Consider the following 72,089-nt stretch of genomic DNA (forward strand, 5'->3'; position numbering starts at 1 on the left):
CCAGATAATTATTTGAAAGCAAATGAGGGCTGTTTGGTAATACATTAGAATGTTTTCTTGTCTCTGGCACTGCTCTGTGTCACATGGCATGGGTAAGGGGGAGCTTCCTGCCCTTGAATTTCATGCCTTAGACTTGACCCATCACAGCACTGAAACAAAATTTGGAAGCAAAGAAGAAGAAAAGCCAGTGAGTAAGCTACGCAGAGAACAGTTGAAGACTTTTAATCCTTTATTTTTGTGTACCATGCAGCTGTGAATGTAGACGGTCTTTTCCTGTGGTTATTTGAACTTACTGGTTCTAGGAAGTTTAGTGGCGAGCCAAAGACTCGCAGTATCTTTCTCTGGCCTTTATTTCCTGCATTTTTTAACATCCTAAGTTTTATGTGCCCTTTCCCCACATGAAGGACTTGCTTGCAAAGCTCTGATTGAATCTATTGTAGTCAGGAGCTATTGGTGAGATCAGAAGCAGGATCACATAGCCACTGGTTTCTAGGACAACCACCATCACCAGTATTTACAGAATGCCTACAATGTGCCAGATATTAATGTATTTCTCATCAAGCTTCTCATTAAAATGAGAACATCAGAGAAAATAAACACTAAGAAGGGTTAAGTAAGGTTTGAAAAGATCCCTGTAATTCCAAACAGAAGTCAGAATTCAGGTGGGACAAGAAGGGAGGTTGTTCGGCTTTTGGTGTTTTGGTGTGTGTGCATGTTCCTGCTGTTGCACAAGTGTGCAAGTGTCTGTGAAAATCAGAGGTTGGAGTTGGCTGTCCTCCTCTATGGCTCTCCACTTTATTTTTTTTTTTTTTTTTTTTTTTTTGGTTTTTCGAGACAGGGTTTCTCTGCAGCTTTTTTAGAGCCTGTCCTGGAACTAGCTCTTGTAGACCAGGCTGGCCTCGAACTCACAGAGATCCGCCTGCCTCTGCCTCCCGAGTGCTGGGATTAAAGGCGTGCGCCACCACCGCCCGGCTCCACTTTATTTTTTGAGGCAAGGTCTCTTCCTTGAACCCAGAACTTGCTGATTGGGACAACTAGCAGGCAGGAAGTTCCAGGCATCTGCATGTTTCTCCAGATTTATGCTCTCTGAGGCCTCAGTTGAATGCTTCAGGTGTTATTTTTCTGTTTTCATAGGACTTGCCACATTATTAAGAAATATTTATTAAACAATTATTTCTAAAAGGCAAGTTGCATATCCTCTGATTTTTAAGAATTATTCTTGGGGGCCTAGGGTATCTGAAATTTGTTCCAGGGGAAAAATGCTTTTCTCCTTTCCCAAGTCAGAGGCCATAAAAGTGAGGTTCTAGGCATGGGAAATCCTTTTTTCATATAATCTGGGCTTCCTGGATGGGTTATGAAACTTGTTCCTTGGCTGAAGACAGCAGGACAAGGAATCCCAACTTTTTGCATTTCTCAGGACATTCTGGTATTGCTTTTAATGTTTTGATAGGTTACCTTAAAAAAAAATCAGATCTAACAACTATGCAGTTAAGAGATCTGAAGTTTCAGTGAACACCCAGGATCGCTCTGGTAAGGATGGGCCACAAAGGACAGTTAAGTCATAAGGCACGTGGCCACACTCAATGATAGAGCAGGAAGCAAAGATGGCTGCAAACCTGTCACTACTTCTTCCGAGCCAGTCCTTAGAACTGTCACTTAGTGACAATGTATATACTGCCTCATGATGTATATGAACATCATGAGTGTCTAGACGTTCAACAAATGGAAAACTATGGGGAAAAGTATTCAACTAAAATGTTAATTTCTATTTAGATATTAAAATCCATAGAACTATGTCTTCTGCGTATCTGTCAGTTTAATGAAGCTGAGCATATATCTTCATGACCAATTCTTTATCTGCATTTCAGTCCAATTGATAGACTTTATTGTAAGAATGAAATAAATGTATGTTAAGTGCTCAGTGCAGAGCTTGACCTTCGTTGGCTCTTGATGAATTTTATTCATTGCTATTGTTACTTGATCTAAAGAATTCCCATCTTCCCCATTGGGGAGGCACCAGGTTTTATTAGGATAGAAATAGAGACTGAAAGTTCTTTGTCTGTGATGGGTTTTTAAGTTATTGATCAGCCTTATGTATGGAGAAGTTTTGTTTTGTTTTTAATTTTTTTATGGTTTATTTTTTTATATTTAAAAATTTCCATCTCCTCCCCTCCTCCTCCCCCTTCCCTCCCCTCCACCCATACCCCCCCTCCCTCCCTCTCAAGGCCAAGGAGCCATCAGGGTTCCCTACTCTATGTTAAGACCAAGGTCCTCCCAACTCCCCCCAGGTCCAGGAAGGTGATCAACCAAGCTGAGAAGGCTCCCACAGAGCCCGTCCATGCAGAAGAATCAAAGCCCAGCGCCATTGTCCTTGGCTTCTCAGTCAGCCTCCACCGTCAGCCACATTCAGAGAGTCTGGTTTGGTCGCATGTTCCATCAGTCCCATTCCAACTAGAGTTGATCTCCCGTTAGCATGAAGCTACAGTTACCCTGATACCTAAACCACACAAAGACTCAACCAAGAAAGAGAATTACAGGCCAATCTCACTCATGAACATTGACGCAAAAATTCTCAATAAAATACTGGCAAACCGAATCCAAGAACACATTAGAGAAGTTTTGTTTTATGGTGAACCAACATATGCTTCCTTGGGATTTTCTTCCATTGTCATAGTTAATTTTGATTGGCAGCTTGGCTGAATTAGGACACTCCTAGGGTATAGTGAAGCACATCTCTGAGGATATCTGAAAGTGCTTTTCCAGACATAATTAGAACATGCAGACTCTGATCTCATGAACAGTTTAGTCCTTTGAAGGTTTCATGATGTAATAGAATAATTGGGTGAGTTAAAGCCAGCAGCCACAGCCTTGTTGACAGAATTGGTCACTATAAACATATCCTAGCTCTCTATCATGCTTGGCCCCTTCTTAAGTGTTTCTTTCTCCTGTTTCCTGTCTTCCATGATGTGAACAGATGCCCTGTGTTGCACAATCTGGCCACCATGATACTCTGGTCAAATACATGGGGTCAAGTGACAATGTTTGATCCCTTTGAAGCCAAGAGCCTTTCTTGCTGTCAGCTATTTGGTTGTAGAAACACAGTAACTAATAGAGTTCATCTTACACTGGTGTCTGCTAGCGGGTCCTCCTATTCTTGGGAACAAATTTTTCAATGACATAGGAATATGAACATTAACATTTGTCTTGTACACTCAAGGCTCAGTCATAGCTATTATGCCATTTGAGACTTTGAATATATCAGAAAAATATTGCCACCATGACTGTTTCATTGGTCAGTAATTCTATCTTAGAGAAGCTATTGACACAAGATCATAGCTAGTATGCTGGAGGGTTGAGAATTAGCACTTCAAGAAGAGTAAATCTGTTTGCTCACCAAAGAAATAACCCATGTCTTTAGTTGCATTTTTTATTATTATGACGAGTTTATTTTTCAGAATTTAACCAGGACAATTAAAACCACTGTGGCAGGCAAAAGCTTGAGCAGCTAGTCCCATCACATCTACAGACAGGAGCAAAAAGAAACGGAGTGTGTCCTCATTTGCTTGTTTGTTGTACTCAGGCTGGCTGTCCTACTGCAATGGATTGTAACCTGGACTGTTGTTTGTTTTTTTGTTTTGATTTTTTGAGAAAGGATTTCTCTGTGTAACAGTCCTAGCTGTCCTGGAACTAGCTCTTGTAGACCAGGCTAGCCTCGAACTCAGAGATCTGCCTGCCTCTGCCTCCCAAGTATTGGGATTAAAGGCATGTACCACCAACGCCCATGGATTGTAACCTGTAAATGTAAGCTAAATAAACCCTTCCTACTCCACCCCTTCTTGCCCCCACCCCCCATACACAAATCCTCCTATACATCTTCCAAACATGACTATATCATAAAGGATGTCAGTGTGGCGATTTCTCATAAAATTAAGAAATAACCTTCCTCAAGACCCAATAATACCACTTTGGTTGTATATACCCAAAGGATGTTCAATCGTGCCACAAGGACATGTGCTCAACTATGTTCATAGCAGCTTTGTTTGTCATAGCCAGAACCTGGAAACAACCTAAATATGCCCCTCGACCAAAAAAGATGGGTAAGGAAAATGTGGTACATTTACACAACGGAGTACTACACAGCAGAAAAAAACATCTTGAATTTTGCAGGCAATTGGATGGAGCTAGAAAACATCATTTTGAGTGAGGTGACCCAGAAAGACAATTATCACATGTACACACCCATAAGTGGTTTTTAAACATAAAGCAAAGAAAACAGAAAACCAGCCCACAAATCACAATCCCAGAGAATCTAGACAACAATGAGGACCCTAAGAGAAATACATAGATCTAATCTACATGGAAAGTAGAAAAAGACAAGATCTCCTGAGTAAATTGGGAGCATGGGGACCTTGGAAGAGAGTTGAAGGGGAGGGGAGAGACAGGGAGAGGAGCAGAGAAAAATATAGAACTCAATGAAAATCAGTTTAAAGAATTTCACGGAGAACCCCAAACAAAGAATGCAGAGGCAACCAAGTGATTAAGGAAAGTTGGGAAACCCTAGTCCAGAAGTGGAGACATCAGACTAAGCAATAAAAGTTGGGAATTGAGACCTAGTGTGGACTGCCCTGTCCGGAGGAGTGACAGTCTAAGATTCAGAGGACAGAGGACAGCAACGCTCCTGCTGCCCCCCCTCTTCTCACCCTCTAAGCCCTGACCTGCACATGCCACAGGTGACAGAGGCAGTGATCTGAGGACCTCAGGAAAGAGATTGGTTCCTAAATGGCAAAGAGAGGCAGGGAAGAGGAGTGGATCCGAGAGCAGCCTGGCTACAAATGCCTGAGCATCTGAGTCATACTGAGTTCATTCTTCAGCTCACGGGGTCACTTCACATGAACTAACCTCCTGGATTCTCCGTGTAACCGCCAGTGCAGGTTCATTGCATTTGGCTTTCAGTTGGCTTTCTAGGTGCTATAAAGCATTCTCCTCCTACCTTGCTCTGTATAACCTGGAAGTTGCTGAGTATCATTTACAAGTCTACATCCAGAACCCACTAAACGTTTTGAAGGATGGGCATCATGTCAGTAACTGTAGAGTAGCCAGGATCAATTCGATAGTGACATTTAAGGGAAAGGCAATGACACTGAGATATGGATTTCACCGCAATGTTATCAAATCAAAATCAATGTGCATTTCATGATATGCAAAATATCAAAATAATGCCCAGAAATAATTAGCATTCATTCATGTTTAAGCAAACTGCAATGGTTTTATGCTAATGTTTTCAACAATTGCTGAAGGATGAGATAACTTTGTCAAATATCTTTCAAATATTTTGATATATTTAAGAAAGAGGATATATAAGGGTCATATTAAAGCACACACATTGAGAGGATGTGTTAAAAAATTCAAAATTGTTTCCATATTCATATGAGCGTGTAGAAAACTCTTCACAACGATGCATCCTCCAGCTTCCAATGCCTAATGAACCAAATACGACCGATTCCAGCACTACCTTGTGAGAAGGGGTGCCTAGCACAGGGGAAGCAGAGGTAGAAAGAGTTATCTGAAATAAAATACTTTGTAAATTTTATAAAATGTGGGTATCATAAATGTATCCCACTGCTGGCCACTACAAGTTGTCCCCTGGCGCGCGTGCGCTCTCTCTCTCTCTCTCTCTCTCTCTCTCTCTCTCTCTCTCTCTCTCCCCTCTCTCTCTCTCTCTCTCTCTCTCTCTCTCTCTCTCTCTCTCTCTCTCTCTCTCTCTCTCTCCTCTCTCTCTCTCCCACACACACACACACACACACAATCTATCAAAATTAATGAATGACTGAATAAATAAATGCAATTTTAGACAATAGTACTTGGTAAAACAAAAGCTGGTAATTTGGGAAACAGTCCAGGAAAAAAAGCATCTACAAATGTCATAAACAGGAAGCCAAGTATGAATTAAATTGCCTAGTTTGCAAAAACCAGCTTTAAGAAGAACCCAATTCACATTTAGTTTTTACTAAGGAAAATAACCATTCTGACGTAGTTTTATCCAGAAACCAACAAGAAAATGCAGAAGTGACCTGGCACTGAGTTTTCAGGAATGTCCTACTTATGTTGTGCAAAGTAAAGATGTCTAAAAAGTGGAGGATTGAGTTTTCAAGCATCCTATCAGGACTCTCAATGGATTGTGACTGAAAGTGTCTATCTCTGCATAAGGTTAGGGGTTATCTTCTAAAAGTCATACAAAATTGCTAATATGAGTATCCTTAAATCTATAAATACTTTTATAGTAGTATTCATAAATTAATAGATTAAATTTGTCTTCTGAGATAACATGATTGCTCTTAAAACAAGTCATAGACACACAGGCACACACACACACACACACACACACACACAGGTAGTATCCTCTAAAGGGAACACCATAATTAATGCATTGAAAAGGATGATAAGGGATAAGCGAAGATGAACAGTGGTTTGTGTAAGAAAAAGGTATCTGGGTTGTTAATCACGGAGATGGTAAACACTTCAGAACAAGGTGTGCACTCTGACTCAGCTGGTCTAAGCACATTTCATTATTTCTGATTAAAACCACCACAAACACGAGACAGCGCCTCTTGGCTCAATCGTACTTTCTCAAATCATTGCAGACTTGCATAACTGTCTGCTGACTTAGCAAAGCAGAAACACTGTAGCCTCTTGTGGTTTCATATTTAAAGATTGAGTTTTATTTAATAGTGAATTTTGAGGCTAATGTTTAATCAGGTAAAAATATTAATACAATAACTTAAGCGTATGTGTGTATGCAAGGACCTGGCTTGCTTTCAGTGGCATAAAGCACTCTTTCTATTGCTTTTCTTGTTAATAAGAATTCTCTATTACATTGGCAAATTTTGTAATCCTTGGTTTTCCAGAATTATGCTCCAAATTCAATCTGCTTTCTTTGAAGACACCTCAAAATTTTATTAGACTAACTATAAATAAAATGTGATTTCATTTCTTCTCAATAGAATTATATCTCTTAATGGTAAATATAGACAGTTTTGAATGACTCCTTGTCTTGAGATGCTAGAGCTATGATTCAGGAAAAAGTGAGACTTAATGCATATTGAGACCTGATATCAGTAAATATTCAATGGTTTCAGGTGACCTAAAGAGGGAAAACGTGTGAAAATCAACCTGCAACAACCTGATTGAGTTGTAGCCTTGTGTGTGCTTAAGAAAACCTTCAGAAAGGCACTGGGTCAGCATCTGCATTGTAATAGGAGCTGGTTTCACCCATAAGATATACAATTACTTGTGGATAAAAGCAAAATTTATATTAGCATATTCATGGGTATACATGAAAATAAGTTTTGACATAAATTATGAATAAAAGAATGTTGGTGCAATGAAATCCTGGGGTAATTTTCATAACCCAATGTTCATTTCTTTAATCCAAAGCTTCCACCACCAAGGCATATAGTACAAACTGAATTTAATGCTTCCAACTGTCTATTTGGAAAGAAGTTAAAATTTAATTGTGAAGTTCCTTTTTTCAAAATGTAATTTACCCTTGAGAAGGCACAGCATCTATAATTAAAGAATAACTTTCTTCTTTATGCTAATTGAGCTGCCTAGATCCCCATTCCGACCATTCACCTCTGTAGACACGCAGCTGGGGGCAGGAGTAAGAGACGGTACATCAAACCTAAACTGAGCATCGAGCCATCTACTTTTGATACTCGTCGTTTATTAGTGATGCTATTTGGAGAGATAAAGGCGGGCTATTGATACTGATGCTGCACCTTCCCCACCCACCTAATCATTATTCACAGGGCACTCTATTTCAGAACATTTTGGTTAGCTCTACTTCTTAGTTCTCATTATATCTCTTGTGCTTGTGTGATTAATCTCATTTGATTCCTAAAAATTTAAATAAAAATATTAAGACTATGCTAAAAAATTCATATTGTAGATAATCTGGTAATGGCATGGAAAACAGAAGCTAAACTGAGATGTTTAACACTATATGAACAATAAAAGTTTAGAGAAAAATGAAAGGCACTGCTTTGTAGAAACGATCAAACAGCATTAAATATAGAAAGCCATTAGATCAATTTGTTGCAACAAAACTTCAAACACAGCTCCTGCTTAGGGTGTAAATTGCCCATGGGAAGAAGTCTTTCCCCCATCCTATCTAGAACATACATCAGAATGCCAACATGAATCCCTGCAGACTCCCAAACAAGTGGGAGGAGAGAATTTCACTATAAGCTGAAGATTTTGCAATAACAAATTGAAGAGAGATTCTGAAAATGAACATTGAAGCTATTTTTTTCACTTGGTCTTCATCTTTGCTGTCTGCTTCCAATGCCATTCCTACCACCAGGACACCTCTAGGTTCCTCAGCAAAAGCTTCACCCTTTGCATTGACAAAACTGATTATAGTCATATCCCATTCTGGTAAAACACTTTTGCATTTTTCATTTCCCCAAAATATTGCAAGAGTTAGACCACAGGCTCATGTATGCAACCCCAGCATTCAGGCTGTGGTCACTCAGGAATGACTACAATGAGTTCATGGACCACCTGGGCCATAGTTCTCTAAGCCATTTTCAGAGATGGAGTGAAGTCCTGTCTCAAAAGAAGAAAAAATGTAAAAGAGAAACATCGAATCTATTGTGACATAAGATCCTCAAAATAGCCCCATGTAGGGTTAAATCATTATCTTCATTTGTAAATGAGGAGTAACAGACTCAGAGGAGAGGACCTGGTCTAAGTCAAGACAGCTCATGAGGAACAAAGGCAAATTGAGGACTCCATTCCCAGCTGTCTGGCCATAGCTGGTCATTTCTGCTTCTTCAGCTGTAGCCGTGTTTTTACAAAGAACGAACATCTGAGTGGATGGAAGATGTCATCCTCAAATCTTACTTGTCTCAATGACAAGTAATGGACGGCCCTGCCAACAGTTTCAGAGGGAAGGGAACAGAAATGAATTTATTTTGTTTGTGCTCTTAATCTTCAGGTTAAGCAATCAATGATGAGCAAACCGTTCGATTGAGTCATGATCATGTGGAGAGGAACACCTGCCCTCCACCACCAAAGCCAATGAACTAACATTTCTGAAGTGTTGTGAAAGGGCCCTTCTAAGGAACATGAGAGTTATGTTATATGATTTTAAATAGGATGTTTTCACTGAAATTAAAGTTTCGTCAAGGATGCTTGCCACAGGGTGCTAACTATAAGTACTATATAACTATTACTGTCTTTTGCCACTCTAAGCACCAAGAGAGTAAACGGACTTTCCCAGCTAACAGCTTGGGACTGCAGTTCCCCCCCCCCCTTTTTTAAAAATCTCTATACCTTAGATTTTATTTTACTGGTTTTGGATACAAACATAGCTATATTGCTTTATTTAGGTAACACTTTGTTCTTCAGACACTAACTCATAAAAAAAGCACCAAATGATGAAGCAGGCTTTGCTCTGATACCAACAGTATGACTTCACTACATAACATAACAGTGGCATAGAAGCATTGCTGGGCCTGGGGACTGTCAATCCCAGTGACAGTCTTTATTAGTCAGGTTGGCAGGCCTCCCACTCAGGGGAACTCAGGGGTATGTAATCTCAGAAAGAGCCTAAGGTACAGCAGCCAAGACAGCTGAAGTCTTCCAAACGAATGAGTCTACTTAAACAAGCCCGTTATTGCGGATGAAACATTAAGCCGCCGAGACAGCTATGACTTGTAAATTTGATATGGCGTGCTAATTCTTGAGAGGAAATTTTAAGATAAGAAGTGCAAACTTTCGTACTGGATTGAACCATCAAGAGCAGCTGAACCAACAAAACGTTTTCCTCACAGGAACCCTTGGTAGGGACTTTGACCTTGAAATGATAGAGAAGCATGTTTCTAACAGAACCCAAAATTGTCAAATACCCTTTCTTGTGGGTGATTGTATACGTTGCTGACCATTTTGTGGAAAATGCATTTTTCTAAAGCTAATTAGAATCATTTGTTTTCTATCTTCATAGCAAGCAAATGAGTCAATATCCTGACTGGCAAAGGTGTTCAAAGAAATCGTGATATTTGCCCTATAAATACCTGCCAAAGTGTTTTCCTTATGCCTAACTGCTGGTGTTGAATTAAAAGAGGGGCCAGGAAAGGAAGAAAACCACCTTTGCAGTATTTTGTCGGCTTCGTCAAACATGAAATCCTGGCTCAGAGGAGTGTAAAGAACGCCCATGTCTCCGCCTAATGCCCACCTTACGCTTGGCTCCTGCCATCACTCATGCGCTCTTTCTGTTGCGTTTCATTCCTGAAGGTGAGTCAGTCTTCCCTACACTTTCCAGGAATCTCTCCTTTAGTCCATCTTTTACTTATTTCAGACAAGCACATGATGTTTTAGAATCAACCACGATGGTTTCAATGGAACCAGTAGACCAGAGCACAGCCGTGGATTGAGATTCCCTCCACTCTGCAGCCTCACAGTTGCTTCCTGTCAAAATGAGCTTGCATCCGCACATGCGTGGTGTGCTTTCACCCCAGACTAGCACTGGGGCAGCGGTGCTGCTCAAAGAATTCCCACGCAGCCAATGCTGCTGAAAATAAGACAATGCTTTTCAATTCTTTACTGAAAAAAACTTTTTTAGTCCCTGAAATGATGGTATATTAAGGATCATGGGGGGAGGGAGGGGAGAGGGAGAAGGAGAGAGAGGCTGGCTGAATTTGTACATCAGTCACGTGAGTGTGGGTGCCTGCAGAGGCCAGGAGATGGCTTTGCATTTTTTTGGAACTGAGTTATGGATAGTTGTGAGCCACTAGACTTGAATGCTAGCAACTGAACTCGGGTCCTTTGGAAGAGTAGCAAGTGCCTTTAAACATTGGGACCTCTCCTAGCCCAAGAAGTAATATGAAAAAAGTTGACTTAGTCATTTGATGCTGAGCTAATTTATACCATGAAAATAAGAACTCATTTTTACCTTCAAAGAATTTGGACACTATGATGCAACCTATAGTATGTTATTTTGTACATCATAGAATTTTGGGTGTTCAATAAAACTGGTATAGCCAAAAAGTTTTGAAAACTGTTCCTTTTGACTTAACTGTTGGAAAACTTCAAGAGCATGTAACAAAGGTCTTTTTTTTTTATCATTGTAACCCATGATGTTTTTCTTTTCATCATAAAATAAAAATGGAACTGCAAGAAACAATACATTGTTTGTGTAATGTGTAAGATAGAGGATAGAGCAAGTATAAGGAAAAGGCCCCTTGGATCTGAGAAGCTCTTGCGGCAAATATTTAAACTTGTTATCTGCTAAATTATGCTACATCACTCAGACGTGCCAGCTGCTGTGGACTTACACAAGGCAGTTAATACTCATAACTTTTAGCTAGGCTCATAAAATATATCAATCCAAATGCAACTCTAAAGGAATCACTAAATCACTGTGTGTCCAAGGTGAAACCCTTTTGATGTTTCTAGGAACTCAGACTATGACAATTTTATCACTTCCCTTTCTAGGTAAACAATTACGGCACCCTGGTATGTTTAGTTAGCAACGATATTTCAACTAATGTGGTCAAAAGAAACTCCTATGGCTAAATTTAAATGCTTATCTCCAAGTGAGTTTCAGCCCTGCCCCCACAGTATCACATTTAAGTCAAGGGGTTCTATTATTCTCGGAGCATATTTCTAATTCATCTAATTCTCCATTTCGTCTCAAATTATTTTCCCAGTTATGTCTGCCTAAACTGAAGGGGATCACTTTTCTTTGAGGAGAGCAGTCTATTTGTTGTTTCCATCGGCTCTCTTTGCAACTAAGATGAAGTAATATTTCTGTTTAATACAATTCTGTACCAACAAACCAAAATGACAGGTAATTGATCAGGGTCAGAGTCTTCAAAAGGTTAGGAGTTCGTGAAATAGTATCCTCCTCAAATGCATGTCTTTTTACCATATTGTTTTTGACTGTCATTTTTTGCTGTAATAGCTGTAATTATCTTAAGCACATAAAGTACAGCGTGACACGGTGTATCCTAAGATGTAAGTTTGTGTATACTGAATCCACTTTTTCTTACCGTGCTTAATGAATCATAAAACAATGTCGTAGATACTTACCATATGAAAAACAATATTAGACTTGTTTGCCCCAAAGGTGAGACTAAAAGTCCAGTAACATGAAAAGTGGTTCATATGGGATGCATCTTGGCTACATTAAAAATTAAAGGGCTGATGTTTCCAAAGATCCTGAAGATACGTACATACACACATAGACCCTTTAGGAGCATATATATGCGTGTGCATGTATGTATATAATCTTCTCTGCATAAACTTGAGTGGAACAGATGTTGCTAAGTTTTTCCAGGTAAACTGGGATGTACACTTACCTCACATACAGACATTATATTTTCTGCAGCGTCCTGCTGTTCACTATTTTCATCCATAACCAGCCTCACATACCCCAAAGCACGCAATGCTCCCTGAAGTACCATTGTACATTGATATGTGTGCATTCATTTGGACATTTTCCACTCAACTACTTGTTTCTAAATATAAAATTCCTTTCTTCAAAATTCCCATAAAAGATCCATTGAACCTGGCCTTTCTGTACCAGTTTTAAAGTTTTGACTTGAAAACTCACTCTGGTCACTGTTGACCCACTTGGCTAAGATCCGGACTGGAAACCCGGCTCTCAGAGTGGGTGTGAGCTGCGCTCATGCTGGGCTCCACAGGCTCTGCTCAGGACATGGTTTGTGGAGGAGGCGGCCTCTCACAGTCCCACACCTGAGCTGGTCAGCAGAAAGGGCTGCCAAGAAAATCTCTTCAGAGCCCCGAGTGCCGTTTGCACTTACCAACGTTTATACGGAAAAATATTTTTAAAGTATTCTAGTCTGTCATTAAAGAGATAGAAGTATATAACTATAGAAATGATCCCTGAAAGTATAGTCCTTAAGATAGAAGTATGTCAGCCGGGCGGTGGTGGCGCACGCCTTTAATCCCAGCACTTGGGAGGCAGAGGCAGGCGGATCTCTGAGTTCGAGGCCAGCCTGGTCTACTAAAGCTAGCTCTAGGACAGGCTCCAAAGCTACAGAGAAACCCTGTCTTGAAAAACCAAAAAAAAAAGTATGTCAAAGCAACCGGGTCATGTTTCAGGGAAATGAGCTGGAAGACCAAGCTCACATACCACTGCCCCTCTATAAGAGAGGCCATTATTAAGTGTGATCCATACAGGAGCTTATCTATTTCATCAGAACCGATCAGGAAAGTTTCAGAAATTATGCATTCACTTGCTAAACACAGTCATTATTAAAAATTAAACTCCAAAATATGAAATTAAAAGGGAATACATACTGAAAACACATTCCCTTGTTGGTTTGCTACATTTTACTATCAACGCTTAGAGTTATTGTTGTCTTTTTGATCTGTGTTTAGGATTACAATGGCGTGTTCCTGCACATGCCCTTCCATCTCCATGCTTAGTGACATCACCCTGGAGTCCTAGAGTCAGAGCCAGCAAACTCACCAAACCGATGTCCTCTCTACCTCACAGGGCCCTGGAGCTCACAACATTCACCAGGTGGCAGGAGCTCTGCCCTTATCTAGTGATCTGACTGGCTCTCCCAGCTGCTGCATTATTTGCCTGGACTTTGCCTTTCTTCAGCTCTTGAAATATTTAAACATCTTCCTCATTCCAAAGTTCTCAAAACTCACATAATCCTGGTTTTGAGTCTTTTTGTTAGTGGGATCGTGCGCATCACAAACAAGGTGATATCCTGGTGGGCCTCTCACAGCATGTTGGACATTATGATCTCAACATTAAAGGTTATTCTGCTGCTGTTGAGCCCATGGGGGTACGAAAGAAAGATGGTGTGTATTTTGTTTCATTTAAGCCTGTGCCCTGTTTTCCCAAAACACCAAATTGTTATAGGCCTAGCTGGGAAGGGAACAATGTTCTTGCATGATTAGCTTAAAATATCTAGTTATTCAGTTTTTCATGGCAGAGATAACTCAGTAATTTTTCCATTTTCTCTTGTACCTCAATAATTCAAATCAATTTTTGCTTTGTACATTAAGGTGTTATTAAGTTTATCCCAGAGGCAAAATTCATATATCCTATTGTGAGCTGAATTCTGAATATTGATGATCCATAATACTATAGTCCAAAGCTTCATATGGAAGTTCATATTTGAGTTCACGAAAACAATTAAGTTGTGTTGATTTAAGGAAATTTATTCCATTATAAAACTTAACAAGGCACAAAGAAATATATTAGACTGAAACATAGGCTAATCTTTATAAACCTGAACCCATCTTCCAAGAAAAGGAACAGCAAGGTGTGGACCCTGCAGACTTACATTTATAGAAGAGTTGTTACAAGCTTTAAAACCGTATTCACCGTCCTATATATGGGATTTCCATACAGTACCAATAACTGATTTCTCCGTGTACCTCATAGACATGCATTCATTTATATTTAGTTACACATTTTCACTAGGTTAATGATATCTCTATAAAAATGATTTGATATTGAAAGTCACACAGCCCTAAAGTAAAAATAAATGCAGTCTTAATGTTCCTACCCTATTTTGTTCTCCTTTAAATTTTTCACTGCCTGTCATTCTGTTGCCTAGTAACAAACTACTATAGTTCATTTTTTTCTTGTTTTACTGAACATAGTTTTTTAATATAATAAATTCTGATTATGGTATTCCCTCCCTCTACTCCTGCCTGTTCCTCCTCATCTCACATCCCATGCAGCTCCATAACCTTTCTGTCTCTTCTTAGAAACCAAACAGGCATCTAAGTAATAACAATAAAATAAATCAAAAACAAGCAAATTGGAATATAACAAAACAACCAAACAAGAAAAAAAGCCAAGGAAAACTCAAGAAACGCATACCAGAGACACACACACCTTCACATACTCTGGAATCCCATATAAACCTGCTAGGCGCCATACTGGGTATGCAAAGGATTCCTTACAGGTGGGGGAAAAACAAAAGAAAAAAACACTAACATTATGCCTCAACATTATGAGACAAAGACCCTACAAAGATGTTTGTTTTCTGTTGCTCATCTACTTGTGGGCGTGGGGCCTACCCTGAAGAATGGTTGATTTCCTCAGTTGAGACTGTTTTGGAGCAAGCAAACTAGTGGCTATCAAAAGAGGTTCTGAGGCAGGGATGAACGTGTGTGTCCACTTCTCAGCTCTAGGATCCCATCTGATGCCGACATGAGTAGGCCCTCTGCATGATGCCACAGCTCCGGTGAGCAATGCCACTTTGAGATTTCACAGGAGGGAGAAAATGAAAATGGCACAAAACGAGAAGAAAACAAGGAAGAAAGGAAAAACGGTCACACGTTGCCTGAGTCTCGCATGCAGTCCTCGCTGGCCCCGCCTTCATTCTGGAGTGTAAGAATCGCTCAGGTTGCTCCTCTCCTGGCTTCCTCTCAAATGGTCACTTGGCAACCAGAGAGCAAGAGGGGAGAGCTTCCAGAACATTTCATTGCCTTTGTTTTTCACCCAAATATATAATGAGGCCCTCCACAGCAATAGCTACATTGATCTCTTCTGTGATTTTAAAAATCTCGGTAGGCAATGGCAACGTGGTTCTAGTGTGTTCTAGAAGACCATGGTTATGAACAAAACCACTTTCTCTGGATCCCTCAAACTGTTGGGGTAGTAATGACTTCCTCTTGCCTCCCTAACTCCTGGCACGTGCTGGAGCTGCCCCAGCACATACGAGCCGGTGCTCTCCACTAGACTCCTTCTGCTGGAACCTTTACAGTTATTTTTGCTGTGGTAACTGAAGCAGGAGAGGAAGACTGGATAGACAAGAAACAGGCATGAGTCATCTGCTTTACATCCTAGGTAATCAGGATTCCTGCCGTTGCAGGTATGGAAAAACAGCAGGGGAAACAGCACAAAATGAGTATGAATATTTATCGAGCCTTTTTGGTGTACAAGGGGCTTTCTTAGCCTTGAATGTTGACCGATAAAAAGGCCGATGTTCAGAGATAGCTCTCTAACGAAAATCCCAGGTTTCAAGGCCACAATCAGAACTGACTTTTGAGCTTTGCTATTAGAGAAGGCTTCCTGCTTAGCAGGCATTGAGTACACATTAAGACATAATTCAGAAAGGGTTGAGGGACTTGAAATATATACAACGTAAAGGTCAAGTAACGACATCCAAGAGATGGTAAATGGCCGTACCAAGCTTAGAGGAAAGTAGTCCTTAGCATTTGGAAAGCTAACTAGTCTTATTACTTCTTAAGTGTTTGCTCTCAACTATGCCCATCTATGACTTAACGATCGTTAATGGAGAAACACTCTCTGGAACAAATGTGCTCACAAAAGGCACATGCTATTTTGGGGGTTATTTGGTGGAATTTGGAATCTTTGTGTCTGTGACAGTTATTTGGTATTTTTTTGTTCTTGTTCCTCCATGTCAATGAGTTATCACCACTCTTGTGTTTTATGGAGATGCCCACTGCATTTTAAAACACAAACGTTAGGTGGATGGACAATAAGAAGCAACCTTCATGTGTTTCCATTCCAAGAGTATTAGCCTACACCTCGTCACTCCCAAATCACTCCCAAGAAACAGACACTTTTATCCAAGTACTTTCTGGACCACATCTGTATCTCTGTATGAATCTGATTTACAGTCTTAAACTCACTATCCATCTCTCAGCATCAGACTGTCGCTGTCAGGATCCTTTCCATTTCTGCCAATGTACACACAGTAAGTCGCCTTCCCCCACTTAGTCAAGGGAAGACCCTAAGCCCTTGCTTCCTTATGCTAAGTCTCCAGTCCTTTCTTGCCCTGATCACAATATTCATTTCTTCACTGTTTGGGCTCCTGCTTTTGATTTTGTTCTTCACCTATTTTGTCCATGCTTCCAAGATGAATATTGAAGATCTAATATACATTCTTCTGCTTGAAATTGCAGCCAGCCAGGCCTGGTGACGAACGCTTGTAATTCCAGCATTCGTGAGGCTGAGGCAGGAGGATCACTATAAGTTCCAGGGTGGGATAGGTTTCATACTGGGTTCTAAGCAAGTTTGAACTAGCACCTAAAAAATAAACAAAAAAACTAAAACCAAAACAAAGCTAAAAGTCTCCCAGTCAGTCTATACACAGCTTCCAAGATGCAGTCTCAATGTGTATATTATGCAGAGTGTATTATCTGTCTCTTCAAGCTTTTCATCCACGGTTCAGATGCACACTTCTGCTGCAGGCTCTCTCATTCTTGAGCTACTTATAGGTTATTTCACTTGCTTAAAGCTATTTGACGCTTTAGACTTTCAGTTTAGCCCTGAAGCATCTTACGAACCCTCCGTAAGACTGTTCCTTCTCTGGAATCTGCTTCTGAGTCTCCCCATCCATCCTCAGAGCTCTTCCCTGTGATTCCTGTCTTCGGTGATCACAAGGCCCAGTGCACACCTTCAGCGTACTCTCATGGCCCTGATCGGATTGAGGCAGATGCTCAGTTTCTGCCACTTGGAGACTTCCTGCAGGGCAAGAAGAGACCTAGGGTCCATGCACTTGAGTCCAGGCCCTGCACCTAGTCACACAGCAGATGCTCAATAAATACAAGAATGAACACGTCTGCCCTAAAACCTGAGAGGAACATGCAGTGTCCTCTGTCAGATTCTTTAGAACATTGTTCTCTTACTAGTTTAACTCTATTGCTTGTTCTCTGCTCTGAAATTAGATTCAACTTGTACACATCTGTTATTTAGTTTTGTTCGGCCAGCTCTCTAAGTCATTAACCAAAAAATTAGATTTTGAGACATAGAAAACTCAAGGCAGGAAAAGGCTATTGAGGACTCATGAAATACCACAGCAAGTCCCCATCTTTGGCTTTCAAGTAGTGAAGCGTATGAGGTGCAGATCTATTTCAGATAAACATAAATATCTAACGACAATCTACTTCTACACCCCCCCCATATAGAATCACAATGTGAACAGCTCTAAAAGAAACAAAATGGTTTTCTTTCCCAGGATAGTGTCTTCCTTGTAGTATGACTACAGTTGAACAACAAAATGTATAAGCATCATATGCGGGTCATCGTATATTGAGAGTAACAGGATAAACAGATTCTTTTTGTAGCTTTCACTGAAAGGCAAACCTTATCTGATTTGCCTCTTCGATTAGCTAGTAGGATAAAAGATGGACCCAAGCCATAGCCTGGTTCAGAGGTGTCTTCTCAACCACCATGCACCAGAAGAAAATCGTGACTTATTAACAAAACATTTCCGACTCCTGGATTATGAACCAGTACTGCCAGCGGCACTGGATGTGTTTAGGCAAGTTAAGGATGAGTAATACATTTAAGTGGCACATGCATTATAATACATAGTTCTGTCCATATTAAGGTAAATCTCCTGGACCTGCTCACTTATGAGCAGTCTTATGAGAGGTCTGTTTGCACAGGATCACTCTGCTTTTTGGTTCTAAGTTAAATGATTTTTGAGGTGTTACTTTAGAGGCAAAGTGGTTTGGGATTTAGCAGGAGGGGAGGGGGGTGTAAAAAGTGATAGCCCTGTCATACTCTCCTCAAGTTGGGTCCTCGCAGAAAGTCCAACGTTGGAACTATGATTTTAAAGACTGCTTTTCTAGAAAGTGTGACTAGGAACTATGAAAACCTTCCTAGTTTATGTATGTGATGTGTGCTGGCATGTCAGGAACCCATGCTCAAAGGCTGCACTGGTGTGGTGTTGTATGTATGCTTATGTATGTGATGTGTGCCGGCGTGTCAGGAACCCATGCTCAAAGGCTGCACTGGTGCGGTGTTGTATGTATGCTTATGTATGTGATGTGTGCTGGCGTGTCAGGAACCCATGCTCAAAGGCTGCACTGGTGTGGTGTTGTATGTATGCTTATGTATGTGATGTGTGCCGGCATGTCAGGAACCCATGCTCAAAGGCTGTACTGGTGTGGTGTTGCGCAGGAGGAAGGAGAGGAGACCACAGCTTCTCTTTTCATACTCTTTATTGCCAAGAGTTCAAAATGGTCAACATAAAAAAAAATCTTCATAATAAATACTGCTCTTGGGGCTGTAATAAATAAAACGTTTATTAACAAGGAATGCACTTTTCCAGCCACAAGTGTATTCAAAAATAACCAAAAAAATTATATATGGCCATAGTTCACAGTTAAGCAGCCAAAAGCGGCTCTGATTGTAGCCTTTAAACAACAAGGGAGCACCCTCCCTTTTTCCCTCCCCTTCAGGAAGTATATTCACAGTTCCAAGTCCTCCGGCTGAAAGTACTCTCCACACAGAGAACTTAAGAGTCAATGCATCTTTCTACAAAATTGTCCGATAAACCTTTTAGCGACAGGTACTTCAGGAAAACTGCCTTCTCCTCCACCCTCAGATTGTCCAAAGTCAACTGTACACCTTATGCCGGCCTGGTTCCAGCAGTCCAGCAGGCCACTGAGGATCTGTCGTCGTACCACCCCCTGTCCATCTTTGCCAACATGCTCTGTGCCCTGCCGCTGTCTTCCCTGCTGATCTCACAGTGGAAAGGAGTCCCATAGGGTCCACTCGAAAAGGTTTTCAGTTACACCTCTGTAAGAGCATGTTCAGGGCATATTCCATTCGATGTTTTAGTTCTAACGAACAGCCAGACATCAACAGCGTTGTCAGTCTGAAGGTTGTAGATATCCTGTCCTCATTGATGTACGTGAGCAGGTATTCTTCATTTTGGTTACAGATGATTATTTTTGTGTGATCGTGGTAGAAATTCACCTTTAAAAATAAACACGGACATATTAGGACTTGCTAAATACTCAAGAAGTAATAAAAGTTCTGCCAAAAATTAAAGCAGCTAGGAAGACCTAGGTTTTAGGACATGCGCCTCCACGAAAGGCTCAGTTACCTGAAATGTGCCATCATTGAAGAGCATCATTAAGGCTTTATCAGACTTTAACCACTGAAGGAGGTAGAGCCGCGGTCTTCGAATATCTGTAACACTAGGGAGATCGCCACCCTGGGAGAAGTCAGGAGAGACAATTAGTGCCTAGGAAACTGTGCCATGTGGGCATCACACAGTGCCTCTCAAACTCTGAAGCCTCGGAGTGGCCTCCAGATTCCCGGCTCTGCCCCACAGAGACCCTGACTCACTGCATCTAAGATAAGACATGAGAATCTGAACTAAACACACTTCAACGTGATGCAGATGCTACCAGCTCTAGGCTGCGTCCAATATCTCGTCTCCAAAGCTGCGCTACTTACATCCATGAGGTTCTCCTCCATGTAGTGAGAGAAGTATTTCAGCACCGTCACTTGACTAATGAACTGTTCGGGGGCATCTGTTGCCGGGAAAACAGAACACTGGCCAAGTTCTGCGTAATAGTGAACCGTTCTAAAAATCGGGAAGGATAGAGGAGAAAAATGAGAAGCAATTAATCACCGTTTCCAGATTTCATTAACGCGACAGCAGAGAACGTGGCACATTGCATTAATCAGACGTGCTTACTTCTTGTCTGGAAGGAGGCTCATGTGGGCACCATTGTTGAAAAGGACTCCAACAGTGTGGTCCGAGAGCTGGTACCCGAAGCCGTATTTGTTGGAGTAATCGACCCATTTGGTGACCCACTGAAAGGATGTGCTCAGCTGCTCTTTGGGGATACAGTCCGCTTCCGGCATATTTTCTAGACATCCTCGAAGGACTCTTGCCACTGTGTCTGCAACACTTCCCATGGTGCTGTCTTCAAGGCCTGGGAAGTCAGAGAAGGAAATGATGGCATTGTTTACACCAAAACCACAGGTCCTGGCGTTTCCCTACACTAATTCGAAAGACACAGAAATCAAGGTTACTCAGTGTCTTTTCTCCAATTCTATAATTTTGTTTCTGTGTTAAATTAGATTATTACATTGACCCTGGTTACTTAGCATATAGGACTAGTCTTAGGATTTATGGTTTCAACTGCTTACATTCACTGCTGCTGCTGCAGCTGCCAAGCGTCCCTCTGACTATCATCCGGATCGCATCCCCAATCTGCTGCTTGTTTTCCACTGCGGATGTTCCGGATCTGGCAACTGTAGTGGTAGGCGGCTGCAGCTCCTTCAAAGGACAAGAAGAACCATACAATGAGTCAAGGAACTAAGTCTATTTATATTTGAAACTTCAGGTTAAAATGAGATTATGGTAATTACTGGAAAAGCTTATCCGAAAGCAACGGCCATAGCCAGAGCAAAGCTACTGCAGTCTCGTGACTGGAAGCATGGCTTCAGCCCCAATCATCATCAAAATGCTGATGGGCCCGAGAATGGGAACGACCTAAAATGTCTACACGCTTGTGTTCTTCCCCAACATACCTCATCCGTTCTGTGTTTGCTGGGTTGCTGGGTTATCGAAGTCTTTTTCAAATCATGCCTCAGCTTGTAAATGTCTTCATCTTCTTTGGACACTTTATCTGTAAATCGAGGAAAAGAATGGTACATGTTTAATCTATCCCAGTGAGGACGGAAGCGAGCTCGCTCTATTGTCTTCTGGGCATCCAGAGCAAAACCGGCTTTCCATCATTGCCATCACCGGCAATTACACACGCAGCATACTTCAGTGTTCCGCAAACAAAAGCTACATCAGTCAGTTGCATATTTATTATCAAAAGTCAGCAATGTACAAACATACTGGTGAAATTAAGCCAGTAGTAAAGCCTCAGCCCGGTCATCAAATTGAAGGGTAATCTAGGGTACAGGAAGGGAAAGAGGAGTCTTAACACTTACTCTGTGTGTCGTTATATCTTGCTTTGTCTTTCTTGCCACCAAAAAGAGCAGCAGCGGCTTTCTTAAAGAAATTCTTGGCCGGGCTGGATAAGTGGAAGTCGGGAACTGTGTGGCAACAGCTGGAAGAAAGCCTGTCAGGAGTGAAGCCCTGTGGAATCAGAAGAGAACGTCAGAAACCTCTTCGGCAATCGGGGCAATGGCAGGCCCTTTCAAAGAGAGGTCAGAGAGGGCACTGACCTGCAGGAAGAAGTCATGCCGAATGATGTCATCCAAACTGGGGCGGTCCTCTGGGTTTTTGGACAGCATGCTGGCTATTAAGTGCTTAGCTGGGGCCAGTAATGAAGACGGCATCGTATACCTCGCCTCTCTTATGCACCTGTATGTTTCCTTCAGATTAGTGGTTTCGAATGGCGGCCTTCCTAGCAGCATCGTATACCTGGGTGCGCAGAAACACATCTTCAGGAACGGTCACAAAGGAACTCTGTCTAAGCATCATGACCGGGTCAAATCGCTTTTTAGACACTCTGGCATTTACTTACATCACACAGCCTAAGGCCCAGATGTCTGATTCACAACCATGTCCTTGTTTGTTGAGGACTTCAGGAGAGAGATAATTGGGGGTACCACATATTGTTCTGAAAAGACAGAAGATAGCAAGATCTCATTAGGAACCCTTGCATTCATTAAACTTATTTTTCTGGGGGTGACTCAATGGGAAATAAAACCTCGAGGTTTTATGTTTTGATTTGATCAAGTTTCTTTTGATAAGTTTTTAAAGCGTGTACAATTTTCTCTGCCCAGAGGACCAAGTGTTTTTTAACCAACTGAGACCAGATGGTTTACATATTTCAGGCAAAATAAAACATCTGATTGCCTGAATAATCAGTGTCGAGGTGTAAGTCACCTGCATTCACAGTGGACATTTGTTTCAGCAACAACCATGGTTTACAGATTTTAGTGTGAACTTTCTATGAAGTAACAAATCAGACGTAATAAAGGTGTACTTGGTCTTCACGAAACCCAGGTAAGACATAACTCTCACCTCCTTCTGTGTTCCAAAGGTTCCAGTCTGGCTGCCAAACCAAAGTCGCCAACCTTCAGTTCCATGGCTTCGTTAATAAAAAAGTTCCCTAGAAGACAGAAAAAAAAAATGAATTGTGAACTCCCTTGGAGTGGAGCTTCTTTGGAGGCCAGCATCCCCCACTATAATCACCCATTCAAAAGGCTCGATCCCAATTAAGAACACTGAGGGAAGATGGGAAAAACCGACATCTCTCTAATCCCCCCTCCCCCCGCAGCTTCCCCAGCTTCTGCAGTGGAGAGCTTACCTAGTTTGAGATCTCTGTGCAAGATTTCTTGATCGTGAAGGTACTTGAGTCCCGACACAATCTGCCTGAGGTAGTATCGGACTTCTGGCTCTGTCAACACCTTTCTTGCTTTCAAGATGTGAGCCATGGACTAGGAAGAGAAGGGGGGAAAAAAGAGAATTTGTCAAACAGTCAGCCAAATCGGGCTTCCCTTTGCCAGACTACTGGTGCCCGTTGACACGGTGGGAAAATGAACTGTCCCGGCTAAAACCCCAGCTAAAATGTGTTCCAAACCCCACATCAGCTTTCTGTTGGAGAGTGCACTGACCCCGGAGTTAGCCCTTACCCGCCTGCTGCAGTATTCCAAGAGAATGTAAATATTTTCTTTGTCTTCAAAGTACTGGTAAAACTGCACCACATGCTTATGGTGGAGGATTCTGTGAAGCTCAATTTCTTTGTCAATCTAAGAAAAGAAAAAGAAAATAGCAAGATAAGGCTTATGAGCCTCCCCATCCTCTCTGGAAAGGCGGGGCTTACACATGCAGGAGACATTTTTTCCTAACAGGGAAGGGCCATCCCTGCACACAAAGAAAATACTTTGCTCAACAGTCATACGCACCTTTTCCCTTTGATGAGGTTTAGCTACTCGGCTGTGAGGAATAATTTTTGCAGCGTAGACTTTGTTGTTTGTCAGATCTGTCATTTCGTAACACTTTGCAAAGCCACCCTGAGAGGAAACAAAGCCGAGATGGATTTGAGCCGAAGAAAATGGAGGGCCAACGTTTAAAATAAATGAATACATAAATTAGGTAAAAAAGCAAAAATTGGGGGAACAGAGGGGTGGGCAGAGGGATGCATTCTGGTTTGTAAAATGGTCCCTTCAGGAAGGAAAATACATTCCTGGAAACCTGGCCAGTTACTAGTCTCCCTTTTTACAAAGGAGAGCTCTGCGTAGAGGGGAGTAGAAGGGGTAAAGGTGGAAAATAGCCTCTGAAGAAATTTGACAGTCGAGTTCCCAGGGGATCAGGTGGCTAGAGCTGGGGCTAACTTAGAACGCTCTCAGTCCCTCCTTCATAGACTTAGGAGCAAAGCTCAGGCGGAGGATGCAAAGCCGATCCCCAGCGCTGTCGGCGCACAGAAGCCCAGAAGGGCAGGTGAGGGACCCACGTCGCGCGGGGAACCAGACATCTGGGGGAACGAGAAGCGCGAGCTCAGGGTCCCCATCTGTTCGATTTGCCCGGGCAGCCCGTCCAGCCCGTCCTCCCACTCCGCCGCCGGACGCTGGCCGGCAGCTCCTCACCTTGCCCAGCACTTTGCCCCGGCAGTAGCGCTTCCCCGTCGTGGGGTCGACAATAATCCGCGAGATCTCGGGTCCCGAGTGAGAGTGGTGATGATGGTGATGTGGTGCCGCCTGGGTCACCTGGGTCTGGGGCTGCCCGTCTTCAGAGGGCTGCTGAGGTCGCTTCTTCTTTGAGTCCCCGCCGCAAGCTTTGCCCAGCGCCTGCTCGCACATCTTGGTGCCAGCGGCGGGCTGATAGGTGATAGTCCGCAGGAGTTCCATCGTGGCCCGGCCACCCGATACTGCCTGCTGCCACCTCCGAGGCACGGACACGCGTCCGGGCTAACCCTGGTTCTCAAGTCCCTGGTCCCTCAGCCGACCGACTATTCTGAAGTCCAGCTCCGCTTGTGCGAGCGAGAGCGAGGCGTGAACCCTTTTATTCCCCGGCTGGGAGGGGCCTAGTGACGTCACGGGGGACGCTCCGCCCCCCGGCTTTGGAGCTAGCGCCTTGGATAGGTGAGGGTTGACCGCGTGGCTTTGACCCGGCTTGGAGGTGGCAGAGCGAAGTGACCCTGGTTCTTTGCACGCCCTGACCTTGGAAGTGGAAAACAGAAACCCAAGGGTGGACGCCCTGTCGGGTCTCTGGCTGGGCAAGGATGCTGGGTGGTGATCTGGGGAGTCTCAGGGTTGGCACCGCCCCCTCACCGCCCTCCTGACCACCCCGCGACGGGACTCCGGTGTCATCCAGCGAGCCAGGCGGAGCTGCAGCCGGAGACCCGGAGCGCTTGGGGGCCACTGCCGCCACGGCGGGCTCCTTCACGCCTATCTAGGGCTGAGTGCCTGGGCGCGCGGAACGGGCAACCCGCTGAGTCAGAGTAGCTGAGGAACGAGGCAGATCGGGGTGACCTGCGGTAGCGTGAAAGCATCTGAACCCCCTGCCGCCTCTTCCCAGCGCCTAATAAGTGACCCCCTGTCAAAGGTCAGGCCCCTTAACCTTGGACCCGGGCCTGAAGCCCAGCGAAGGGTTGGTGTGTAGCCAATCCTAACCATCGGAAAGCAAGAGCGCCATCCTGTGGGATTTTTTCAGAAAAGCGACTTAACGGTCTGAGTGGGCCGTGATTAGCAACAGTATGGGCTTTGACAGTGGCGCTGAAAAGTGTGCCCCGTTGCTAATTACGATTTTACAATTGAAGTCACTTATGACTTCTTGTTCCAAGTGGGTGATTCAAATTGCGTGGAATCAAATGGCTCACTAAGCGAAGCGATGTCACTGTCCTAGTATGCGTAGAGTCAATCCAAGCCCTCCCAGTGGGGGGTATAGAGGGGGCGAATACAGGCAACTGAGTGGCTGTCAATAAGCTCAGAATTTACTGTTCAGTTCTAACAACGCAGAGGCAGACCCAGTTTTCTTCTTCCGATGGCCATGTTGCGAGCGCTCATGGAGTAATGTTCAGTATTGTTAACGTGCTGTATTCAACGCTACTAGCTATTGAAATGTCTATGTCATCTTAACACAAATCTGATTGAAAAATACTGCTGTGTTAGGGGAGGGAAAATAATCTTTTCTCCTACCTTTCTAAATGATACTTGTAGTTCCTCAAGCAGGGCAGATTCACCTCAAAAACACACGATTATTCAAATACATGGAAGATACACGGCAAAATGGGTGCCCTCAGAGGTGGCTTAGAATTGAGGTTTGAATGTTATTTTAAGCCAGGAGAGTGGAGAACAAGGTGGCAATCAGGAACAGGGGTGACGATTGTTATTTTTCACTGATAAAAATCGTCATTTTTTTTTTTTCTGGTACAGGAGACTCTTAGGAATTGAGATTTCTTTTAATATGTCATTTTTCTTTCCTTACAAAAGAGCAGTATGCCATTTTTCAGGGCTTTTGTGGCTAAGTACTTTTTCACTCGGCTCAAAATTATCCTGACTCAGGTATATTTATGGTGACGTATTCTGGTTTCCTGTAGACATACTGAAGTGATGTGGTCCTAGTCTACATCTTCCCCATCCTACAGGTGAGGAAACTGAATCCTAGACAAATTGCTATTACCAATGAATTTTTCATAGAACTACCAAGTTATGTCAGGTCAACTACATGTCCATCCTTTTGTCTTGGGTAACGTGGTACATTAGTAGTTCTTTTGTGTAGGACCCGTGACACTTAGAATTAGAAACACCGGGTCTTCCTCCAGGCCACTATCAAGCATTGGAGCTCAGGTGTCAATCACCAGGTACAGGCATTTACCTCATCCCCTGTTCTAACCCGGCATAGAGGAAGTCGCCTCAGCCCTCCGGAGTCTGTCCTGTCACTTTCCCTTTCGGTGCTTTCCGTCACTGCAAGCCCAGGCATGTTTTTCACAAGGGACAGTAGACTTTAACCCAGGATTATCCCAGGCTTGATTAAGAGGCGGGGCTGGAAGTGGAATTGCAGAATTACACAACCGCCCCCCTCGCCCCCGCCTCCGCCCCCCACCTCCGCCCCCACCACCTTTGTTCATAAACTTGGTATGACCTTTGCTCTCCAGCCTTTTGCAAAGCAACTGAATGAGCCTGCTGGTTTGGAGGAGAGTGCCCCTCCCTTGCCAGGATTAGTATTGCACTAATCCTTGTGCATGCCTGTGTGTTCACGTGTGTGTGCATGTCTTAAGAGAAAAAGACTGAAAAACAGATGGTTACGACTTTAAAATTTCAATTTATAACATACAGTGTTAAATTTTTTTTATCCGGGATACTTTAGTATTTGGTAGACTGCTGACCATCCCATGTGACATTCAGTTCAGTCTTCCAAAAATTATGCAGGCATTTAATAAAATACCAACCCTGAATCTTAGGGCTCTCCTTGCCAACTGGGCGAGAGGATTTTCTTGATACTAGTGCCACCATGTGGACAGAATTGAAACAGTATTACATATAGCATCAGAAACTACTTTCCATTCGTGATAAATCTCTAATTCCAAAACATTTCTCAGTGGATCTATGGTCTGAATGTCAGTTTTAATGTCAAAATCCCAGTAGGGCTTCTGGTGACCAAAAAAAAAAAAAAAACCCTGATAAACTGATATCAACTTTAAAGGATCAAAAAGCCAAAATCGCCTTTAAACAAGGAAGGAGAGAACAACCTTTGCCTTGCAGCCTTAGGATGAACTTTTGTAACATGAAAACTAAGTTAGTTAATTAGACAAACTTAGCAAAGAAGTAGAACAGAGACTACTGGTCAACCCCATCTAGAGAGAACTATTGTGTGGAGGACGATGTGACACACTAATGGGGGATGAGACTGTTTAGCACATGGAGATTAGAATCAAAGCATTTTCCCCACACTTAAAAACCTCTATCTCATTCTGCCATGAGATTCCTATGTCAGGGGAGCCTGATTAGGGGCAGTGGTGGGAAAGGGTTCCAATGGATGTAGGTATTCCTTACAGAAACCAAACATAAAGAGTCATAGTTAAGTAGGAATGGAATCTACTTGTTGCAGCCATACTGGGGAGGACCGGGAATCCTGATATCGACGGTTCTGTATGTGAGGGTCTAACAAGAGTTTTGGGGCTACACATGAGAAGGGGAGAAGCAGAGAGCAAGATGTCTACATCATCAGTCTTGATCAGAGATCGTTGCTCAGCAGCTCAGGCTCTGGGGTCCTCCGTGATAAGAAAGATGCTGCCTGGGTGGCTTCGGGTTTCCTCCCCAGAAGATGTCCATCCGACTGGCTGCTCCTAGAATTCCAAACATCTGTAAGAGATGGTGACTCAGAAGAAAGGCCAAGTTCCATGGGGCCTTCTTTAGGTCTAGGAAAACCTACAACTGGTGACTTCCAAGTGCCATTTTGGCCACCCGGAACAGGACATTGGCAGTTGACTGCATGGATTATTATAGCCCTGTAAGTTCTCAGTGTTTCTTAAATGAATTAGTGTCAACGTGCAGAGATGAATATGAATCTAACTCCAAGATTTAAAAAAACAAAGACGGGAGGCAGAGACATCCACTAAGCTCCGTATTCTGTTTCCAGTGCCCGCAGGATCTGAGACCCACACGAGGGGTCAGTGACCTCACAAAACAAAGTTTTTAAGTCCCTGCTAGAACACATGAGTGTCCCAGAGCCGCTGATATACCACATCCTGGGATATGTTGTCTTTATTTTCTTCACATTTCTGAACTCTGCAAACAAGGTCATGGCTGCTGGCTATTGGTCTTCTCTGACACATCCCTTTTCCATTTCCACCTCTCCCCGTGTTCCCCACACGGGGACTCTTCAACACACACATGCCTGTTGCCCTAAGTCCCATTTTATTTTACAAAAGCAAAGACTCACTGTATGGCCAGCTCCCCGTATCTCTAAAGTCCCTACTGGACAAATATTGTATTGTGTGGTACTAGGGGTTAGAGACTGAATGTGAATTTGGGGAGCATTGCCTAAGACACAGACCTTTGAGTGCATGTGAGGGAATTTCTTGCTTAGGTTTGCATCTGGTGGATATACCTGTGAGGAATTGTGCAGATCAAGGGAATTGAAGTTGGAAAACCTGCCAGCTGTGGGCAGCACCAATCTGTGGACTGGGCTCCTAGGCTGACTATAAAAGAGAAGTACACTGAGCACTAACGTTCCTCTCTACCCGTGACTGCTGATATAAAGCAACCAGCTGCCTCAATCTCCTGCTGCCATGAGAGACTGTACCCTTGAAATGTGCGAGCCAAAATGAACCCTCTTTTCCTTAAGTAGACTTGGTTAAATATTTTGTCACTGCACCCAAACAACTAATACAAATCACGTTAAAGAAACAAAGCACAACAAACAACAACAAAAACCCTACAGGACTGGAGAGCTGATTCAGTTGTTCAGAGCACTTGTTTCTCTTTCAAAGGACCCAGGTTCGATTCCCAACACCCACATGGAGGCTCACAACTTCCTCAGGCAATGGGCATACACAGACATACATGCAGGCAATGAACTCATATGAATAAAAAAAAATCTAAAAAATATTTTAAATATCTACAAATGGAGTAAAGACTTCAAAAAAGAGCAAAACAGTGTTAGTAGATATGGGCAATAGCTATTTGAACACAAGATAGAGGATCGTTTAAACAAGGCAAGGAATACATGATATCAAAAGATTGCCTGATGAGAAACTGTTAACTTTGACTCATCAAAAGAGTTTAACATGGAGAAAGGTAAGCTATGTAGTGACTGAAAGAAAACAGACATGTTAAAGTTGCAACATGTTTGAGCATTCAAGAATTAGCAACCAGACTGCAAACACATGCCCATCAAGAATGGACAGTGTTCACAAACACAAGGATGAGAAATCTGTTTGACTGATTGAATTAAAAGTTCTTGTGTTGGGGCTGGAGAGATGGCTCAGCGGTTAAGAGCATTGCCTGCTCTTCCAAAGGTCCTGAGTTCAATTCCCAGCAACCACATGGTGGCTCACAACCATCTGTAATGAGGTCTGGTGCCCTCTTCTGGCCTGCAGGCATCTACATAGACAGAATATTGTATACATAATAAATAAATAAATATTTTTTAATAAAAGTTCTTGTGTTACTGGAAATGTTGGGCTGTCCCTTCAGATGATACCAGGGAAATCAGGGTTCACTTCTAGGAGTTCTTAGTCTCACTAATGAAATAATTTAGGAACAGACTCCCACAGACCTGCCTCTGCCTCCGAAGTTCTGGGGTGAAAGTGTATGCCATCACCCAGATTATTTTTAAAAGACCATGATAAAATTGAACATTAAATCTATTGGGAATTTTTTCTGATGAGCACATGGCAGAGAAAAGTGACCCAGGAAAAGTATATTTCAATATGTAGAAGTGTTTCTAAGATTTGAGGTCAGATTTGGACATATCAGGATCTAAACTGAGATGGGTATCCTGGCTGTTAGAGTCTATTCCTCCTACATTTCATTTAGATCACTTCATTTTGATCAACAGAAACTGCCCTCCTTTCTAGGGGCTAGAAGCCCCGGATCAAGCCTCCAGTGGGTTCTGTGCCACAGCTCCCTTGCTGAGCCCTCTCATTGTGGACGGTAGCCAGGACACTTCTGGCCACCCCATTTGTAAAAGTACTAATCCCTTTCACGAAGGCAGAACATACAGGACCTTGTGGATATCTGCTCCAAAACAGGCGAACATTAAGAGGGTCAGGGCAGGTTCCAGAGATGTCGGTCCTGAAGCTGAAAGGAACACAAGCTTTGTATTATATTCCTCCCAAAACATTTCATTAGACTTTGAAATTTAAAAATCACTTTTGAAAATTAACCTTCCACCACATTGGAGCACTGGACTGAGCTCCCAAGTCCTGATGAGGAGCAGAAGGAGCGAGAACTTGAGGGAGAAAGTCAGGAACGAGAGAGGGGTGCGTTCACTCAAGGAGACGGTGGGACAGAACTAATGGGAGATCACCAACTCCAGTTGGAATGGGACTGATGGATCATGCGACCAAACCCGTCTCTCTGAATGTGGCCAACGGCGGGGGCTGACTGAGAAGCAAAGGACAATGGCTCTGGGCTCTGATTCTTCTGCATGGACGGGCTCTGTGGGAGCCTTCTCAGCTTGATCGATCACCTTCCTGGACCTGGGGGGAGTTGGGAGGACATTGGTCTTAGCATAGAGTGGGGAACCCTGATGGCTCCTTGGCCTTGAGAAGGAAGGAGGGGAGGTATGGGTGGAGGGGAGGGGAGGGAAGGGAGAGAAGGAGGGGAGGGAGGGGGGAAGGGGGAGGGGGGAAGGGGGGGGGGGGAGGGGGGGGAGGAGGAGGGAAGGAGATGGAAATTTTTAAATATATATAAAAAAATAAACCATGAAAAAAGAAAAAAGAAAAACGAAAAAAAAAAGAAAATGAGGTTTCATATTTTTTACCTCCCCACATTTCTTTCCCAAATTATATTATTTGTTAACAAACCTAATCAATTGTGAAATCACAATAAAACACACAATCTTAACAGCTATATATATATATGAACTTCCATGACAAACGACTACTTATTTATGAAGAAATTGCAATCCTATAAATGAGATGCAAAGAGTGAATAAAAATGGAAGTAGCAAAATTAATAGTAAATAATAAAATTTACATGCATGTATTCAGATCCAGAAAACAAAATAGGTGTTGTAATCCCAGCTATTTAAGACATTGAGGAAAAAGTATTTCAACTTCAAGATCTACCTTGGCTTCAAATCAACTAGAAATCTAGATTAGGTTAAAAAGTTTCCACTTTTGAAAATGTTATGTGTATGTTTGTATGGGTATCTGGGCATCACTTATTTGCTCAAGGAGGCTAGAAGTGAGTGTCAGATCCCCAGGGATTCGAGTTACAATTGTAACTATAAATGCAACTGCCATATGGGTAGTGGGGATTGAACCTGGGTACCTTACAGGAGTAAGATGCAAGGGGGAGTTGGGAGGACCTTGGACTCAACATAGTGTAGAGAACCCTGATGGCTGTTTGGCCTGGAGAGGGAGGGAGTGGGGGTGTGGGTGGAGGGGAGGGGAGGGAAATGGGAGGAGGAGGGGAGGAGATGGCAATTTTTAATAAAAAATAAATTGGAAAAGAAAAGAAAATTAACCTTCCATTAGGTAAAGGGTTAATTTGTGGATTCAAATATTACACTTAGTAAATATTGGTTTCTGTGGAGTTATTTTGACATACCAGCTCTTGGTTTAAAAAAAAGTGAGGTGAATCTTCACCAGTAACTTGATTTAAAAGTTTTGCTATAAATGTATTAAAATATACTATCAAAATTCACTTCCTTTCTTATTACTGGTTCATTTATCTGTGTATGATTTTTATCTTCTGTTTTCTGCATGTCCCTCCCCCCCCCCCAAGCTCTCATGAGTATGCTGTTGAACTGCAACTGAATCTGTTGTCTGGGCGTAGGTCGCCCTCTGCTGGTATTCAGTGGTAATGCCAACCAACGCTGAGACATGAAGGTTGGTTTAGAAGAGGCAGCGGTCCAAGGAGAAAATGATCTCGGTTTTTCAATCCATCATAAAGGGCTCAATCAGTCTACAAATTCAACTCACCTAAAATTAAAAGTAGCAAGTTATCTGTTGTGACCACCTTCTCATGGGTCTAGCCAGTGGGTCTGCCTGATCCTCCCTCCTCACGCGTTACTAAACCAGCATAAACCCTAACTACATTCTAAATATTTGTCTTTATATCCACAGGTAAGTATAGTGCTTGTGCTTCAAGGAAACTTCTTTTTGCAAAAGACTGAGACCACTGCAGGAAACCGCAGTCGATTAACGTTTCAGAATTGTGAAGCTTGCCCAGTGGATACATCTACAGCTTCTGTCCCTAAGGCTTAGGGGTCGTTACAGAAGAGTGGATGGGAATATTTTAAGGGGCGAAGAAACAGGAAGTTTGCTTGCAAGATCGTGTCTTCTAGAAACGTCAGGGAAGCTACACCCACAAATTCTCACCAGCATGGCTGCCTAAACAAGGGATACAGGAACAGGCATGCTATTATGGAAAATAGGAAGGTCAGGAGGCCTCAGTCCTAGACAAAGCTACAATGAACCCTTTCTTCCCAAGGTTGTTTTATCTTCAGGATATGTATCACAGAAATAAAACTGAAAGTAGAACTGGTCATAAACGCTGAATAAAAAATTAGAGATGTGAACTATGACATTACCAAATGAACTTCAGCAGATGGTCAACAGAATAACTAGTCATAGCCAAGTAAAATCATTATTCCCAGATACAAGGGTGCTCCGTTGTTAAAGATTCAAAATTGACCTCTAAACTAATTTAATATTAAACATTTAATATTAAAGGTTTGAATACACAAGGAGGAACAAGCATGTTCATAAATAGTAGAGACATTCAAAGTCAGCATTTGTTCCTAATATAATGTTCAATAATCAACAAATACCGAAAATAATAATCTCTGGATTTCTTAGCTAAGAGGCTAACATCACACCTGATGGGAAACCCCTAGAAACACAAGATGTAAGTGAAGAAAGAACAAGACATTTTTGTCAATAGTAAATTTCTTCTGGAAGTGCAGAATCTGTACTTAAAGTACAGATCAATACAAAAATCAGACACGTAAGACAATAAGAGTAAATAAATGCTGGCAAGTACGGGTGCAGCTTCCTGTTGACTGCCAGCTCAATTTGTGTTCTGTGCCATAAGCATGTAATTTGTTCAGCAACAGACTCTTGCCATCAAGTTGCAGGGATAACCAAGCCCTGGCAGTCATCTGTGGTGTTCAGGCAGATCTATGGGAGTGAGATGTCTCTATAGTAACCAAACCCTGCCAATCATTTGTGGTGTTCAGGCAGGTCTATGGGACTGAGATGTCTCTAAAGTAACCAAGCTCTGGCAATCATCTGTGGGGTTCAGGCGGGTCTATGGGAGTGAGATGTCTCCATAATAAGATGAGAAAGTGATAGAAACACTAAGGGAGGATAAAAGTAATCATCAATTTCCCCTGCTATGAACCCTGCAATCTGCAGTAATGACATGCCTGCCTGCAAGATATGCCCACCAGTGCAATATGGCACAGACATTATAGAAGTAACCAGCCACCTTTTGATTGGATTTAAAGCCTACTCCATAAGATGGAACCCATACTTGATATTATTAATTAGGCCAAGAACATGAGATTAGAAAAGCCATGGACTCTAGGGAAAAGCCTACTATTATTTATTTGGCCAAAGGAACATAGTAATAAAAGTGACTGACATACTGTTATACCCACAGATCAACACAGCTTTCACCAGAGAAGCTGTTTCTTGCTCTGATAACAGAGTTACACTGCTGGACAACCTACAGAGAATGAGACACTTTGGAGTGCTCAGCTCTGAACAGGATGTTTTTATTACACCCCTTCCCCCAAAGCTCAGGGTTTTATACAGAAGGGATGGCAGAAAGACTATAAGATCTAGAAATGGTGGACGGCTGATGTGGGAGTCCCCTCTGTGTGCTATGATTACCATTAATGAGTAAAGAAACTGCCTTGGCCTGTTGATAGGACAGAACTTAGGTAGGCAGGGAAGATGGAACTGAATGCTGGGAGGAAGAAGGGCAGAGTCAGAGATGCCAGGGAGCCACTGCCACTGGAAATAGACGTGCTGACACTTTGCTGGTAGGCCATGACCTCGTGGTGATGCACAGATTAATGGAGATGGGTTAATATATCCATTATATGTAATATGTAAGATTTAGCTAATAAGAAGTTAGAGCTAATGGGCCAAGCAGTGATTTAATTAACAGTTTCTGTGTGGTTATTTTGGGTTTAAGCTAGCTGGGTGGCTGGGAAGAACAAGTGGCCCCCTCCCTCCTACAGATGGCTTTAAAGAAACATCATTTTCTAGACACAATAAGGCAGGTGCACATACAAATTCAGAGTGTGACAGCATGCATAACCTGTACAAGCCCAAGACAATCAAAGTCTCTGTGCAGTGAAGGGTAAGTCAACACTCAGCAAAGACATTCACAGTTGACAGCTACTGGAAGAGGGGAAATCAATTTTCTTCAATGGAGTGACTCTGGGTGTATCAAGCACACTTCAGGGAAGGCTTCATGCTGGGGAATAATTGGCCAACACCAATTAGACTCCATTTAGTACTTTTAGTACTTTTTAGTACCTTTTTTCTTTTTCTTTTTGTGTTAAGAGAAAAAACATGAAGTTGGGTGGGTAGGGCATGAGAGAATATGGGAAGAGTTGGGGGCTGAAAATATAATAAAAATATACTGAATAAAATTCTCAATAAGAGTAAGAAGCAAAAATACAAAATTAAAGTCAAGTGTCACTGCATAAGCTTCCATAATAATCTGAAGAACAACCCTTTAACAAACATATATGTGTATGTGTATTTAATATATATATGTATATATATAGTCTATGTATTTAACAATTAATGAAAAAGAGGCCACTATTTTGAAAGACAGCCAGGAGGAGTATATTGGAGGTTTGGAGGGAGGATAGGGAGGGAAATTTATGTAATTATATTCTCACAAAACCCAGAATTCCTGAAAGAAAAGACGCATTAAGATGCTTATAGAAAGTCTCAGTTACTTTTCTACTCCTGTGGCAAAAACGCTAGGACCAAGACATCCTATGAAAGAGATCATGTAATTGAGCTTATGGTTTCAAACTGTTAGCATCCATGATGGCAGAGCAATGGCAAGGTGGTAGGAATAGCTGAGACCTCACATCCTGATCTATAAGAAGGACAAGGAGGCACACTGGGGATCGTGTGAGCCTTTTGAAAACTCAGAGCCCTCCCCCAGTAACACACCTCTAAACACCAGGCCACACCTCCTAATCTTCCCCAACAGTTCCACCATCAGGAGACTAGACAAGAGCCTATGGAGGTCACTCTCATTCAAACCAACACTTATACACTAAAAACATTTTATTGGTTAAAGACATCACAAATAAAAGATGATACATGGAAAGATTCATCTTCAAATTCCAGAAAAGAACTTGTCTTCCTGTTATATGAAAAGCTTCTACAAGAAGGGTAAAGGGATGATAAACTAATAGAAAACAAATGTCTCTCAAATTCATTTAAAGCAAGCAAACTGGAATTTAAAATTGTATTGAGAAGCCTGCAAAACTAGTGAAACCTTAGAATTTGTGATAAAGGGTTGACTCGCAAGCATTCCTTGCATTATTGGGTGGATTGAAGGCTAGTTCAATCTTGGGGGAAAAAAGTTGGCAGAATCTCCAAAAACTAGAAATTTCCCTATTTTCCCATTATCTAATGAATACAATCTCAAATGTAAAATAATTCCTGTCAGGAATTAGCAAATCCAAGTGACGTGGGATTCCCCTCTATGCTGTGAATACCATTAGTTAATAAACTGGCTTGGCCTGATAGGGTAGAACAGAGCTTAGATGGGGGAAACTAAACTGAAAACTGGGGGAAAGAAGGGCGGAGTCAGGGAGAAGCCATGGAGCTGCAGACAGAGGCAGACGTACCGAAACTTTGCTGGTGGCCACGACCTCATGGTGATGCACAGATTAATGGAGATTGGTTAAATTAAGATGTAAGAATTAGCCAATAAGAAGCTAGAGCTAATGGGCCAAGCAGCGATTTAATTAATATAGTTTCTGTGTGATTATTTCTGGAGTCTGGGCTGCTGGGAAACAAACAAGTGGCTCTTACAACACCCAAGGCCAACTTTGTAACGTGAAAGTTATTGAAAAGCAAATTATGCTGACTACTTTTATGTCAAGAAGCTAGAATCATCTGAGAGGAGAGAACCTCATTAGAGAAAATGCCTCCATAATATCAGGCTGTGGGCAGGCAAGTATGTAGCACATTTTCTTAGTGATTGATGTGGGACGGTCCAACCCATTGTGGGTAGGGCCACCATGGGCCTGGTGATCCCTGATTCTCTACGAAAGAAGTCTGGGCAGGCTATAAGACACAAGGCAGTTAGCAACTCTCCTCCATGGCCTCGTCATCCGCTCCCACCTCCAGGTTCCTGTCCTGTTAGAGTTCTTATCCAGACTACCTTCGATGATGAAGGTACTGTGATGAAGAAGTATAAACCAATAGACCCGAAGAAGTATAAACCCTTTCCTTCTCAAGTTGTGTGGTGATATTTTGTTTGTGGTCTAACAAATAATGCTTGCCTGAAGATCAGATTGCAGAGCTGGACACTAGTTAACCATAGATGCCCGGTGATAGCTCACATTTTAAATCCCATCACTGGGGAGGTAGAGACAGAAAGGGATATGGAATAGAAGGTGAGAGGAGACAGGAACTCAAGACATATAGTCTGAGATCTTGTAGAGACAAGATAACCCATTTAGTTGAGGATTTCATAGAGGTAAGAAGTCTAGTGGCTGGCTGTTCTGCTTCTCTGATCTTTCAGCTTTCACCCCCTAATATCTGACTCCATGTTTTTAATTAATAAGACCAATTGGAATTCACACTACAGTTACTTCCAGTTAATCACATCAATAGTACCCTGACTAGGACACAAGTCATGCCCATTTGCTCATCCAAACTTGTCTGTGGCTAGTGCCAACCTGCAAGAGCAGTTTAACTCTAATAGGGACTATCTGCTTCCAAAGCCTGGAATGTTTACACCCAGGCCTCCACAGAAAGAGGCAGCTGCCCCTTAGTGTTCAAGGCCTTTTATTATAGAATTTTTGAATAACTCAGCGCTAATAATCACTAAGGTCTCATAAACAGGATGGATTAAATAAATGATGAGAAACTCTTACAATAAAATCGAAGGTAGTTGTGAAAACAGACATAAGCCCCTTAAAAATTATATGGAAAGATCTCTAAAGTAAATAATGTGAAAATCAAGAATAAGGCACTATGTTGGTGAAGGATGATTCCATGAATAAGAAAGGAGGGAGGGAAGAATGTTTTTAATAGTTTAAAACATGCATAAAACATAAACATAAAATTTAAAAATATGTGTTTATTCTTTGCTAATTTTATACTTGTATGCAGTGTATTTTGATCACGTTCACCGCACCCCCACTGATGCCCTCTATGTCCCAGAACTCACTACCTCATCTCTCTCCCAACCTCATGTCTTAATTATCTTTATTAACAACCACGTGTGCCCAACTAGTGCTATGCATCTGTGCACAATATGGGGCCATCCACTGAAGTGTGGAAAGCATATCCGTGACCACATCCCCTAAGACACAAACGGTTCTCCCTCCTTTAGTAGCCACCAAATGCCTAAAGCTCCTTCCAAGGGGAAGGATCAATACTGGGATTGGTTCGCTCATGTGCAGGTGTCTTGCAAGTAACCACAGTTGCTGTGAGAACTGATATATGCAATAGCCATGCCATGTCCAGGGGTCAGCACTTCAGTTTTCCTTCCCATCCTCCATTCTTCATTGTTTAAATTTTATTTCTTTATATTTTAAGAATTTCATATGAGTACTATATTTACATCATTCTCCTCCCTCTCCTTTTTCCAAGTCCTCCCATTTCCCTCCCCTTTCTCAAATTCATAGCCTCTTATTCTTTTTAAATTATAGTTATTAATTATAGTTATAGTTATTATAAGAACACACTTGTATACTTATAAATACAGCCTGCCGAGATCATTCAGTATGGCTCATATGTGTTTGGATGTACTTCTTTGGGTTGAACGATTGCTGCATCTCTGGTATATAGCCAACTTGACAATGGTGGATGGTCTTTTGGTATGTACCTTATTCAATTTGTAAGTACTTTATTGAGCATTTTAGCACTTATATGTATCGGGGATATTAGCATGTAATTTCTGTTTTCATTGTTGTCTTTCCCTGATTTTAGTGTCGGACAAATACTTTACAGGAGCTTGGAAATGTTCCCTTTGTTACTATTGAAAACACTAACCTAAAAACTGTTGGTTATATATCTTTGAAAGTCTAATAGAATTCTTTTGTGAATCCACGTGAGCCTGGGCTTGTGTTACTCTAGAAGTTTGTATCACTGTTTCAATCCTTCTTATTTGTCATGGATCCTTTTAAGTTGTTGATCTCTACTTGGTCTAACTTCAGTGTTTTGGATAAATCTAGTAATTAGTCTATTTCTTTTTGGTTTTGTAACTTAATGGAATATCAGTTTTTAAAATATTCCCTTATCTTCTGAATTTCCTTGCTGTTGGCTATGATGTTGCCCTGTTCATTGCCAGCCTGTTAATTTAGGTCCTCCCTCTTTTGGTTAATTGGGCAGAAGATCTATCAATTTTGTTTATCTTATCAAAGAACAAGCTCTTAGATTTGTTTCTTTATATTGTTTTCATTTATTGCTCTTTCATTAATTTCTTTTTTATTTTAATATTATTCATATTAAAAATTTCTGCCTCCTCCCCACCTCCCATTTCCCTCCCATTTCCCTCCCCCTCCCTCCGCTCCCCTATTTCATTATTTTCTGCTCTGACTTTTATTATTTGCTATCCACTGGATTTGAGTTTATTTCCATTTAAAAATTCTTGAATTGCATGATTAAAGTCATTTGTTTTTTTTAATGTAGGTATTTAGAACTATAAATTTCTCTCTAGAGACTGCTTTTAATCTGTCTCAGTTTTTGTTGTACTGTGTTTTCATTTTTATTTAGTTCCAGAAATTTTTAAATTTTTTTTCTTTTTTTTTTTTTTTGATCCACCAGTCATTTAGTAAAATGTTTAATCTCCATAAGTTTGTGTGCTTACTGGAGAGACATTTAGTCTTGATTTTAACTGTTATTGCATTGTGGTAAAATAGATAATATACATAAATTTGTTAAGATCTGCTTTGCCTGCCAGTATGTGATACATATTTTAGAGAAGTGTCCATGGGCTTCTGAGTAGAATGTATACTTTTTAATGTTTGGGTGGGATATTTTGTGGATATCTGCTACAGTACCCTATATTATCATTGAAACCCCTCTAGTCTTATAAAAAATATCTAAAGCTGTAACATGTATTTTAATTGGTCTTAATAATAAAAAGCCCAGAGTCAGATATCTGGGTGAAAATTATCAGAGAAGTAAAAATGTCAGCCTCTAGAGAGACCTTTTACTGCTACTGAATCCTGAGAGCAAAGTGGGCAAGATCCCATCTCCACAAATCCTGAGAATGAACGCTCTGAACTCATGTCTTCTCCTGCCTTATATTTTTCTTTCTGCCCAGCCATATCCCTTCCTGTTCCCTCCTTCCTAGTTCTGGGATTAAAGGTGTGTGATTCCCAAGTATGGGAGATTAAAGGTGTGAGCTACCACGACCTGGCTCTGTTTATCCTTTAGATTGGATCAATTTCCTGTAGCCCAGGGTGGCCTTGAACTCAGATATCCATATCCTTCTGCCTGTATTAAAGGTGCATGCCATCACTGCCTGGATTCTAGGGATAACTAGTTGCTCCCTCCACACTTTGTTCCTTGGGTAAGATTTATTTGTTATAACACAAGCAAAATATCACCACACATGGCACCATGAAAGTATAAGTAGTGCATAATTTTGAATATTTTTTAACTAGGAAGTCAAATCTGTGAGGCAAAAATCTGAAATGTTGAAAGTCTGAAGTAAAGAAGTGTTAGAAATGGATAGGGTGATGGGGAACAGAGACAGAGACACACCCAACAGAGCAGCTAGAAGATGCTCTAGGAGACAAAGCTAACAGAAAACAAGGAGACATCCCTAGATTAGATTGTAATCTATGCTGACTCCGAGTTAGTAATTTAGATCCTTGAATAAGGTGGACAGAACGATAATGAAACAGTATTACCCAGTGTCCCCTCCAACAGAATCCTAGAGCTGTTGACCATGGAAAGATCAGTTCTAGATGCCAGACAATGGGAACCTTGTGAAGACAAAATGCATGGCAGGGAGAGGAAGGAATTCACCTTCAGGATGAGGTGGGCAGCTCTGTTGATTTCTGAATTCCTGAAACTGGGATGGTGAAGGGGAAGTTGGAGAGGAGAGGATAGTCAGACTCTACTGACAGTGTGGATCTTCTGGTGAGGCGTGGGAACTGAATAGTACAAGCAGGGATGTTGGTGGAGAACAGGGTTAGAAGTGGATTCTAAACAGAAGAGTGGAAAGAGCCACCTCTTCAGAATCATTGCCCACCCTGACTTATTTATGAGTTGTGGGTGTGCTGATTTTGTTGTTGCTTTGTTTTGAGGCAAGGACTCTCTATGTAGACCAGGCTGGCCTTGAGCTCACAGAGATCCTCCTGTCTGTTTCTCAAGTTCTGGGATTAAAGGTATGTGCCACATTACTCCCAGTTTATGAGGTTTTAAGTATAATTATATCAATAACAATGCGCTCCCTAAAGGCCATTTGTACTTTTATAATTCCCTCTAGTGATTAAGGAACAAATACTATTCAGTCAACATAAAGGATCAAAAGCTGAAGCTATTAAGGAAGGTGTGAAGAAAGAGTGTGCATCTCAGTGTTGTTATCAGAAGAGCAGTGTTTATCTCAGTGGAGAAATTATGGGGTCATTTCTATCAGTCCAGGATGGTTTTTAAAAAAATGTCCTCAGTATACTAACACTTTGGGCAGTCTATCCACAGTTGAATAAAAAAAGCTAAGATTTTCACTTACACATCTGTGGCTGCTGGTTTCTCGTCCTGTCCAATCCTGCAGCTGCTCTTAAAATAGCCTCTCAGAGATTTATATTAATTACAAACTGGCCTATTGGCTCAGGCTTATTATTAACAAGCTCTTATAAACCTTTTCTATTAGCCTATATCTTACCATGAGACTCGTGGCTTGTTATCTCACATCTTGTTTCCCCTTGGCTGCTGGGATCTCCTTGCCTTCTCCCTTCTTCTCCCGGTATCTCTACTTAAATTTCCAGCCAGCTAAATTTTGCTGGCTATTGATCAAATCACCCCCCCACCCCGGTTTTTCAAAAGAGGGTTTCTCAGAGATCCAACCCGCATCTGTCTCCCGAGTGCTGGGATTAAAGGTGTGTGCCACCACCGCCCAACCAAATCATCTTATTAGCCAATGGTAATGAAACACATTCACAGTGTACAGAGAGACATTCCACATCCCATGACCTCATTCAAATTGTGCCTGTCCAGAGTCCCGTGGCTTTTAAAGATCTGCTGTGCATAAGTCATGTTCATCATAAAGTGCCCACTGGGCACCTATGCAAAAGCACTTATGGCCGAGCTCTTGTTGTCAGACAGCAGAGGGCAGCATTCTCTAGCTGTTTGCTGTTAGCTCCTTTGCTTGCAAAGCATACAGGCAGCTAGCTTCTTCTAGTGTAGATTTTTCTGCCACACATGATAAAGATGTTAAAACAAATTTAGAGACTTGGAAAATAATGAAGGTTTGAAGCAGTAATTCATGATTACCCTAGGAAACATAATCCAGTGTGAACTGAATTCAGTTGTGACTTGCTCAGAGGTAGCAGACATTTGAGAATGAGAAGGAGGGAAAAGTGAGAGAGGTAAGCATTGGTTTAGCCAAGTCAGGGAAGCAGAAAAACTGTAAAAGGCAGGAAAGAAAGTTGTCCCATGAGAGAATCACCCTGGTTTGCTACAAGTTAGGCTCCTGCACTGCCTGGGGTGGGGGGAGGCTGTTGTAGGCTTTGGCTGGAACCATCTAAATTCATTTGGCCACTTTCAGTTTTAACAGAAAGGCACGTTCGAGGAGGCTAGGTCCTACTAAGGATGCAGTCATGAGTTATGAGGAACAAGGTTGGTCTTTCTAGGACAACAATGATATCGGCATAGAAAGACTGAGAGGCCAAGCTAGGGTTTGGGCAAGGAGAGCATTTCATCATGGGGTAGGATGCTGATAATAGTGTTACAACATTCTGTCAGTAGGAAAGCATTGACGTTTCTTAACGACTTAATGACTTCAATTATGCTTTGGTTATTCCAAATCTTGTTGGGGTTGTGAGGAAGACAGGTAAATAGCTCTCTCCCCTCCTCCTTTCCTCTCCCTCTCTCCCTCATTCCCCTCCCCCACCTCTTCCACCCCTGCCTTTTTTGAATAGTCATCCAAGTCCCCCTATCTGGCACTTGCTCTACTTTTAATCAACACAACATGCTGTCCATTGGGAAGCCATGCACTAATGGCAGTGTGTGTGGTGACTACTTCCCCCATGCCTCAGCATCTCAGTGTGCAGAACTAGCTTTGCCCTGCCCACCAGACCACTGCAGGTGCAGCTACAGAGGCAAATTGAAGGCTTGGCTTAAAATTTGACTCAGGCCAACAGTCAGTTCTGGGACATGTGGGATGGTGGGAACATTCTTGCTATACTTCCAGCTGTAAATATGTTGAATTTACAGCTGCAGGAATCCCCCAGCTGGACCAGGGTCAGTGGAAGGGAAAGAAGGAGAAAGGGAGAGAGGGAGGAGTGGTTAAATACAAAGGTATTTCTCCAGCCTTTGGATCCAAACTACAACACATTTGTTTTGTTGTGACAAAATTATAATGAAATATCACAGATGATCACAGTAAGCTTCCAGAGGCCCGCTAAATAATCTGAGAAATAAGAGATTACCAACAAACTTAAATCCGCACTGTCTTTAGTTATGTAGATCCCTCTGATGAAGTACATACCAATTTAAAACATGAGACTTATTGTTAAGCTGGAATGAGATACAATGAACAGACAATTATAATTTTCATGTCTACTTCATGTATGAAAGAATGTGTAAGTAGTATGGCCACATGGATAGAATTCTATTTATGTAATGCATGCTTTACACAGCCTCTATGTCTCTATGTCTCCCTTGTTATTTGCATCTATTTAAAATTCCCGCTGTGGCTCTAAAAACATGGTTTCTCCATACAACATGTAACCGCTGCCATTTTGAGTAAGGTCAGGTCAGATGACCTCACCACCATCTTGACTAGAGCATGTCAAGTGACCAAGTCCTGCCATCTTGACTAAGGGCTGGTTAGGTAACCAAGATACTATCTTTACTGAGGTATTCCTTGCCTAGTATTGTGGTTACTTATATTTTGTCTCTATATTCCTCTGTATTTCTTTGCTTTCAGCATCTTCTCTGATTTTATAAAAAAAAAAAAAAAAAAACGAGGCAGGCACTTTCTTCAAGTCTATCTGATCTTCCAATGCCCCACATTTGGGTCTACTGCCTTCAGCTTGGCTTAAATATTCTTAATGAGATAAAGATCTAACTGTATGGGGGAAATAGTCTTGCCTAGGCAGGAGTCCTTCATTCAATACTAAATGGTCAGCTCTGAAATCATATACATACAACTAGCATTAAATGGACTGAGTCTGAGAGGGTGGGGAAGGGATACATAAGAATTGGAGGAGAGAAAAATGAAAACTATATTTTAATTTAAAAAATGTTAAGGAAATAAAAGCAAAAAATGAGAAAGGGTTCAACTGTACATCTTCAGAAGGAAGTAGATTTAATGTGGGGCATCACCACAGGAATTTGGATGCAGGCAAGAGGGCCTAGTCCTCAAACAAGACTCTGTGTTCAAATATCATAGTCCAAGCTTGAGTTCTGTAAGCTCTCTGAACGTTGTTGGTAACTTCACCCACTGTGCCTCATTTTATCATTTTGAATCCAGTAAATGGCCCCCACCTTCATGCTTTGCTATAAGATTAAAAATCTCATGTAAATGGTTTATAAAAGTGTCCAGTAGTTGTTCAAATGCTCAAAATACGCATTATTCGTATATCATTTTAGCCAGCCTACAAATTCTGCACTTTCTCTGATGAACTCTGACCACTGAAGGCTGTTTTCCTTTGCGACACTTTCAAGTTCCCCCTTTTTTTTTAGGGTGAAGAAAAGTGAAGAGTTAAGTGGTTTACTCAAGAGGATACCCCGGGGCAGGGTCTGTTCCAAGAAAGCCTGAGAATGACTCAGGACTGCCAAGGACTTTCAAGGACTCAAGGAAACACTTTTAGGTGCTAGGGTTTGTTTTTTATCTTCACAGTGAGAACCTAAACGTTTGTATTGTTAAAAGTGCCTTGGAAGATTTTAGTAAAGACCTAGAGTTAATTACTATTGTAATTTAGAGTTTGTTTGTTTTTAAATCTTCAATGTCAATTGAGTTACCTGGAAACTGAGGTGCCTGCCATTGCCATTGAATGACTGTGTCTAATTTTTTTTTTTTTTTTAAAAGTAAAGATTCTGGGGGCAGTAGACAGACAAACTCAAAATTCTAAAAAATTAATGAAAGGTACGTATGTTGGTCAGAGAACTTTTTATTAAAAAGGAATCCTCTGATGTCAGCCAAAGCTCGTGCTGACAGGGCTAAGAAGAGCTGCTGGTCCACGTGGAAGAAAGGCAAGTTTAGTGGGAAAACCTCTAGCTTACCTAGGACCACGACCTTACTGGCCACCACTAGCGCCCTTGTCTAGGCCCTAGTTCACCAACATTCCTGAGGAGGAACTGACTTCCAGAGCATCCCACAGAGGGCAGAAAGTATGTTCTGATGACCAGGGTTCCCATCACCATCCTTGTCCTCAAGGATCTGCTTGATTTTTGATTTCATTGTCTTCTACTCGTTGGAGAGATTAGAGTTTCACAGGGCACCACTTTTGAGGGGGGAGGGGGCAGGAGAAAATTGGAAGCAATTAAACCTCTCTGTCTCCCTAGATCTCTTTGTCAGACTCAGTGTACCGTTGAGATAGTGGGACTCAGGGCATGAACTCACAGTCCTGTTCTCCTTGGAGAAGCTGGCAAACCAATCCCATGCTCCTACCAAGTTTGATTTTTTTCTTTCTTTTTTTTTTTTTTTTTTTTTTTTTGTTTTTCGAGACAGGGTTTCTGTGCAGCTTTAGAGCCTGTCCTGGAGCTAGCTCTTGTAGACCAGGCTGGTCTCGAACTCACAGAGATCCGCCTGCCTATGCCTCCCGAGTGCTGGAATTAAAGGCGTGCGCCACCACCGCCCGGCTTCCTACCAAGTTTGAAGTGCTCCACATGAGCCAAGTCTCCATGACTCCAGATGATCCCAACTCCATCCATCCTGACAGCTCTGCACAACCTCAAAAGAAGGCCAGTTACTAAAAAAACTATGACGTTATATTGTTCTCAACATTTCTCAAAGAAACTGTCAGGATCAAACAGTGACTACTTTGTAGTCTGTTGTTAATGCTAGTCGAAAGTAATCTCATCGGGTGAACACAAAGATGTGCCAAAACTGTGTGTATCTACATGACTTGAGAAAGCGGCACCCAGTCTGAGGCGAGCGATATTTGCGTAAGATTTGCGTAAGAGATGGCGAGCATCCCAGTCCATTGTTTCGTTCCTGGAAAAGTGAAATCGTTGAGTTTCTTTTTGCGTGCACTGGGTTCTAACTTTTTCAGTGTTCATTTATTTTCATGACAAAGAATAAAAGGGGGAAGAAGAGGGGAGGTGTGTTGTTCAACTGAAGCTGAAGCAAGCCTCAAGTCCCATTATCTGATCTGATGGCAGTTAGGAAAGACCTACGTGAAGAAAGGGGGATGGACTGGAAGAAAGTATGTTTTAGACATGACACCCAGTTTCAAGCAGCGTCTCACTGTGATGGCGGTCATATTGATGCAGTTCATTTGAACTCTGATGTGATACGTGAAAGAAAACCAGGGGTCTTGGCATCCTTTGTTTTCTTTGGGTGCAACGAAGCAAGATTCAGAGTAGTGGTTTTTATTTTTTTCCAAAAAGGCTAGGTTTTTTTTAGATTAAATTATTATATGCCTTTGTGGCATGCATATATATATATATATATATATATATATATATAAATGAATTTGGGGGAATGGAAACCTACCTGCAGCAGCAAGAGCACTCATAATCTCAAAAAATAAAAAACTTTGCTTTGACCTGAGGCTCAAGTCATTAGACTCACTTTTTCCTCACCCTTAGAGCCTCACCAACCCCCTAGGTTCAGAAAAGTCCAGAAAACTTAGAATCCACCTAGTTCAAAGTCCACTGATAGCTTTTTAAAGATTTCCTCCATGCTATCTTCTAGAATAGTTTGTCCAAAACATACAATAACCAAATTAAATAAGAATATACTTAAATTGTCCTAAATTTATGCCAATTAAAATTTATTTCCTATTTCATATATATAAAGAAACATTATATATAAACAATTGTCTTATATATAAGACACAACCTAATGTATAAGGTCCACAATCTTCAGTGCTCAATTAACCACCATGAAGACTATGATACATAGTATCGCTAGGGAAGCTCTAGTCAGGTTTCCAAGCCTACACATCCTTCAGCACTTCCAACTCCTACCATCACACATTTTCTGGACAGTCGCCTTATTTGGGGCTTCATGTAAATGGAGTCACAGTGGCTGCACTCTTTTGCACGTGACTTCTTTAATTTCACAGGATGATAGTCATCCACCTTGCCTTGCACATCAGTGGTTTTATTTTGTGGCTGTCTGTCACTCATTTTTGGAAATTTACAATGCTTTATTTTCCAATTTTTCCAGCTGGTGGACTTACAGGCAATAGCTACAGATCTGGGTCATTGTGGCTACAACCGTTATGAAGGGAAATGACATCACTATAGAGCATACATCTAAGGGCAGAATTTTTGTCTTTTACTTTGCTCTGTTTTTGTCTTCTTTTTTAGCTGCGGGACATGATCTAGCTTTCCCAAGTCCTCAAAGGAACCATAACAGTGTGCTCTGTTAAGTCTGAGAAGAGTTGAGAGTAAGTGGCAGACTTCATGGTTCTCAGATGTCCCTTGCCAGAGAAACACATCTCAAGACTCATTCTCTATGGTCTTTTTTTAAAATATGGTTTTCTATGGTCTTTTGAACTGAATTTGTCCTTCATAATTTTCGTTGGCTGGGTATTTTTTGTACAGGTTATATTTCTACAGTTTTTTTCCAGAAATTAAAATAATTTAAAAATGTAAATATTCTTTATAAAAGTTAAGAAAGATTAGGTTAGATTTTTTGAAAGTTCTGGAAGGATGGAAAGATGAAACTAAGCCTTGTTCCCACAGATTCCCCACCCTAGATGGGGGGCACCTCAAGGACAAATGTACTCAGCTCTATGGTAGCAAAAGCAAACTAACAAACATTGGGGTTTTCATTTGCTATATATGTAAATACAATTGGCAACATATCTAATACTGGTAAGGGAAAGAAAGGAGAGGGGTCTCTCAAATATTGCTTGGAGCTGTATATAAAAGGGATACATACCATACTGGCAACTGTTTGGAATTCAGTAGGACTACAAACATCCGCATTCAGGAATTCAAAGGTTCTGTTTGCCAGCCCGTCCTGAGAAATTTTCCTTAGTATTGTGAAGGGTGTGGAATGCTGCAGCTGGTATGAGAAGCATCTGTAATCTTTTAACTCATGCAGTCTGTGCATGGAAATATGGTGGAGAATGGGACAGTAATAGTTGCTATAACCAATGAATGCAGTAGTCCCTCTGCATCTGCACAACCTGCACATGAATAGTCACAGGCTTCGACCTCCTCAGCTGGAGCGTCTGGAGGAGACCAGAGCACAGGGCTACACCTCATCTAGAGATGGTAGTCAATCAATAATAACCATTTATTTTAGTACACAGATGGCATATAGTAATGGAAACAGTGCCAAATACAGCAGGAGAGTAGTGTTTGACCAGTCTCACTTCTCAGTATGTAAAATATCATTCCTCCAGTTCCAAATGCTACAAACTGGGCCCTTACTATAACAATGGTTTTGTTTTGACCCTGTTTCTCCAAGCCATCTCTATTCACGTACACTTACTACATTTCCACACTTTAATTTTTTTGTGACTTTTCCCACACACATACAAACTTTAGTGATTAGAAGACTTGTTCTATTAACAATCTGCTTACTTTAATTAATCTCATAAACCTATACATAATATATGTATCTACAAAAATTTGCTCTTTAAATATGCTATCTCTATCAGTCAATATAATGTTTTAGTTTAAGATGTAGATTCCTGTACTACCTGTAGCAAATAACATGATGCCTTTGAGTCCTTTATAGGGTACCCAGGAAAATTTCATGAGTATAATAAACTTTCAGATAGAATTTCCATACACAGTTATTTGCCCATGCCTACAGTCATTAATGCAACTCAGTTCAAGCATTAAAAACTCCATTGTTAAAGCAAATAAATATTTGACACAGCATAAATTGCTACCATCAATCTGTAGAGGGAAAACATACTTGAATTAATTGTCCTGTCTAAATTATATTGCCAGGCAATAAACTATCTTTGAAGCTCTCTGCTACCCAAACCATAGAGTTGGTAAAAGACAAAGTAGAAAAAGAAAATGAACAAAAGAAATTTAGACACAATTATTATGGTTAAAAGAAAAGCTTGGGAAGAAAAGCAAGGGGTATTGTGCTATATCAAAGATTGCAAGTATGAAAACACACAGTGCAAAACATAATACCTGAGCCATAAAAACAATAATTACACGATGATTTAATTTTGAGCATATACAATGTTTCATAATCCTAGAGATTAATTTTATTACTTAAAAATATTCCTGTTAAGCGCCAGGTGACAGCTCTCTGACTTATTTTACCTTAATAGATTTAAAGTAATAATTCATTTTCCTTAGTTTCACTTTCAGAACTGACAACACGAATTTATACACATGGGCTATGTGTGCTTATGCGTGTGTGCATGTGGTGTGTGGTGTGACATCAAAGGGCAGCTAGTACCTTACTGCATTTAAGTACTCCAGGAGGCAGCGGAGAACATGTTGCTCAGTTTCACTGCCCCAACTGGGACTTTGGGGGGACCCTTCTTCTTTGTTTCAAATCTTCATTTCCTGCCCACCCTGAGCTTCATGCCTGCTTCCCTGCTCTCTGTTGTTCCACAAAACTGTACATTTCTTAGCATTACTTCCATGCTCTGAAAGATATGTGGGGCCAGTGGCGGCTTCTCCTCTTTTACAAGTGCTACCGAGAGTGTATTCACTGCCGCACCCCTGTAGTTGAGCGCAATGACAATGTCCAGGGTACATGTATGATGGCGTAGCTCTTCCAACTTCAGACTAGCGTCTCACCAATAAAGTCCAGTGAGGTTTGTTTTTGTTTTCCAGTGCTGGCAACTGAATGTAGAAATCTTACACACACTGGGCAAGTGCTCTATTACTAATCTATACCCCCAGCAGCCCTCTTCTTTAAAACCAGTTTACACAAGGTTAATCCTGTTGGCATGAAGGAAGTCCAATACAATCTAAAAGGCGATATAATTGTGATTGTTTCTAGATTTTCTATTTAACTCGCTGACTGTTTAATGAAGCAGTTCTTATTTTTGTATTCTGCAACACTGGCTCTTAGGGATGAGATCACAGAAAGATTTTATGTGGAAACGTGACATTCCTTCCATTGAATCACTGGAGAAGTGGCACTGGGGAGTAGACTGTTTTTGTGCTTCTGCATGTCTAAAAACTAGGATTAATTGTGATGTTTCTCCTCTATGGATTTCCTGGGTAATAATTTTATTAAAATTGTAGGCTACCCATTGCTAGGAACGGACCGAATACTGTTATTAAGCACAACAAAGCAACTTTTCTTTCCTGCTACTTTTGGCTTGTTTGCTTGCTGCCAGTCTCTAATGTCTTGATGCCCTGGGAGTCTCCTAACAAAAAAAAAAAAAAAACTTTACAAATGTATCCGATAGAAGATCTGCATGGCAGATCCCAGGGCAGAATGCCTCAGGACATTCTTTGGGAAACTCCTATTAACAAATGTAATAGTGGTGGTGGTGATGATGATGATGATAGCACATTCTTACCAAAATCAGGACACTAGTGTAGCAGGTATGGATTTTACTTGGGGGTGTTACTGCAGCTTCACGTTTAAATGAGGATTGTTCTACCAATTATAAAGCAAACAAACAAGAACACTCAAACTGTATGTTAGTATGAGTTTTCAAAGCCTCTTTAAAACAGTACAAAATTGATTCCAAACTGAGCATTGTAAATATTGTTCAGAAAAGAAGTATCACCTAGGCTGGATGTATTGACTTAATATACACTTTAAGAAGTTCTACCTATAAGGAGGGAGGGGCATGTATAATTCTGCGGTGTCTGATAACAACTTCCTCAAGAACCAGGAAACTTTGCAAGTATTAAATAACCTGAAAGGAGGAGACGAAGAAGGAACTGACTGACCAGAATGAAAAGAGGAACAGTGCTCAGCCCAAGCAAGTCTGATGAAGGGTGACTGAGAGCCCAGCACTCCCAGGCTTGAAGTGAGCGGGAACACGATTTAAAGTTGGGTAGCGAAGAGAGGTAAGAAAAAGATTCACCATTAATCAATTCACGATGTTTGCTGCTTCAAAGCCAGCTTTTTAAAGCATAATCCTGCCTTAGTTGTAGTGGGGAAGCAATTTGCAAGTTGGGGGTAAGGTTGGTGTGTCTAGGACCCTGCGAGGCTAACCAGCTCTTCTGTGTGCTCTCCCTGCTTCCCAACGGAAATACAGCGTCTGCTTCACAAGGTCTGTTCTGTAAAGGATTTGCGATTTGAAGACAAGTGAATAATTACTAGTCAATTTGTGGAAACTGTTGCTTTCCAAAGTGAAAAGAGCTCCGAGGTTGGACAGAGTGAACCTCATTTAGGTATTTAGCTAGACTGTTTTGTTATTTGAAATATTTCTCATTACCGGTCCTTTTTTTTTTTTTTTTTTTTTTTTTTTTTTTTTTTTTTTTTTTTTTTTTTTGTATCTCAGAATTTTCTGCTATAAAGTTAGCTTGATGATAGGGAAATGATGCTTATCTTTGGCATTCTATTTCTCAGTGAATACTCTGAGCATGAATTTTTTTATTAAGGATGTACTGGGTTATCTGCTCTGCATAGAACTAAATGACAAGAATGAATTCTTTTTTTTTTTTTTGGTTTTTCGAGACAGGGTTTCTCTGTGGCTTTGGAGCCTGTCCTGGAACTAGCTCTTGTAGACCAGGCTGGTCTCGAACTCACAGAGATCCGCCTGCCTCTGCCTCCCGAGTGCTGGGATTAAAGGCGTGCGTGCGCCACCATTGCCCAGCTAAGAATGAATTCTTTCAGAATCTAAGAGGGACTCTTAGACCGCCTCAGGGATATCAGCTAGCCATGCAGGAATGTCACTTCCATTCTTTTAAGTACCTTCCTAAAAACTAATTCATTTCACTCGATATTTGAAATTTATTTTGGAACTGCATCTCAAACATTGTGAGTATGAATGCAATCATTTCTGCTACAAGGTATTAATATCCATTCTCATCTGCCCGTAAAGGAAATGATGCTGTATTTGTAGAAGTCATTTGGCAAATGTTTGGGCGCTTAGCCTTTGCATCGTGTCTGCTCTTGTTAGAGTGGGAGGACTCCATAGACTATTAACTGAAAAGAAGATAAAGCTATATACAAAATAATGAGTTTTGTTGTGACACTTTCATACCTGTATCATTGTATCTTGCTCATATTTGATCGCTCCCACTGACTACCACTGTTTTCTATGCTGCCTTTCTCCAGCTGTAAAGTTGTTGTCTCATTCTGTATCCCAGGCTAGCCTCATCCTCCCTGTCCTAGGTCCACACAAGCATGAGCTGCCATGAGCAGCTCAGACTGTAAATATTATATGGTAACTAGATAATGCTATGCTCATCCCCAATGTACCCCTCCCAGGAGCCCCAAGGAAATTGAGCAGTATCTGGATTAGGGGTGTTTGTCCCTAAATTGTTATCAAACAACTTATAAACAAGCTGTGCATATATTCTTTCTGTTGATATAAAAATGCAAAATTCAAAATTTGGGCGATTGATGTAATCAGACCTTAAGCAAATTTATTAGACGTGGTCATTAGAAATGCGCACTCACTGAGGATGGGGCACTACTTTGTGGGTTTTCTTTCCCTTTTCACAGTTGTTATTGTGGCTATGAATGGATCACTCCATCCATTAGCAGACATTTAGTATATTAGCTCTCCCAGGCTTGGTACTAGTCCTGGCGTCTAGGAGATGAATAAAGTTCACTAGCTGTTAGGGAGTTATCATCTAGAATCCTCTACTTTATGGTCTATCAGACGAGGATAACAATAGTACCCACACATGAGAGCTGTGGGAATGAGATAATCCACATGGATGTGATTGGACACTGATTTAAAATACGCTCCTAATATGATTGATGATGACGTTCAATAGACAATGGTGTAAAAATGCTACAAACACTATTGAAAATATTGGCTGTCAACCATTCCTGTGTTTAAAAAGCAGTAAGATTGCTTTGTTGGATAAAATCTCATGAGAAAAATCCCACCTAGTGGGATAATACTTTGTGTTTCTATCCTTGATACTTTAACGTTTCACCTGAGCACGTCAAACATTACCTTACTTAAGTGAAAATTATTTGCTGCAGACGTCAGAATTTGTCATTAGTAATTTTACAAAGATATTTTGCTTCACTTAAAAGATCTCTTAAAATTTAAGAATAATCTACACACCCTTTCAAGTTCATACCTTGTGTCTTCAGGTGACAGTGTAAGCAATTAGTTGATGAATTTTGAAGTCACTTAGAAACTGCTGTCTTTTAGTCAAATTTTGATGGAATTTGCTTTCTGTGCTAGGTGTTCTGGTTCTCTCTAGGAATCTTAAAGATGGAAGGAGCTGACCCCTGCTCACCTTCAGAGCAGGTAGGAAGACACAATCCCCTTGGACTTAGGGCACCACACTCTGCTAGAAAATGGGCTAATTAATGTGTGGGACTCTAGAGGGAAGACCCGAGAGATGACGCAGCCTCTGTCCACTCTAAAGGAGGAGAAGAAGGCGTCACAGAGATTCAGGAAGCCACGGACTGACCACACACAGATAGTTTTGCCCCAAATGCTGAAACAACCTTTATATTTCCCTCAAAAATCATCAATTGTAGCATCAAAAGCAACACAGCCAGACGTGGGGGCTGGGCAGGATTCTTCCCTCTCTTCTCAGAACAGCTCATGCTATACTCAATATTAAAAACCAGAACTTGACAATACAGTGATGTCTCACACATTTGGTAGATACAGTAAGTTTATTATTTTCACCAAGTACTAAGTGTACAGTTAATATATTTAAAAATTTCTAGCAGGTTTCTAGATGGTGGATTTCCCAACTTCCCCTTTCTTGAAGTTTCTACTATACTTATTGCCCTCTGCTTCATTTTGTGATCCACTGAAAGAAAAGGAAGGTAAAAGGAATAAAATGCCCTCACCCCACCTCACCCGACCCCCGCCCGGCCACCCCTTACAGCTCTGGGTGTACAGGAACTGTGATGTTAACAGTCATCTTCAGAAACTGTTCAATATCACCTCTGGTTACATCAGGACTTTGACATGTAATGTCTTTTCAGGTCTGGAAAAGAAATGGCTAAAAGAGCCTCCAAACTCGGTTTTGAACCACAACAGGCTACCAAAAATTGCATCTGCTTGAGCATGCAAATTCATTAGCCACATTGAGCCGCTGACCACTGTGTTGAAATGCTGAAAAGCTTTGCGAGCTCTTCGATGGGCGTGGCGGTTGGCCTTTCCCTCCTTATACTTCTCCTCGTCTGTGGAATTGGCTGTGTTTGGCACTGGAAGCGCAGGGAATCCACAGCACTTGCCTTACCGAAGTTTATGCAAAGGAGAAGTAACAGACATAAGGACTTCACAAAAACCCTTGACTTGAACGCCCACATGGTTTGCTCAAGCTCTAAAACCTCAGGGGAAAGCAAAGGCCACAAGTCTACCATCAAGAGAAATAGGACGCATGGCGAGTATGAAAATGTACAAGTGGGTCCCGCCAGCACCGAGGCATCAACCGAGAAGGCACTATATGAAAACACACAGCCATCTAATCCCGAGGAACATGTCTACGGGAATCAAACAGATGCCCTCCGGAATCAAACAGATGCCCTCTATTGTAATTTCCAGAAGTCTAGCCCTCTTCCTCCTCCCCAAGATGATGACATATACATCCTTCCGGATTCCTACTAGCTTTTTAACGAACTGAGAGGACTCGTTGCTGCAGGAAAATAAACCATCACCAGGCCTCCGGGTGGACTGACGTCATCATGATCAAATTATCCTGATGAAATCAGTACTCTTTTCTGTCTCCACCCTCATAAATCCTCACTAAGAGAATCACTGTTGACAAATTCTAGAAACCACCTCTGCCTTGGTTAAATCTGTGCTATATTATATTAATTCTTCTTTTTAAACATTTGTTGATACAGCTTTCTTTCATTCCTTCCTTTGCCAACTTTGAGGCTCAGTATTATTATAATGCCACAACCTCCTAGCAGTTCATCCTTCTTCTCTTGTTTTACCGTGATGAGGGGCTAACCTTTCACACACCAGGTAAGTGCTCAATCATCATGAAGCCATACCCCTGGCAAGGTCTTCTGAATTAACTCCATCCAGTCAATAGCCTATAGCGCAGCAGATTGATCTTCAGAAAACATTATAGATGGTCATACCATCTCTTTGCCAAAAAAAATAACTTTATGTCCTGTTTGCAAAAGATATTAAAGCCCACATATCTGACTCTAGAATTTATGACTTTTTTTCAGCCACAGCATTCTTTCTCAGTTATTTCTCCTAACCCCTCACTTCATTGCTTATATCAAGTCATCTCAAAGCTACCGAGTCCTGCTCTCTACTTCCTGGCATTGTTTGTCCACGTTCTCAAGCCTGCCTGATTACACCTTCTTCCAGCGTCCTCTGCATCATATTAAAGCCTGCACGTCTCTTGTCAGTTGCCAGTAGTCTGTAGATCTTACTCCCTGTTTAATTCTTGGAGAATTTGAAGATACCAATGTTTGCTGTGAATTTTATTACTAAATAATATGATAACACCTTAAGTTTCAGCTAATTAGAAAGGAACTGGTTCGTAGTCATACTTTAAGCCCCGAAGAAATCATATGGGGAACTAAAAGTTTGAGTAATTGGCAAAATTGTATCCTGCATTTTTGTTAAGTAGTTTTGAGAAAAATAAATTTAGTTATTTCAAATCTATATAATGAATAGTGACTGTTTTCTAACTACTTACTATAGTATATATCTATAGTATATATACTTGTTGTTGTACTTCACACTTGGGGGATGAGAAGAGGAATTATTACAAGCAAGTCAAGAAAGGAAGGAAGGAAAGAAGGAAGAGAGACAAGAGAGGGAGAGACAGATTTTGAGTATGTACTTTCTACAAAGAAAATACAATAGACAAATATTATGTTTGAGATGAAACTGACATCTCATCTTTATGCACAGCATTTTATAGGATGCTCTGTACTACTTGTCCAGGTACCCAGCAGATTGTCACTTTTGCCAGGCGCATCAATCTTTATTAAGCTTTGCTGACAAGAAGTTTTCAGAGGAACTGGAGTCAAAAGCAATTTGCTCCTTCTCGTCCTCTCAGCAGCATTTACTTGACTCCAGCATCACCACTGTTTGTAGTTTCTTGTTTCTCCTGGCTTTATCCTTCTTTTTTCATAGATGTCTGCATCAGTTAGACAGCATCCTTTGTTAGAACCAGAGGACCAGCTCTCAGATCTTCCCTGGGTACCATCAGGGGATAAGAGCCATTGTGAGTTCTAGGTACCAGGTTTGAAGGCCTCTGAAATGCAGATCTTAGTTCAAAGGCCGTAAATGTCTGGAGTTACTCTCTATGAAACCTTAATGCCCCACCCACTTCTTCACCTCCACTCTGTGTGCTCTGGGAGGACCTGTTCAATTATGTGTATTATATTCTCTCTGCTTAACTGAAAAACCTTCTTTCCCCAAACTAGATTCCAAATTACACATAAGTAAGGATGATAGTGGATGCTTTGAAGAGAGAATACAAGAAATGAAGGGAGAAAAAAAAGGAAGCTCTACTTTTTAGAGAAGTGAGGTCAAATAGAAAAGGACTTTTAAGTTTCATAAAATGGTCAATGGAAGTCTCTCAGGACACACTTCAGCTGAGGGCTAAGGGTGGAAAGAGGGCTGTCCATGCACATATGATGTATAGAGGGTAAGGGTGAGCTAAAATCCCAGAAAGACGTGAAGGGGGGGTCATGGTGATCTCAGAACATACAGGAACGCTATGGCTAACAATGCACGGGGAGATAGGATTTTGAAGAGCTACTTGATGGGGGTAGTGAAAATGTAACAGACCACGAGATTTATTGCCATATGGCTCTGACCCTGTTATAGGTGTAGCTTCAATCTGTTTTGGGTTCCGCTGAAACAATAAAGTTTTAACAGAGATCTGACATTAAACATTTGTAGTTTGAGAGGAGCTTCTGAGCTGAGAAGTGGAGGGGTAGGTTCAAAGATTTTATAGTTAACTTAGACAGAGAGAGACATTGAAAATGCTGTTCTGTTCTTGAAGAAATGACATGGGATTTCTGGATGAACTCAGCGTGTGTTTGGTGTGGGAGAGGTGAGATTGGAGGTTGTGGTAAAAGGACCTGGAGGAGCCACCTTTTTTCTGACTAGGGTCAACGGTAAAGTGCTTTACCAAGATGAGCAGACTACAAGAGAGCTATGGCGGGCTAGGAGGCCATAGCCACTAGGAACAGAGGGAGTCTTGCTTACTATTATATCAACAGCAAAGAACAAGATTACACTGGCCGAGACCCTTAACAATGTCATTTGTTTTCTGAATTCAGGAGACTACAGTGAGCAGTCAGTAATTACCATGTTACCACCACGAAGCCATTAGTTCAATGATGCTTCACAGAAACACCATGTCCTTTCTGTAATGTGTCTTCTCTCGACAGTCTGCAGTGTGGCAGTGTTGTATTTCATAGTCAGCTCCTGTCATGAGAAAGGAATAAGAGGAAGAGGGTGTGGAGAGCTGCTGATTTATACATAGCCATCCAGCATTCATGATGCAGATATTTCCGGTTATAAGGGTGGATGGTAAAGTCTGACTTCCAATAGCCTCCTAGAGACAGAGGAAGTGGAAAAGACAGTCCTGGAGTTTTATCAACCTACAGGACTTGGCCTCAGAGACAAAGATTAGTTTGGGACATACATATTTGGGCAAATTAAAAAAAAACATTGCTTGAAATGGATAAAGAAATATTCAGTTTGTGGGTTTATATAAGTCCATGTCTGGATTTTGCAGGAGAGGTCATAGCTGGAGGGTTGTGTTTGGAAACTGTATGAATGGACCTCATTGGAGGAGAAATGGGGCTGATCACCCTAAAACTATAAAAGTGAATAATCCAAAGACGAGGCTAGAGAAAAATCTTTCATGGGCCTCTACACCTAGATGAAGCAATATAGATAGTCAGTGGCTACTCGGGATGGGAGAACTAGTTTGGTGTTTGTCAAGGAATAAGACCTCAATCCTAAGGGGTCAATCAGAAAACCATGCAAATAAGAGCAACACTAATTTGGACTCAGTATGATAGACAAATATCTGGATGGATGGATGTGTGGGCGGGTGCGTGGGTGGATAGATGGTAGATATCCAAAAATTTCAATGTATGGCCATATTTATATTTAAAGTGGCTGTTGGGGCCCTATGGGAGGAGTCAGAGGGGGAAAGAATGAAAACACTCAGGTATGAAATTCTCAAATTAAAAACAGAAGGTGAGGTCAGCATATGCAGGCCAAGAGCAGAAGGTGTGTGGAAGAATTCAAGAGGAGCAGTGATATGGACAGCACGTAAAAGGGGAGGGGCTAGAGGAGATAGCACAAAGGCTATGTACTAGCCTTTGTATGATGACGCAAAAATGGACTTTAACCTAGCACATCTGTTACCTTTGCTGTCAAAATGCAGTGTTAGAAGCAGAAACGGCACACATTTAAAACGTTTTTTCAAACAATAAATAAAAAGCATAGGCATGGCAAACAATAATTTCTAAACTGCAGTGCAGTAGGAAAGACTGTAGTTGAGGATGCAGAGATGCGTTTCTCGAAGCACATGCCTGTGAGTCGTAAGACAGTGTTGCCCAGTGTTTCAGTAAAGCCTGCACAGCTTTTAATCTAAATTCAGCGCCTGTGGCTTTTCATTTGAGGATTCCTGAGACAGAAATTAAGCAAATGAGAGACGCACAAACAAAAGGAAGCACAGAGAGGATGGCGAGTTGCCAATGCAATCAAGCCTGATGAAGGTGTGACGGCAGCTATTGACCTCCGCTGTTGCTATGGAAACCACAGCTCTGTAGTCCTGGTGTGGTTTCCCTTTGAAGGCCAGATTGACTTTTGTGAATAGTTGAGGCTGAAAATTAAGGAAGTTGGATCGTCTTCTGACATGTGCTCTAAATCCTTAATAGCTATAGAGAGGCGACAGTATCTATTTAGGTCTCAGGTGAACTCAGAATCCCAACGCCTGTCAAAAGCACAAGAGCAACGCTCAGCAAACAACTATATTTAGACATTGCCTCAGACCCGCTCCCCAGGTTTTATCCTGTGTTGAGCTGATATTTTTGTTTTCAGCAGCAACTGGAATTGGAGAGGGAAAAATAAGCTTCATACATTAACATATGATCCTTTAAAGTATTCCAGGATGTCTGAAATTCATCAGACAAACACAAATGCTCTTGGTTTGTTGGGCTTTTCTCCCTTGGCCTTTTGAAAAAAGACTCCAGCTCACATCAGATGCCCATTATCTGTGCGGCCTCTGCACACACACACCACAGTGAATCTCTTTCCTTCATTCTCCAACGACCCTGACTCTGAAATGCTCTCACAATTCCCATTTACAGATGAAATCAAGGACAATTAAGGAAATTAAATTCGACCCAAGATCTCAGAAGGAAAGAAAATAACAGGCAGCATTGAACCCAGCTGTCCCAGCAAGCGTGCCTCGCTCAAATATTTTATTAAAGCAGTCTCAGCAGATAATACCCTCCATCGGAGCATCAGAGACACCGAGATTGAAAAACGGGGGCCCCCTTCCATCGTGGAGCAAATGTTTGAATTTGAAGTGGATATTGCAGGACAATGCTGAACAAGATAGGCAAAGATCAAGTTAAGAGCAGACTATACAGATTTCTTTTCCTCCCTTCCCTTTCCTGCTCCAAGCCCTTCCAGATATCCCTCCTTGCTCTCTTTCAAATTCTTAATCCCGGGCACTCATGTAGCTGGAGATTCATCATGAAGACAAGACAACACGTCCTCCTCTGGTCATTATTCCTTACAGCCTGCTCTTCCTTCATTCTTGTCTCATCTGTCAGGACGTCTAGACCGTATCTCCGTCAACTCAATGATCTGACAAGAAGCATAACCAAGAGTAGAGTTGTGCTCTTAATGATAGAAGAGGGGTCAAGACAGAGAGCTGTGCTTGTGTCAGTAGGGTTTCACTGAGAACTCCAGGAGCATATTTGCATTAAGATCAGCTGGTGACGAGCTCATCATCCTCTCTGGGTTGACACAGGAAGAACCTGGAAGCTACATTTGGCCTTTTTGTTCTAGAATACACAGAAAAAAAAATTATCGCGACGTATCCATGACAGGAAACGCTGATGCGACATTTGAAATCAAAAGATGAAAAAACAAAAGTATTAATTTGTTAGCAGTCCCCATAAAAACAGAATAAAAAGCTTAAGAGAGTTCTGGAAAGGTGCATAAGGAAGGGAAATTTTAGCAAAAAAAGAAAAATAAAGAGATATACATACAGTAACCACTTCAGTAGAGCCATATGATCTCCTCAGTGTAGCCAAAGAAAGGTTCTGTACACAGTAGAAATAGTGGTACCCGCAAGTTGGGGAACATAGTCCTGAATCAGGTATTGGAGGGGCAGAGGAGTCAGACAACAAGTCCTTGCATTGAGCAGGCTCAGCAGCTGCTCTGTTGCGTTTTCATTTCAGATCTTAGGGGAAAAAAAAAAAACAGGAAAACAAGTATGTCCCTTGACTCCACGACAAGGCATTGTTCTTTGGCTAATTCCTAATGCGTTATGCAGCAGGTATGTGAGCTGTGCAAAGATGGCTTTGGTTTCTTCTTTTACAAAAGTAATTTCTCATGGAAGGATGATATACGCAAGGATACATCCACCCAAAGATGGATGCTTTTATTACACTAACAGAAGCCAGAAGGAAAGTGAAGTGTGGTTCACTTAAGCGTGATTTTCGTTTCTCCATTTGATTAGCATCGTTGCTTAATATGCCACCTGCTCCCACCTGTGTTAAAAAGAAATCTGGGCCGCCTAATTTAGGATGCATCTTCTTGGCTGCATTTAGTGGCAAAAATATGTAATCCCCTTGTGTATTTTCAGCATGTGAATTGAGATATTACCTTTTCTTTTTTTTTTTTTTTTTTTTTTTTTTTTTTTTTTTTTTTTTGTCAAAGTCTGGGTTAAATCCTAGCTCATTTGTGAAGGAAGCTTTCATCGATACGAGCAATCCTAAGCAGCTGTTCTGTTTTTGGGTCCCTTCCCTTGTTTCTCTGTTCTCCTATCTGCAGAACCAGCTACCCAGCCTACAAATATTGAGGTCCTGGGGCTTTAATAATAAATGAAAACACCAAAACCATGACTAGAACATGGATGAAACACTGAATAAATAACTACATAAGTGAATCATAATTAGGAGCAAAGAAGTTGAGCTATGAAGAAAGAAACAAGGTGGTGTATGCTATAAACGCTTATAATAAATGAACTTGAACTTGGCTTGTTCAAACAGTCGGGACAGGCTGTTTAAAATAGATTACTAATGTACTAATTATAACAAAATTTACCTAGGGAGAAAACAAGAATTAGTGACTGCTTTGATACAAAAGAGACCCATTATTAGAGAACATTAGCATTTGTGTTAGTTCATTTGTTTATAAAAAGGGCAAATCTCAAACTGCTCTGAAGGGTTTATACACTGCTACTACAAAGATTACAAAGGAACATTTTCTTAGAGGCTGATTCTTTACACACAGGTCTGACATGAAGGCGACTATGTCTAGCAGCATAATACAGGGAGAAATGAAATACAATATTGTTTAGCAGACTAAAATTCGAGCCACACCTCTGGTGAATGTTAGCTGCATGGCTACAAATCAGTATTTATCTTTTTTGAAGTAGAAAATTCAAAGCTGGGAAGTAGTGGTAACAAGAGTCCTGCTTGGTTGCTCAGAAAATCGATGAGAAAATACATGAAAGGATTTCAAAGAGCAGCACCATGCAGTAACCGGGATGAGGTATGGAGTCGTCTCTGGCATGGCTTCCCTCGGTTCCCTTCTTTGCCTGTGTGTGTGTCTCTCATGATCTCACTCCTCAAAGGTTTTCCAATACTTCGGTCAATACAATAGTCTTTATTCACCATGTAATAACTTTTGTGAAGTGTTTTATAATCATGCTTGTCGCTAACATTTAGAACCTTGACGAGTGTGATGACGTAGGCCTCTTTAAATTTCAGATTAAAAAAATTATAAAAGAGAATTATCTGCAACACCATTGTGCTGGTGAAATTCAATGCTAGCCCTCACATTAAGAGTCTCTTCATAGGAGGTCTTGCCCAAATTTCTTTCTAGAGAACTGGGGACAAGGATGTTGCATCAAGATGAGGGTGGTTGGTTTGGAGATAAATGAGGTTGTTTCCTCCAACAGCTCTAAGAGTCCCAAGTGAAGTCTAATATACAAAAATAATCTAGCTGAATGTTATCTTCCATATGTGCTGTGATGGCTAATCGTGATTGCTAAATAGAAAGCACTTACGATCACCTGGATAACAAATTTCTGAGTTGCATCTACGAGAATGTTTTCAAATGTGAATGGATGGGGATAACAAGTTGAGTAAAAGGAAGAAAATGGATAGAGCATCACGTATTCATCTCTCTCCCATTTCTGACTGTGCACTCAGAGTCTCTGCATCATGGTCAGCACAGTCTCCCTAGTCTGCCAAACCTATAAGTGTTATTCTGATCTAAAGCTACGTGATAAAAGCTTAAAAAGTCTAATTCTACCTGAAAGAGTCAAATAGGTGTCTTCAGAAAGAAATACATATTAAACTCAGTTTGGGAATTTGTATAAGATTTTATTAGTCTGTAATTTACTTGGAAATACATGTAAATTATGAACTAGATAATTTGGATTTAGTGTGAGAGCAAACGTGAGAATAGGCATGTGAATTTTGTAGGAAATCCATGCCTGAGTATATATAAACATTTTGAGGAGTGGAAATTATTTTTAAAAAAAATCGTTACAAAGGTAATGGAGGACTTGTGACTAAAGAAGGTACATATATTCAAATGATCAGGAGCCCTAGCTTCCGTTGTCTTTAATTATACCAGTAAACCTTCTTTGTACAAAGTAATAGGCTGAACTGTGTCATTCCAAACACATGTATAATCTACTATTATCATAAGCACTCTCTCTGTTACCTATGCCTTTCTTAAAATTTTTCATTTATTTATTTGGGGTGTGTGCATTACTGCATGTGAGTGCACGTGCCTGAAGACCTGAGGTCTCTTTCAACCATTCTTTACTTAATATTTTTCTTTCTTTTATTTAAAATTATTTTTCAAATAATACATTTGATATGACTTTCTCTTCCCAAACTCCTTCCAGATCCTCCCCTATCTCTACCCACTCAACCTCTCTCTCTCTCTCTCTCTCTCTCTCTCTCTCTCTCTCTCTCTCTCTCTCTCTCTCTCTCTCTCTCTCTCTCTCTCTAATAGTGCCCCCAACTTATAAATACAGCAATAATAACAAAACACACACAAGATCTGACCAAGTTCAAACCAGACAAAAATCTCAGCAGGAAGTGAGGAATTGGACACAAAGTCCCACTCCTAACCAAGAAACTATTTGGAATAGCTACCTGCTGGGAAAGAAAAAAACCTTTTTTCCAATGGAGCAACACTGGATATATCAACTACAATCTACAGCAGAGACACCATGCCAAGGCGTAATTGTTTTGCACATCATTTTTTCTTTTGAAATAGGTCTCTCACAGACTCTAGCATTCATTGACTGAGCTCCCAGCTGGCCTGCAAACCTCAAGGATCCTCCTGTCTCTGTCTCCCAAGCACTAGGATTGGAGCTGCTCTCAAGCTCTCCTTGCTTTCACGTGGGCACGGGAGATCTGGATTCAGGGTTTTGTGTTTGTGCCGTAAGCGCTTTACCAAGCGTTCTCACCACACCCTTTATGTCCCTCCCTCCTTCCTAAATTCCACTCTCTAGTGCACAGCGGGGTTGGGGGTGATGGTGAGCAGCAAAGGAAGCAGAACTGCTCAGAGCCCACAGTTGCCACAAGCTGTCTGGTGAGATAAAGCCGTGTGAGCAGGCGCCCAGGAACCCACAAGCACGGCCACCTGCAGTCACTGTTGCTTAGCTCTCGCCACAGGGCGTATGCAATAAAGCAGAACTAAAATCTTCTGATTGCATCCCACTTTCAAATCAAACCAGAAAGCAACTGGCAAGGCTGATCAATCTAGATCAAAGGTTCCCATCACTAGCAGTGGGGTGCAGACGAGAGAACTCTGATACCGGGCGTTAACATTTCCTTCTCTTAAGACTCTCTTGCCCCATCCTCCCTTACATCTTCCCCTATTTGCCCTTCAGAACCTATATAAAATGTTTATTCATAGTCTGAAAATCACCAACCTCTAAGTATTGAATAATTCTAACAGTCTTCCAATATATTTACTTAGGTTTGTGAGTTTTCCTGCAGACTAAATCAAAGTCTCTTAGTATAGAACAATAAAATTTGTATTTTCAAAATCATTTTGTCTTTAGCTGTCTTTAACTTGTAGAGTATGTGAGAAGACTTTTTTAAATTGTTGGTATTTGTAATGTATGAGGTTATGCTGCCAAATTAATTCCTATAGCTATTAACCTGGTGGTAGTTCCTGCCAGCTTCTGGTCTAATAGTGGGGTATTACCAGCATGGAGCTAACAGCTGACACTCTCATCAAACCCCTTTGGCTTATGCATCAAGCTCAACTAATACTTCTATGGAAATAACAGAGCGTGTCATTATCTTGCAGTTACATGGCCACACGCCACACACGTTTCTCTATTTCCTATGATAACTATACTTACAGATTCAGTTCATTATGACTCCTTCCACCTCCTATCCCCTGGGCCTCATCATAATTCCAGCTCTTACTGGTCTCTTTGGCCATTTCAGTTTCATGGCAAGAAGAAAAGAACAGACAGCGGCCATGAGGATAGAGTCTTCATGGCAGCTCTGCAGGTCCTGATGCTGCCCTGACATTTATTCTGCTCTCTCCCTACACAGAAGAAAGTCTGTTTCCTTTTATTTATTTTCATTTAGTGTAGAGCATCTAAGGCCTGAGGATGTCCCAGGGAACCAGAACTTCACACAACAAGGAAAAGAAAGGTTGACTCTAAAGAACAGAAAACAAAAACTCCAAAATCAAAATTGAGCTCTAATAAAAAATGTAGTACATTTGCTTATCCCACTAATTTATAGGTCACTGAATTCTTGTCCTCACAAGAATTTGGGTGCACATGATAGTTGCTAAGAAAGTATGAAATAATCATCTGTGGAGTCCTTCCTGACATACTCAAGCCGCAAGATAAAAATCTTAAATACACTAAAATGGGAACCAGGTCATTTTGATTTTCTTATTATAATATATGAACACTACCAGCATAAGAATGCATCAATCTACATGTTCAGTTATGATAAACTACCATTAGTTTCGTATAAGTCCTTTCATGAAAGCTGAGAAAACTAAGATTATGATTATGTAGAAATGGCTATCACAATTCTTTGTTATAGTGGCAATAAATATTTTGCCAAACCAAACTGAAAAAGAAGAGGACGAGGAAGAGGAGGAAGGGGAACCTTATGCAATATTTAATATTTTAAAGCACAGTGACAGAGAGAGAAACAGATGGGTAGAGAGAGAAACAGACCATTAGCAGAGTGGCATAAGACAGGAGAAGAGAGGCAGACCCAGGGTACAGGTACAGGACGGGTTAGAGGGAGGTTGCCAACACTCCCCTGCCCTCCTGCAACCCGGCAGCAGCCTTCGGCAGCTCTGTGGAACTCATGCTCTGCGGCCCTCTTTATAGGTGGCTTCTGTTTTGCTTTAGCTTCAGGACGATTTTATTAGAGAAAAGTTGTCCATGTTCGTGAGATTCCCAGCACCCACTAGGAGGGAGATGGAGAAAAAGTCACAACTCCTTAAAATTTTACATTTTATATTTTTTTTAAAAAAATGTTTTTAATGGAAATAGAATTATATCATCCCTCTTCCATTTTTCTCCCTCCAGTCCCTTCCAGGTACCCTTTCCTCAGTGCATTCCCCTCTCAAGAGGATGGCCTCATTTCCTTAGACATGGCGTAGAAATAGAGACAATGTACGAAAGGACAAAGCACCCCCAATGGTAGACGTGGGCTAGTGAGGTAAGGAAGAGCCCAAAGTCTGCGCTTTCTTTTAATGTAGTAGAATAAAACTAAATCTTTTAACACCAGCCAAAGGGTTGAGGAAATAACTGCCGTGCAACTGTCTGATAGAGGACAGCCTCTTAAGTTCTTGTCAACACTTAGAGCTCCTAAAAGGATGAAAACCCAAGCGAAATGGCAAAGTTGTGTAAGGAAATGCTCACCAGAGAAAATACTCATGCGTCAGATAAGCACGCAAGGAACCTCTCAACAATCCTAGATACTAGGGAAATATAATTTCAGACAGGTTAGCACTTGTATGACTTCTCAAATGGACCCCGTCCGAATTGCTTCATAGCCAGGCTTGGCAAGGCTCCTGAACTGGGTCCCTACACATTGATGGGATGTACAAAACGGTACATCACTTTTGAGAGGGAGTTGGTACTAGCTTCCTATAAAGTCTAACATATATTTACTAGAAGATGCAACAAAATGTTTACCAAAAACAGACCAATAAAAAGAAGATGTCCATACATTGTATGCGAATACATTTAGATGCTTGATTGAAAGAAGTCCAATATTTCAAATGTCTCAAATATCTACTGTATTCGTGCAATTTCTGTTGCTTTAGCATGATACCTGATGCTGGGTACTTTTTCTGAAAAGACATTTATTTAGCTCAGAGTTCTGGAAGCAAAAAGTCTGAGATGAAAGGGCCCCATCTATTTAGCTTCTGGTGACCCCTCCTGGTTGCAGCATAGAGTGGAAGAGAAGCACCCGTAGATGGGACAAGTCCACAAGGCAGCCTTGCTCTGTAACAACTTATTCTCCCATAGAGTAACTCACTTCAGGAGACCATCCCAAGCCACTGTGAGGCAGTGCCCCTCCCCTCTGACCTAATTATGTCGTGCTAAGATCCACTTTATAGGCTCTACTTCCTTCATAGCACCATGCAGTCTCTAGTACATGACCTTCAGAGGACAGCTGCTCAGACCTCAGCATCCACCACCTGCTCAGTGGAATGGAAAGCTGTGTCGCCTCCAAAAAACAGAACGAAGCATGGACTGAAATAGAATAGCATAGACAAACTCCGGCATGTCGTGAGAAGTGAAGAGAATATATTCTAACCTGTGCAGGACCTCCTGCAACATTTCCAGACTGTTTGGTTGCTCTGGGCTTCAGATAAAGAAATATCTCTATTTTACTTTGTTTTGGGCCCCACAGAGTTCACCCCAAGAATGGAATCAAAGATTAGAATTTAATTATGAATTTGTACACTAGAGAAGAAACACAATTAGTTTCAGGTAGGGGTCACCACTCAATGTTGTTGTCCCTTTGGAAAATTGGACTAGGTGACACAGCTCTGAATATTTATTTACCTCCTCAGGAGAATACAAACTCAAAATCAGATAGCAGGACTTCAGATTCAGATATTTGGATTTACCGCAGGCTGTTGTTTAAAAGTCAAATACTTCTTCCGGAAAAAAAATACTGTGCAAAAATATCTGAATGTATGTTAGATTTTAGACTTGCCAAACTCATTACTTAATACATACCCAAGGGCAATCAATGCAGCTGATTACAAGCCTGCTCTCTTTAAATAGGTACTATAAATTATTAATAGTGTTTTTCAAGTTAAGTTTTGTCTTTCTGGCTCTTGGTTACCTCACTCAGGATGATTATTTCCAGCCCCGTTCATATATCTGCAAATTTCATATTTTCTTAACAGTCGAATACTATTTCACAGTGTACATGAATCATATTTTCATTTTCTATTCATCAGGTGATAATCATCTAGGTTATTTGTATTTCCTGGCTTTGGGGAACAAAGCAGCAATAAACACTGAGCATGTGTTTCTGTAGTAGGATGCATCTTTCTGAATTTACATAGCACTTTTATTTTAGAAGTCCTTCTCAATAGATTTTAGCTACCGTATTTATACATGAAAATGACCAAGTGACTGGCAGCTGAAGTGATGGTGGATTTTATTTCGTTTTACTTTTCAGTCATCAAGAATGAGATGATAGGGCTGGAGAGATGGCTCAGTGGTTAAGAGCATTGCTTGCTCTTCCATAGGTCCTGAGTTCAATTCCCAGCAACCACATGGTGGCTCACAACCATCTGTAAAGAGGTCTGGTGCCCTCTTCTGGCCTGCAGACATGAACACAGAATATTGTATACATAATAAATAAATATTTAAAAAAAAGAATGAGATGATAGTGCCAAACCCTTGGGAGGAAGTCTTATAATGGGAATTTTAGAAATCTTTAGAAGGTGGAGATTCCCAGTCAACATTTTATTAGAATCGACTTGTTAAGTCATTCTTAAACATGTTTTGTGCATTCTGCCCCACTAAAGACATTTTCATAGTTCTGCTGGGGTATAGCTTTAAAAGTCTTCTGCATTCCTGGCTTTGTAGCCAGGCAGGAAATATAGTCGGGTAACCAGACCAGGAGAATTCTGGGAAGAGGAAAGGCTCTGCAGTTGCCACCCAGACTCAGAGGCAGCAAGATGAAAATACTGCACTGAGAAAAGGTACCAAGCCATGTAACGAAACATAGATAAGAATTATAGGTTGGTTAATAATAAGACTAAGCTAATAGGCCAAACAGTTTATAATTAATATAAGCCTCTGTGTGCTTCTTTAGGACTGAAGGACAACAGGACCAGGCAGGACAGAAACTTCTATTTACAAATGATGTAATTAGTAGGAAAGTTGGGGTATTTTTGTTTAATTATGGAAGCTGAAGGGTGAATAGATACTCATCCCTCCTTTTATTTGTAGTGTTCTGGTGTGTGTATAGATACACATACAGGGTTATAACACATATACATATGGGTGTAATCTGTATATATGCTTGTGTGTACCAACAATGGAAAGAACACAGTTAGTGCATAGAAAGGCAGGAGAGAAATGGAAAAAAAGTAGAATTAAATTGCATTGCTTAGGTATTAAAGTTGTGGCTCTGATTGGCAACACAGGTTGTACCAATCTTACTGCTTCCTCTTTTTTACATCTTTTTTTTTCTTTTTTCTTTTTTTGGTTTTTCGAGACAGGGTTTCTCTGCAGCTTTTTTAGAGCCTGTCCTGGAACTAGCTCTTGTAGACCAGGCTGGCCTCGAACTCACAGAGATCCGCCTGCCTCTGCCTCCCGATTACATCTTTTTTGAGATGTTGTTAAGGTATTAGGGGTTTTTAGGGGAAGTTATCAGCCCTTCCTTACCTAAGTTCTTTATTGATTAAGAAAAATCATAAGAATGAAGAGTGTGTGTGTGTGTGGGCGGGGGGTGGGTGGTGAAGTCCAATGCTAACCACTCGACTGATCATTTTGTAAACTTGGTTTTCTGTCTATTGGGCACGCTGCACATAGCCATTGGAAGACTTATACACCCAGGCACAGGCACAACCAGTGTATGCCACTCTGCCTGTGGCATCTTGACCCTGTAAACACGGAGCCCAAAACAAGTTAAAGTGTGTTTTTGTGAACCTCTTGATCTTATGAGAAGATAGAAAAGGAGACATTTCTTGTTGCTTGCTCACCTGTACTCCTGAAATTGAGAGTAAAGCAGTGGAAGAGAGGAGTTGAAGAAGTCTGTCCACATGAATGGAATTTTTAAGACAATCATTAAAATGATCAGTCAGTAGAAAGGCAACACTAGCTTTAGCACTGTGTTCATTTTTACTATGTTTGAATACTTCTATGACACACCCAGTGCCTGGGAGCGGAGAGATTCCTCTAGAGTTAGAAGGACTCAGCAGTACCAAGATCAGCTGTGCTATTTTGGAATGGAGTCAAAAACATTCCTACCTGTTCTCTTCTCTCCCACTCTTTTCAACCTGGTGTTGACTTTATCAACCTTGTGTACCCCCTCTGTTGCTAGTTCTTAACGGCTCCCTTGGGGCAGGGTGTGAGAAGGTGCAGTATCAAGGGCATACACATGGGGATTCACGTAAAAGGCAAACAGCAGACTGATTTATTTGGCAACACATAGAGCCTTATATACCTACCTCCCAGGCCCCAGGCTGCATTTCAATCCATTGGTGTTGCATGGTCACCCCTCATTGGCTAGCCACGACCAGAGCCTTTCTCTCAAATAGCACCTATTGCTCGGTCCTCAGCCAGGCTCTAGGTTGACTTGTCTCTCGACCTTGTAGGCCTTATCTTCCTACACCTCTTGTCCTGACTGGTGTGCTGAAATGCCAAGAATTTGGCTTCAGGAATGAATTGAGAAAATGTTTACAAACTTCTTCAATAAAGATAGTTTTCGGTAGTGAATTTAAAATTTCTAATCTTATTTTCTTTTAAACCATTGATGTCCCAGAGATAGTATTCATGCATTTTGAAATTGCCTTTAACTATTCTTGAATTTAATATGATTGCAGTCAAATTATGAGTTTCGAAATGATGCTTGTAACTTATATTCTTCAGGAAAGCAATGTGGGTTTTACTCATTTACTGGGCATTGGGCCTCTCATGAGGCAGCATTTTTGGATAAAGCAGTGAACAACAATGACTAACGGTCTCATCTTTATGAAGCTTACTTTCCTGAATACTGTCGTTTCTAAAAATCTATTACTTTCAAAAATTACATTCTAGGGTTGAGTAGCTAGCATTTACTCAAAGAGGCTGCATCTCCCAAAGCAGCTACTGTAAGTATTCTAGAAGCCATTCTTCAGCCCTAAGACTTCAGTAATTAGAAAGTGGCTACTGTTGGTATTGGTGTTACTCAATACAGAAGAACTATCTAAGAATTTTAAGGATTTTTTTCTCTTCTCTTATAATCAAGTCATACAATTTGATGAACTGTTAAGTTACATCTCCAGGATATTGTTTGTCTGCCTTAAGAGTCTGTGGTGTGTGTATGTGTGTGTGTGTGTGTGTGTGTGTGTGTGTGTGTGTGTGTGTGATTGAAGCATCTACAGTAGAACACAGGATGAGGATGACACTGAGTTTACCTGACTGTGAGGTCTGATTTTGCTGCTTACCAATTTTCTCTAATAAATGCTAAAATATATCCCTGGGGGAAAAAGATGATGCTTTGCTTTATATGATTGCAATATGTAGTATGTAGAGCTCCACAGTCTAAAACAAGAAGGCAACCAAATCATCTGCTGTCTCTTGGGCCTGGTTAGACAATCTGTGTCTTAGTCTCCTTTCTGGTTCTATGACATTTTGAGTTTACTGAGATATTTAAGTGTTGTGTGGCCACCTCATCCCATTACTTCCCTGACTTTAAGCATTAATCTGATGCTAATTTGTTTCATCTGTATTCTCCACCTTTGAGCTCTAACAGTGCAGTGAAGTTCATAAAACATAGGAGTCTTATCTCTATCAATTATTTAGCACCATGTGCCTATCACAGAGGAGATGGTCAAAACTTTTTAAGTATTAATAATCACATAGTAAAAATATAATTTCCTGACATTTCTCATCCAGGCTCTGTGCGGTGTCTAAAAAAAAAAAAAAAAAACTCTTTCTTGCAAAAGTTTTTCTGACTCTAAAGTCTCCATAGTTTTGTATTTTTCTGATATAAATTTATGAGATGGTATGTGACCCTGGTACATCTCTTTCTTTATCATCTAATCTCTAGATTTTTCTAGACTTATAATATAGCAATAGAGAGATCCAGAGTTTTTGGTTGAGGAAGTGGATGGGGCAAAAAGGATGTTTTGTAATGCCTGCTTTATAAATATAATAAATTCAAAGTAGTTAAAAATCAAATTATATAAAATAGCTTGCACTAAGACAGAATCCGTCCTAAATGTGTTCAGTCCCATTTCTCTTTCTTGCAACAGTAACTCACAATTTTCAGTGTTTTATAGCCATTATCACTTGTCTCTGTGGCATGACTATGCCATGACTTAGTGGCCTTTAATATAATAGATGAGATAATACTTCACTTGAACTGACACCCATAATCTCTTCTCCATTTCCTTCGACAATTAGATGTATTTTCTCCTTAAATAGCATCCCTTCGCTCCTTATTTTTCACCACTAAATGATGCTTTTCTTCATTTTAAGTGAGCTGCCCTGTCATTCTTGCCTCGCACCAGCTATGAGTAGGTAAAGCATATTTGCATAAATTAGGAACAGATATTCCTGAAAGGGTTATAGGCCATGGGGGCATGACTAACAGTTCCTGTTAACAGAGAAAACTCATCTTGTCTTCC

General features: G+C 41.2%; 2 protein-coding genes across 2 annotated transcripts; one reads left to right on the forward strand and one right to left on the reverse strand.

Annotated features, from left to right (window-relative positions):
* Window positions 1-18,957: 18,957 nt before the first annotated feature.
* On the reverse strand, window positions 18,958-24,702 carry Plk2 (polo like kinase 2). Its single transcript, XM_038322437.2, has 14 exons — window positions 24,326-24,702; window positions 23,645-23,752; window positions 23,372-23,488; window positions 23,047-23,176; window positions 22,761-22,848; window positions 22,258-22,353; window positions 21,956-22,154; window positions 21,719-21,866; window positions 21,308-21,405; window positions 20,924-21,053; window positions 20,466-20,706; window positions 20,222-20,351; window positions 19,866-19,976; window positions 18,958-19,735 (listed from the first exon to the last, which is right to left on the reverse strand). The coding sequence occupies exons 1-14, from the start codon at window positions 24,584-24,586 to the stop codon at window positions 19,544-19,546; spliced, it is 2,049 nt and encodes a 682-aa protein (XP_038178365.1). The 5' UTR covers window positions 24,587-24,702; the 3' UTR covers window positions 18,958-19,543.
* A 29,432-nt stretch (window positions 24,703-54,134) lies between these two features.
* Gapt (GRB2 binding adaptor protein, transmembrane) lies at window positions 54,135-54,632 on the forward strand. The gene has a single exon (XM_038321232.1). It carries the CDS (start codon window positions 54,135-54,137, stop codon window positions 54,630-54,632), a length of 498 nt encoding a protein of 165 aa, XP_038177160.1.
* Window positions 54,633-72,089: the final 17,457 nt, after the last annotated feature.

The sequence above is a fragment of the Arvicola amphibius genome, chromosome 3, assembly GCF_903992535.2.
Source record: "Arvicola amphibius chromosome 3, mArvAmp1.2, whole genome shotgun sequence".
Lineage (NCBI taxonomy): Eukaryota > Metazoa > Chordata > Mammalia > Rodentia > Cricetidae > Arvicola > Arvicola amphibius.

Coding starts and splice junctions, on each gene's coding strand:
- Plk2 (XM_038322437.2), bottom strand. CDS start 24,586: ATGGAACTCCTGCGGACTATCACCTATCAGCCCGCCGCTGGCACCAAG. Junction 22,354..22,760: donor CCTTTGGAACACAGAAGGAG/GTGAGAGTTATG, acceptor CTGTCTTTTCAG/AACAATATGTGGTACCCCCA. Junction 20,707..20,923: donor CTGCAGCAGCAGCAGTGAAT/GTAAGCAGTTGA, acceptor CTGACTTCCCAG/GCCTTGAAGACAGCACCATG.
- Gapt (XM_038321232.1), top strand. CDS start 54,135: ATGCTGAAAAGCTTTGCGAGCTCTTCGATGGGCGTGGCGGTTGGCCTT.